Source organism: Hyperolius riggenbachi, chromosome 2 (assembly GCF_040937935.1).
Source record: "Hyperolius riggenbachi isolate aHypRig1 chromosome 2, aHypRig1.pri, whole genome shotgun sequence".
NCBI classification, from domain to species: Eukaryota; Metazoa; Chordata; class Amphibia; order Anura; family Hyperoliidae; genus Hyperolius; species Hyperolius riggenbachi.
The window spans coordinates 320,521,734-320,593,822 of record NC_090647.1 but is presented as its reverse complement, the minus strand read 5'-3'; the positions used below and the strand labels follow the sequence as shown (position 1 = coordinate 320,593,822).

Here is a 72,089-nt window from a genome sequence, read left to right as displayed (position 1 = left end):
GATTCTGGATTCTCGACTAGTGCAGAATTCTGTACAGTACCTGGTCCATTGGAAGAGATATGGACTGGAGGAGAGAACTTGGGTGCCGAGTTGTCGCATGCACGCTGAAGGGTTAAGGAAAGAATTTCATGAATTACACCAGGAGAAGCCGGGTGGGAAGTGTCCGGAGTCCACTCCTCGGGGAGGGGGGGGGGGGGTACTGTAACGAATAGCGGAGATGCCGCCGTGGAGACAAGCGGCATGGCGGCTATCTCCGCGTTTCAGCTGGCGGCCTCTGCCGCGCGGTTAGATGCTCAATTTATGCCTGGTCCTTCCATTGCTCACAGGTTAAGAGCTACGCGCGCGCGAGCAGAGCGACAGGACCTTTATGCAGCTAAGAGGGGAGTCAGCTGATCTTGCGGTCAGCTGACTCCAGCTGGCATCCGGATTGGCTGGGGAATTGGGGCGGCGCTATGGAGCTTGCTGGGTATATATATATAGAGCAGGGCTGTTAGTAGCGCCGGGTCTGCTGTTGCGTATGCTATATTGTGTTTGCTCTCAGACCACAGTCAGCGCCCAAAGTGTGTTAGAACCAGCCGGAGCTGGGAATTCACACTTAGCTAGATTCTGTTGATAGCTTTAAAGTACTAGTGTTTTGTTTATTTGTTATGACCTATTGCTTCCTCTGACTATTCCTCCGTTTGTCGATTCTGTACCTCAGTCTATCTGATTCACGTTGCCGACCCTGCCTGTCCCTGACGTTGAATCAGTCTTCCGATTCTGTACTTTGTCTGTCCGCTCGTTGTCAACTCTGCCTGTCTGACCACTCTACCCGCACTGGTGGGCCCTGCCACTAGTGAGGGAAATCAGTTTCCTGCACCAATCGCCTGGGTGTAGGATACTGTCTTGTAGTTGGAATACCTGCTCCACAGGTATCCTAGGCTGCAGTACTGTCTGTCTCACTCTATCCTCAGCTGCAGTACTATCTGTGTCACTTGCCAGTAGGCTGCAGTACTATCTGAGTCACTTGCCAGTAGGCTGCAGTACTATCTGTGTCACTCTAGTTCAGGCTGCAGTACGCCTGAATTATACGGGGCTACAGCACCAGTTGTATCAACTACTCCTAGGCTGCAAAACAGTCAACTCCATCTGTCCTCCAGAGGAGCCTGAGTTCAGCACTACTGTAGTTCTCTCCTTATACTGTGCACCAAAACATTACCGTGCTGCAGTACACTCTGAATCACTTGCTCCACAGGTAATCAGTTTTACAGCATTGTTGTATTATTCACATTAGCCCTCTTGCCTGCAGTACTGTCTGACTCACCCCACCATTAGGTGAGCATCAGCTGCAGGCTGAGTCACCCGCTCCGCGGGTGGGCTCTCTCCTCTGAATTACTGTTACACCCAAACACGATCCTCCACTGGTTGTCACGTGTCAGGCTATACTAGTATTATTGGTGATTCTGCAGATCACCATATAATCAGGTATAGCATCTGTATTATTGGTGATACTGCAGATCGCCAATAATCAGAGATCTCTGTGTGCTGACACCGATCATTACACCCTATACATGTTAGAACCACCAAAATTGCTAGGTATGTGTAGGAGAACTGGGGCAACTAGAGGGAAAACATTTCAAAAGACATTGCATTTTTTTTAATAAATTGCAGTTTAAGTGACAACTGGCAAATTGGAATTTTGCGCAATAGAAAGCGTACAGAAGACAGTAGAAACATTGGGCCATGGAATTAGGACTTAGCACTGAGAAATGGTGGCGCTACAGTAATATAACCGAACATCCAATTTTTATGCTACACATATCTGTTGCGATCAGTGCTGCCGCAATGCTGTACAACACGTCAGTGTCTTAAAGTAAGTCTAAAGGAAAAAAAAAACAGATACTCGCCTAAGGAGAGGGAAGGCTCTGGGTCCTATAGAGCCTTCCAATTCTCCTCATGGTGCCCGCATTACAGTGATGGACAGGGTCGGACTGGGCCACAGTAGTACAGTTTTTTCCCTCGGTGGGCCCTGCCTCCAGGTCTCAGGTGGGCCCCCACCAGGTGCAAGAAGGGGATGGGAAATAGTTTGTTAATGATTACCACTGTTCAAAGTATCTATAGAAGTGATTATTATGAGCACAGGACCAATAGAGAGGTAATACTGTAGTTGAGGGAGTGCCCTTCGGGGCCCCTTTGGCCCAAGGGCCCCGATGCAGTCGCAACCTCTGCGGTCGCAACCTCTGCAAAGTAGGACATTACTTTATATTGAAGGAGGGGACTCTATGCAAGATCATGTACATTTGGCCCTGTCCATAATACATTATGACTACGCCCACCTTCCAATGCATGGTCACGCCATTTTTTCACCGCAATCATGGGATGTGTGGGCCCCAGGTTGAAATTTCTTTGGTGGGCCCCCAGTGTCCCAGTCCGACCCTGGTGATGGATCCCCTGTTAGCAGTCTCCGACTGATGGAGACTGCTTACTTCCACCACTTTGGGTGTTTTCGGTAATCTTTGGGAGCCGAGTGTTCCCGAAGATGGGCTGCTCCATACTGTGCACGCGGGGAGCATGCTCTCTGGTGCACTCACACTTAATTTTAGCTTCAGACTTACTTCTTGCACACGGCCAGCGATTCAGATTCAGATTCCGCTTTTTAATCTGTTTTTACATCCGATTCAGATTCGGATTTGCAGTGTGCAGGGACCAAACTGCAAATCTGAATCGGAATCGGATGTAAAAACTGATTAAAAAGCGGAATCTGAATCGGAATCGCTTGCAGTGTGCAAGAAGCCTTAAACAGCTTTCATACAGACAACTCAAGAGAGAGTGTAATGCTGGGAATACACCATGAGATTTTTTTGGCAGATAGATGGTTCGATAGATAATTTCCAACTCGATTTCTCATAGAAGTGAATGGAAATCGATCAAAAAAACTATAGGAAAATCGATCGGGCAGTAAATCTGCTGAAAAATCTCATTCTGTATTCCCAGCATAAAACCCCTCTCTCCAACCCCATAATTTCTGCCTGTGGTGGAATCTCTTCATATTGGCTGCTGGAGTTTGCTGTGTATCCTGGGTGCAAATTATTCATTCAGCAGATGCCCATTCCATACTACCCGCTAAAATGTTGGCCCCGTACCAACCCCAAATTCCCCCTACAAGAAAGCGACCATATGGTGATTTAGTGGGACTTTGTCACAGAAAAGTTTGGTGAGCAAGAAAGGCCTAATTCCCTGCAAGATCAAACATACAAATCTTGCTTTCTCATTCCTAACTTGCACATCCACAGCTACATCCCAGAAACATACTGGCATGTTATTTGGTTAACTAACCTATGACTATTATGACTATTTGGGGACAAGGGTTTATTTACAAAGCTAACTTATTTTTCACATGAACTACAAGGAGAGCTAATGCATGGAGATAAAGAAATAAGGAGAGATACAATGGTGTGAAAAACTATTTGCCCCCTTCCTGATTTCTTATACTTTTGCATGTTTGTCACACTTAAAGAGACACTGAAGCGAAAAAAAAAATGATGATATTATGATTTGTATGTGTAGTACAGCTAAGAAAGAAAACATTAAGAGCAGATACATCAGTCTAATTGTTTCCAGTACAGGAAGAGTTGAGAAACTCCAGTTGTTATCTCTATGCAAAAAAGCTATTAAGCTCTCCGACTAACTTAGTCGTGGAGAGGGCTGTTATCTGACTTTTATTATCTCAACTGTAATTGAACTGTTTACTTTTCCTCTGCTAGAGGAGAGTTCATTACTTCACAGACTGCTCTGAAATACTCATTTTGAATGCTGAGTGTTGTGTAATCTGCACATATTATAGAGTGATGCAATGTTAGAAAAAACACTATATACCTGAAAATAAAAATATGAGAATATTTTCTTTGCTGCTAATCTTCTAGTAATTATTCATAGTACACAACCAATTCATTATATCATATATTTTTTTTCGCTTCAGTGTCTCTTTAAATGTTTCTGCTCATCAAAAACCGGTAACTATTAGTCAAAGATAACATAATTGAACACAAAATGCAGTTTTAAATGATGGTTTTTATTATTTAGTGAGGAAAAAAAACTCAAAACCTACATGGCCCAGTGTGAAAAAGTGATTGCCCCCCTTGTTAAAAAATAACTTAACTGTGGTTTATCACACCTGAGTTCAATTTCTGTAGTCACACCTAGACCTGATTACTGCCACACCTGTTTCAATCAAGAAATCACTTAAATAGGAGCTATCTGACACAGAGAAGTAGACCAAAAGCACCTCAAAAGCTAGACATCATGCCAAGATCCAAAGAAATTCAGGAACAAATGAGAACAAAAGTACTGTAATTAAAATCTATCAGTCTGGTAAAGGTTATAAAGCCATTTCTAAAGCTTTAGGACTCCAGCGAACCACAGTGAGAGCCATTATCCGCAAATGGCAAAAACATGGAACAGTGATGAACCTTCCCAGGAGTGGCTGGCCGACCAAAATTACCCCAAGAGCGCCGAGAAAACTCATCCGAGAGGCCACAAAAGGCCCCAGAACAACATCTAAAGAACTGCAGGCCTCACTTGCCTCAATTAAGGTCAGTGTTCACAACTCCACCATAAGAAAGAGACTGGGCGAAAATGGCCTGCATGGCAGATATCCAAGGTGCAAACCACTTTTAAGCAAAAAGAACACTAAGGCTCGTCTCAATTTTGCTAAAAAAACATCTCAATGATTGCCAAGACTTGTGGGAAAATACCTTGTGGACAGCCGAGACAAAAGTTGAACTTTTTGGAAGGTGCGTGTCCTGTTAAATCTGTCGTAAAAGTAAGACAGCATTTCAGCAAAAGAACATCATACCAACAGTAAAATATGGTGGTGGTAGTGTGATGGTCTGGGGTTGTTTTGCTGCTTCAGGACCTGGAAGGCTTACTGTGATAGATCGACCCATGAATTCTACTGTCTACCAAAAAATCCTGAAGGAGAATGTCCGGCCATCTGTTCGTCAACTCAAGCTGAAGCGATCTTGGGTGCTGCAGCAGGACAATGACCCAAAAGACACCAGCAAATCCACCTCTGAATGGCTGAAGAAAAACAAAATGAAGACTTTGGAGTGGCCTAGTCAAAGTCCTGACCTGAATCCTATTGAGATGTTGTGGCGTGACCTTAAAAGGGCGGTTCATGCTAGAAAACCCTCAAATAAAGCTGAATTACAACAATTCTGCAAAGTTGAGTGGGCCAAAATTCCCCCAGAGCGCTGTAAAATACTTGTTACAAGTTATCGCAAACGCTTGATTGCAGTTATTGCTGCTAAGGGTGGCCCAACCAGTTATTAGGTTCAGGGGGCAATTTCTTTTTCACACAGGGCCATGTAGGTTTTGAGTTTTTTTTCTCACTAAATAATAAAAACCATCATTTAAAACTGCATTTTGTGTTCAATTATGTTAATGGTTAACGGTTTTTGATGAGCAGAAACATTTAAGTGTGACAGACATGCAAAAGAATAAGAAATCAGGAAGGGGGCAAATAGTTTTTCACACCACTGTAATTCATGAGATAAACAGAGAAGGAAAGATAAATCATAAGCTAAGTCAAATAAGGAGCGATGACAATGAGTTAAGTCAGTTACGGAGAGATAAATCATGTGTTAAGCTAGAAAAGGAGAGATAAATCATGAGTTAAGTCATTTGAGGAGAGATAAATTGTAAGTTAATAAGTAAGGTGATATAACTCAACAGAAAAGCTTTGTGATATTGAGCTCCTCCGAGGAACAGTCAGTAACATCAATTGTTTCATGTACTCTGTAGAGCAATGTGAAACATTTCAGCATTATGTATTTTAATAATAAACTTTGGTTCTACAACCATGCTCACCTTATTTCTTTTAGAGGAAAATAGTGTTATGAAAAACCAAATGGCCTTTGTTGAGCAAGCATTGTGCAAAGCAGTGATGTCAAAATGGGTCCTTTCACATTGTGTCCATTATTTCCTTGAAATGGACAATATACATTGCACTGAGTAACGCAAGCATTGCTATGGTAACATGTTAGTAATGGGTTAGCACAGCAACACTTGTGTTACTAGAGTACTACAAGTCATGCCAACAGCATAACTCGCGGTGCACTGCCTGTGGTAGTAACGAGCTGTCTCCACATGACAGTATTACTGTTGGTTAGAGCATCAGGCCCCACATCCTACCATTGTTTTACCTGTTATTATAGCATTCACAGCTGTCAGTTTGATTAACCTAACTTTGTGGATTATGCTTACTTAATATTATTATTTAGTATTTATATAGCGCCGACATCTTCCACAGCGCTGTACAGAGTATATATACTCTTGTCACTAACTGTCCCTCATAGGAGCTCACAATCTAGTCCCTACCATAGTCATATGTCTATGTATTGTGCAGTGTATGTATTGTAGTCTAGGGCCAATTTAGGGGAAGCCAATTAACTTATCTGTATGTTTTTGGGATGTGGGAGGAAACCGGAGTGCCTGGAGGAAACCCATGCAGACACGGGGAAAACATACAAACTCCTTGCAGATATTGACCTGCCTGGGATTCAAACTGGGGACCCAGCGATGCAAGGTGAACGCGCTAACCACTACACCACCGTGTTGCCCATATGACTGTATCCTATAACTGTATTACAATTACAGGCTCAAATCATTTTACTAAATTTAAATCCATGCCTCTCACTCTAAAGTTAAAACCTAATTGCTGCTAACAACAGGAACTGCTGCTTTCACTTTCCAGGCATTGTTTGCTGCATTGATCTATAATGCGTACTGTACGTTTGCACCCTCTAGTGGTCAGATATTACACGTTCATGTATCTGGAGCAAAGACAAAAATTACTATGCACAGCAAATAAATTGCATAAAACACTGCCAGAAGCATGAAAGTTGATCCTTTTGGTTATGTGAATTTTAAGCACAAGTTACCTTCACAAAGCCAACATACCCAAAGAGTCACATAGATGCTTTCACAAGCTAACACAATACTTACACACCTACAGTCTTCTTGTATAGACCAACAGAGTAACCAAGCAGCTCGGGGTGACCCAAACCACTATGAATGTATAGGGGGATAAAAGAGACCGAAAAGCCCTCCTACTAATAAGCACTGCTTGGTGTGGTTTGCCTTCTTAAAACAGAAGGACATTTTCAATAATTCATCTTTAAGTGAACATCTGTGGTTTCCCACAATTCCCCGTTACTGAATATGCAAATTATCTTTATATGCCTCTGTAAGCCAGGCAAGCATCCAGAACTGCTGGTGAATAGCAAGCTTATAGCTATAAATTTTACACAGCCACATAAACCCCACATTTACACAGCCTGTTTCAGACTTTTGGTCCTCATCAGTACATGGCAGGGATTGATATGGCTGTATGGGATTGGGCTTGGACCAGTACAACAGAGTAACCAAGCAGCTCAGGTGCTCCAAACCACTAGGAATGTATAGGGGGCTAAAAGTTGGAGGAGGGCTTTTCGGTCTCTTGTTTTAGAAAGTAGGTCCTCTATTGTAGCCGCAAACATTTCCTTGATATAGTTGTAATGAAATAATGGGCTCCCTTTTAACCGCTAATAGCTGCTAATCGCGTCAAATAACATGGAAGTTCATGGCAGGGCGCCCTTTTTACACAGGCTTGGTGCCCTTTTCAACTTATACCCATATTCAGAACACCACTGAAGTAAATTGGTAACAAAGTCTGCTGGTGTGTTTGAACCTCTGAGAGGCTGCTACAGTATTAAATGGCAAGTGAATACCACCACTTGGAGGTGGTGGAACCATTTTATGGGGCTTCAAGGGCAACATGAGAAATGTTTAAATCTGTAAAATTACAGCTTTGGGTAAGGAGTCTTCAATTAGTGCTGCCCATGGTATTGTGGAACCACTAAAGAACTTGGTCACCGAACGACACTGCATTTTTTCAGTAAATAGCTTCCCTACATGTCAACAGTTTCAGCAACACCCCAGCAGAGACAGACAGGGACTCTCATCCAATGAAACTCATGAATGAAACTCCATGCCTGGTGTGTCAATGCCTAGAGAAATAGCTCCTCTGAGCAATCCAATTCATCTGGAGGGGCTGTGGTGGTGGAGGCGATGTTTTGCGACTGACCACAGCAGAGGAGGATGAGAAGGGTGCAGCAACGTTGGCAGCAGAAGAGGTAGAAGAGTTGGAATGCTGAGTGAGCCAGTCAACAATAGATACAGTGATTTTTCTGGGTCCAACCTGGGACGGTGGGGATCGGGGGGGGGGGGGGGGGGGGGGGTTAGCGAAAAATGGGGTGATTGGGGAAGTGGACGTGGCCATGACATTGTATGGGCGGAGCGTAAACGTAACCCCAAAGCAGCAAATATAGCCAACTATGACCATTAAATAATAAATGCAGCAACAGTTACCCCAGACACCAGAAAAAAAACACAATGTGGGCAACATTTCAGCAGAAAATAAACACAATTTGGGCAACATTTCAGCAGAAAACAAACACAATTTGGGCAACATTTCAGCAGAAAATAAATGCAATTTGGGTAACATTTCAGCAGAAAACAAACGCAATTTGGGCAACATTTCAGCAGAAAATAACACAAAATGTGGGCAACATTTCAGCAGAAATATTGCAAAATGTGGGCAACATTTCAGCAGAAAATAACGCAAAATGTGGGCAACATTTCAGCAGAAAATAACACAAAATGTGGGCAACATTTCAGCAGAAAATAACACAAAATGTGGGCAACATTTCAGCAGAAAATAACACAAAATGTGGGCAACATTTCAGCAGAAATATTGCAAAATGTGGGCAACATTTCAGCAGAAAATAACGCAAAATGTGGACACCATTTCAGCAGAAAATAACGCCATGTGGGCAACATTTCAGCAGAAAATAACACAATGTGGACAACATTTCAGCAGAAAATAACGCAATGTGGGCAACATTTCAGTAGAAAATAACGCAATTTGGGCAGTATTTCACCTGCAAAAAAAAAGAATTTAGTCACCTGACAGAAGTCTCCTTTCCCGCCGGCCTCTGGTGCGCAGCTCCCCGGACGATCCTCCTGCAGTTTCCTGCGCCCAATGGAATAACAGGGCGCCCGAAGCCCTGTACTGGAGACACAAATAGTCTCCAGTACAGGGCTTCGGACACCATCTTCCCATAGCCCTGCTCTGCCTGCTGAAAGACTATGCAGGCTGGAGCAGGGCTGCGGGCTATGAACTGGCACGGCGTCTATTAGACGCTGCGGCCAGTTCATGCAATCATACGGTGGCCAGAGTCCCGAGGCCGGGACGTCCCGCGGCTAAAAGCGGGATGTTTCCCGGGGCATAGCGCAGCCTGGGACAGGGGACCCCAGAATCCGGGACCTGTCCCGGGTAAAGCGGGACGTATGGTCACCGTACCAATAGATAACAAAAAAACCCAAGAAAAAAATCACTTGTGGGGTGAAGATGGCGATATAACACAGTACTAAACGCACTAGCGTGCAGCTGGGTTTCTCACAATGTCAGCGCAGCTGCAGGGATGCTCGGATACCCCCAATCACAATTTGAGTGATCACGAATTTGACTCCGCCCACTTTCGAATTGACTCGTGATCATAATAACGATTATAAACAGATATCCGACTCAAGTGCGGTTTTGAGTGGAATAACTGCATGTAATGACGAAGCATGAATCGTGATTCGTGATTAAAAACCCGACGACTTTAACGGTTAATAGCAAAGCCACCTTACATGCCAGAAACACCAAATTTGCAGGTTATGTTAAGAAGAAAAGTGGGAGCAAGGGGAAAACTATTTTTTTTTCAAAAAAATCGATTTTAAAATTTCAAAGGAAAAAAAGTATACTTTTAAATTAGGTAAATGACAGTTAGTTAATGAAGCAAAATCCGCCGGCTTTAGCAAAGCAAAGCCCCCTTACATAGTAGAAACACCAAATTTGCAGGAAATGTTAAAAAGAAAAAAATATTCTTTTCCTATTTTTTAAAAATGTCTTTATTTTTTTTATGTTCAGAGTGTGGGAATTTTTTTTTTTAAATGACGTGGGGTCCCCCCTTGTCAAAAACCTGAGCGGTTCTTGCCTTTTTCATGATTGCTAACTCAGTAAAGGACCAGCCCTTAAAGCGTTGCTATCATATAAATCCGGCATAGTGGGGTCTGAACCCTCTATAACAGTAATTATAGATTGACGGTATACCTTGAAATGAATCAGAGCACTCAGTGTATGATTTTATATAAAAAATTGTATTTGCTTATCATACAGCATATATACAAAATATGAACAGTTCCAAGTAGTGTTTCCTTATAACAGTATTCCATCTTATCAAGGTTTTAGAGCCAAGCAATTATCAATCTTCTAAGTACATTCAAAAAGTAATATAACGGTTGTGTTATGTAGAATAAGATCAAAAGTAGTCTCATCTGTATCAATAGCTGTGTATCTAGTAGCTGTGTAAAACTTGTAGTAATCTTCTTAAAGAAATAGCATAAAAAATAGCTTCTAAAAAACTTCTTGCTAACATCTTAAAGAGACTCTGTAACAACAAAAACCTCCCCTGGGGGGTACTCACCTTGGGTGGGGGAAGCCTCCGGATCCTAATGAGGCTTCCCACGCCGTCCTCTGTCCCACGGGGGTCTCGCCGCAGCCCTCCGAACAGCCGGCGACTGTGCCGACTGTCAGTTCAATATTTACCTTTGCTGGCTCCAGCGGGGGCGCTGTGGCGACTTTCGGCACGGAAATAGACGGAAATACCCGATCTCCGTCGGGTCCGCTCTACTGCGCAGGCGCCGGAAACTTGCGCCTGCGCAGTAGAGCAGACCCGACGGCGATCGGGTATTTCCGCCTACTTCGGCGCCGAGAGGCATCAGAGCGCCTGCGCAGGAGCCAGGAAGGTAAATATTGCGTCACGGCTGTACGGAGGGCTACAGCGAGACCCCCGAGGGACGCAGGACGGCGTGGGAAGCCTCATTAGGATCCTGAGGCTTCCCCCACCCGAGGTGAGTACCCCCCAGGGGCCGTTTTGTCGTTACAGTTCCTCTTTAATAAAACTTAATGCTGAAAAATTAATAAAGTAAATCACCAGAATATTAAGCATATTACCCCTTCTCTGACATCTCTTCGGCATCTAGAACCACTTGTGGGAAGGTAGCTTCTGCCTCATGTGTCTTCTCAGGAGATTGTTGGGCTTCTGCAAACTATGAACTTTCAGCTTCTACTTTTATAGGGGTTGGAGGCAATATGGCTGCCTAATCTGGACTTCCCTGGATCCTAGGTTCTGATTGGCTAAAGCTTTCGTGCGTCAGTGCTTTATCATGTTTTGATTACCTAAGTCACAATATTATTGTTTATAAATTCTTAATTACCTTATCTTGTGGGAATTAACGTCATTTGGAGTGCTTGACATTTTGTTTAGGTCATTTCTGACGCACGTAATTAAAAATGGACGTCAACAGCCATCTTGTCTGTTGGCTGACCCAGACATGGAGACTAAACAATGTCAATCATGACGCATTTCTGATAAAGTGTTCCCTGTTAATTATGTTGGAATGTCTTGGTACTTTCCCAGGTCAGATTGACACTAACACAGACCTGCAAGAGCCTTCAGCAATTTCAGGCTTATTAAAACATACAGGACTTCTAATATACTTATTTAAATATAAAGCTTATTATATAATTCTTCTTAAAACAATGAATCATATAAGGAATAATTACATATTAAATCTTAATAATATAAAATCAATGTCTATATTTTCGTCTTTCTTATAAAATAAATATAATGTCCACCGGCAGAGGTCAGCATTTCATAACAAATAACAATCTATTAATAATGTTGATTTTATAAAAGTATGAACCCGCCAGATGGCATCATTGTCCTAAATACGGGACAATAAAAAAACCTTGGAACTTATTGACATTCCAAAGGACAATCATAGTCAAAACATGGCATTATATTCTTGCTGGCTGTGATGGCCTTCAAGCTAAGAAAAATGTCAACATCTTCTAAAACAATCTCACAAGAAGGTTTCACAGACCCAAATCATCACTAGCTTTTAAATATATTTTAAAGTAATAGATTCTATTATATAGGGTTTAACAATAACCATTTCTTTCTTTAGAAGGACTGTATTGATCATTCATATTTAGATTAATAATATCCGTGTGTAATAATTATTGCAGTAATGTTAATTTTAAACCAGCATTCTGTCTTACACATACTGTGCAGTCTAACCTTGACATCAACAAAGAATGTTTTGGCTTCTTGTAACCAGTACATCAACAATCTTCCAGCTTGCAAGTTAAAATCTTTTAAGCTTTACAGCCTGGAATATGCTCAGTCACATAGCGATATTAAAGAAGTACTATAACTTTACAGTTCACATTGAAATTTTGCATAGAACATTAAAGCTTAAACCATACACTTATGACAGCTTTTTCCTGCATAAATAAAACCGCTAGAATTCTGACACCCTCCCGAGCCTCTTTAACCCCTTGTCCCCCAGGCAGGCTGGGATAGCCAGAATGCGGAGCCCCGGCCAACTGGGGCTTCGCACCCTGAGCTATACCAGCCTGCATGGTCCATGGTATGGGGGGGCTCCGGGGGAGAGGGACGGCCAAGCCTTCCCCTCCCCCCGGAGCCCTTGTTCAATCCATGGACAAGGGGCTCTTCCCCACCTCCGGTTCCCCAGGAGGAGGTGGGGGCGGCGACTCCCTAGAGGGGCTCATGGTGGCATCTGGGAGACCCCTTTAAGAGGGGACCCCAGATGCCCACCCCCTCCCAGGAGAAATGAGTTTAGGGGTACAAAGTACAAAGGGTTAAATGAAATAAAAACGCAACCACGAGAAAACTCCTTTAATATTCTTAATTAACCAGAAATACTTACCTGTACCTTTAAAAAAACAATTCCCAAGCCAATATCCTCATAAAAAAGGTCCCACTCCAATATCCTCTAATCTTGCGATCTTCTTACATTGATCGAAGATCTCTGCCGCCACACACGCCGCAGCTCTCAGCTATACTAAGTATAGCTGAGAGTGCGTCCGCCTATGCGGACGCTATACATCCGGCTCCTGCTGTCCTCCCTGCCTCCCACACCTGCCACCCACACCAGCACCCAGTGCACCCATGGATGCACTGGGTGCCAGCATGGGTGAAGGTGATAGGCGTGGGCAGGTGGGGAGGACAGCGGGAGCTGGCGGCAAAGCGTCCGCCGAGGACGAGCTCTCAGCTATACTTAGTATAGCTGAGAGCAAAGCATCTTTAAATTTCCCTCCAAGGCTCCTTAACAGACCAATGGGGATCAGGAGGATAAAGGAGGAATTTTTATCTGCCGATTTATATTACACACCTAGTTTCAAGCCTTGGTACCCATATTACTATATGGTCAATAAAATGCAGATAATTCCAGCTTGCATACTAATTGAATGCAAATTGTATGCAGCTTGGAACTGGGCCAATAAAGTGCATGTAGTTAAAGGGAACCTAAGGTGGGGAGTATAAAGAAAGTGTACATATCTCGAGCTTCCTCCAGCCCCCTCCAGCCTGATCGCTCTCACGCTGTCCTCTTCTGCCTCTCAGTTTGCCTGCAATTGGCCCTGGAAAGTCCTCCGGTCCGGGGCCAACTGCACATGCAGGGTTTGGGCCAGTCGGCGCATGCACAGTCCAGTCGTGTGCACTCCTCTGTCTCGCTCCCATTGCTGGGAACATTCTGCGCCTCCACATTACTACTGCACAGACGCAGAATGCTCCCAGTGATGGGAGTGAGACAGGGGAGTGCACTTGGCTGGACTGCGCATGCGCCGACTGGCCCTGATTGGAGGATTTTCCAGGGCCAGTTATGGGTGAACGGAGCGGCAGAAGAGGACAGCATGGGAGCGATCAGGCCGAAGGGTGCTTGAGAAAAATAATAGGGATGTATATTTCCTTTATAATCCCCCATCTCAGGTGCACTTTAACCCTTTCCCTGTCAAGCACGTACTAGGTACGTGTTGACAGGTAGGTGATCAAACTGCCAAGAATGTACTATGTATGCTAATTGGCAATTTGGTCCCCAGAAAGCAGCGGGAGGGGGACGACATCATTCCTCCCTCGACGTGGGCATCCCTCCTCTGCATGGCTGGATTAGTTGTCGGGTATGTAATTACTCACCCGATCGCTTCTATATGCAGCGTGTCCCACTCCGGCACCCGCTTCCTCTCTCTCCTCTCTACTTCTTGTATTGTCTACTCTAGTCTACTCTCTACTATCTTGTGTCTTCGTAGTAACTACGCGTCATACAGGGATCGGGAGAGCAGAGAGGAGGAGGCTGCCAGAGGAAACAACGCATGGAGCCAGCAATCGGGTGAGTTAATTACACACTGACCGCTGCACTCCTGCCAGACAGGGGGCCACCGGAGGGGGGGCCCATGTGGAGGGAGGGAGGATGATGTTGGCCCTCCTCCCCGCAGTGGCCTCCATACTTGCTACCTATACTGGGAACTCCTATACCTACTACCTTTGCTGGGGCCACTATACCTGCTACCTATACTGGGGGCACCTATACCTACTACCTATACTGTGGCACCTATTCCTGGCTACCTATATTGGCTGCACCTATATCTGGCTACTTGTACTAGCACACCTATACCTGGCTATCTATACTGGCTGCATCTATACCTGGCTACCTGTATTGGCGGCACCTATACCTGGCTACCTGGATTGGGGCATCTATTTCTGGCTGCACCTATATCTGGCCACCTGTACTGGTGCACTTATTTCAGGTTACCTATACTGGCTGCAGTTATATCTGGCTACCTGTACTGGCGCACCTGTTCAAGAACAGGAAAAGTGGGATACCAGTACATGGGCTTGATTTACAAAGCCGTGCTAACGGTTTAGCACGGGTGTGCTAAACAGTTAGCACGTGAAGTGCCGTTCGTGTACTTTTGCGCGCGCAAAGTGCTGCGATTGGCGCGATTGCGGACTTTTGCGTGCGCAAATTGCTGCAATTTGCGTGCGCAAAAGTCCGCGATCGCGTGAATCGCGGCACTTTGCGCGCGCAAAAGTCAGCGAACTGCACTTCACGTGCTAACTGTTTAGCACGCCCGTGCTAAACAGTTAGCACGGCTTTGTGAATCAAGCCCCATATCTGCTATTGTTGGATTCAGCAGAATCAGGGTTTTTACAAACATTAACATTTTTGTCCATAAATGTTATTCTTGTTTGAAAAAAAACACAACAGAAAAATATTAGTTTTTTATATTTCATTTTTTTTACATATTTCACTCAAATATGTTATATCTCTAAAAAAAAGTAAGAAATGTAGTTTCATTGTTCAAGCCCATATCATTACGGAAAAAAACAATATATAATGTGTTCTATTTCATGTAGGTTTTCTTGTCAAAAATCCTATGTAAACCAAATGAGTGCAAAATGTCTAAAAACTGCTCGGCAGTAGATGTTTGCATTTAGGACAAATTCCATGCTGAATACAATTACATTTGCATACAAACATGAATTATTAGCATCTCATCGACCATCTCCACTATTTATATTTATTATCCAAAATGAAAATTGTGTCTGGGCTGTAGCCTCAGTGTAGTGTGCACTATCTACAGTATTTGTGACAGCTATTTTCAGTAGCCACACCTTGACAGGTCCAGTTAAAGCACATTCTAAAATGGTGATTCATTAATAATCTGCAAAGGTGCAAATACCAAAATAGGGTGTACACACACTTTCAAAGCAAAAATCAGTGATACACGTGCACAGCGTGTGTCTTACCATGGCTGTATGGAAATTCACTAACTCTATCCCAGCAGTGGTGCAGCTCTCATCTGCTATCCCAGCTGCATCAATGCTTTTACAGTATTCTGGCATGTATTTTAAATCTTCTCCTGACATTTCTCTTAGGGAAAACATTTAGTAAACATGGATGCAATGCCTTGTATCCTTCCAAGCACCAGTATCCCTTTGTGCCACATGCAGGCTGGTATTACCCGGGGCATTTAAAGCACACTAGTGAGGGGCTCCATCCTCTGAGCAATACCAGCTTACATGTTCCATAACATTGGGTGCACTAACATACAGATAGTTACATAAAAAAACTACATACAAAACAAAAAAAAAGTCCAACCAGAATAATAATAATAATAAAATAAATAAATAGTTGTAAGAAACAATAGTAGAAGTAAGGCATGTAATATATATATATATATATATATATATATATATATATATATATATATATATATATTAAAATTGAAATATACACATGAAAAAAAGTTGAATTGTCTCCCTTCATTATGAATGGAAAGGGGGATGAACATTACCCTACTTGGGCCTGTCCACGCTTTTTAGTTTTTCTCTGCATTTTTTGCACAGAAAAAATGAGAACCATTGTTAGTCAATGGGCTAGTTCACGCTTGAATGCGTTTTCGCATGTATACAAACAATTGACAGCAATACAGCACTGTCAGAAAACTCATGCAGAAAAACTGACCATAAAACTGATAGACAAGTGTGGATGCAGTCTTACCCAGTGTCATAGGGCTTAGCATAGCAGCCATAGTGGCTGCTATAGGGAACACTGCCCCCCCCCCAAGGTGCAGAATAGCGGTGGCAAAGCATAAGAGAAGTGACTCACTTCTCCAGGCTCCACCATTGATCTACAGACTCCAGCAATCCCCGTCACATTACATGACAAGAGATGACAGTCTATGGTGTGACAGTCAAATCATAGAGAAGGGAATGCACTGGATCCTGGAGAGGTAAGTCACTGCTCTCATATACTCTGCTGCTACTACTCTTCATGGAACAGAGGAGCTTACTTCTGGCTACTCTTACTGGGGGGGGGGGGTCCTTCTGGATACCTGGGGGGTCCTTCTGGATTCCTATACTTAGGGGAGCTAATTTTGACTACCTACAGAAGGGGCCCTCTGACTACCAATTCAGAGGGGATATCCTCTGAGTACCCATACTACGGGCTACTTCTAGCTACCTATATGGAGGCACTCTGACTGCCTATACTAAGGGGGTGACCTATACTGGGAGGGGAGGAACTACCTATAATGGGGGGAGGGGTCTACTTCTGACTACCTATATTGGGGTGCCCCTCTGGCTATCTATACTGTGGGGGCTACCTCTGACCACCTATACTGGGGGAATACCTCTGGCTATCTATACTGCGATCTACTATTGGCTACCTATATTAGGGGATGCTACCTAATACTGGTATTGCCAGAGACTTCTATTAACTATATACTGCTGTAAATTGATATGTAACCCTGCCCTCTCAGTAAGGTTTAGCCTAGACAATGATGTCATGCAGCCTTCTGCCCCAGAGCACTCTTGGAAGGTCAACTGATGTCCCTGCTCACTACTAAAGGGGCCCATACACCTAACGATTTTCCCGCCGATATACAGCAGATTCGATCACTGTGATCGAATCTGCTGTGAAATCATTGCGCAAACGCAAACTATTAATTTCCGTCCGAAATCAAATGTTCCCGTTGATTCCCATCGAGCCGTCCGTGCGGAAGATTTTTCTCGATCGCCGGCGGGTCGGGGGTGCGTTGATAGCGGCGTTCGAATGCCCGACGACCGACGCAATACAGCGGCAATACATTACCTGCTGCGGCCGGCGCATATCCCCACTGTCACCGCTGCTCCGTCTCCGCGCTGGGCTCTGAGTCCAGCAGGCTTCACTTCTTCCTGTCCCGGCAGGAAGTTTAAACAGTAGAGCCCCCTCTACTGTTTAAACTTCCTCGGACAGAAAGAAGTGAAGCCTGCTGGAACCTGGAGCCCAGCGGAGAAGAAGACATCGGTGACAGTGGGGACACGTGCCGGCGGAGCAGGTAATGTATGCAGGGGGGGTGGGGGCGGGGCAGCAGCAGCACTACCACAGATTGTAATCGGTTTCATGCTGAAATCGATTCACAATCTGTTTGCAGTAAAGGCAGCCATACTATCCCTCTCTGATTAGATTCGATCAGAGAGGGATCTATCTGTTGGTCGAATCTGATGGCAAATCGACCAGTGTATTGCCACCTTTAGTGGAAAATATACCAGTAAAGATGCCACAATCTTTGAGAACTACTACAGGGCTGCCAATTTAGTTGCCATAAGATGGTAGTTTCAGAAGTCTACTAGTAATCCAGCTGAATGCATGAAAGCCTCTATAGTGGGTTCCGCACAAGGATTAGCTAGTCTCCCTTTTAGGGGCAGTAGGAACATCCTGCAGATTACTACCCCAACAACAGCTACCATCAGACTGAAGGAGAAGGTAAACAAAGCTCTGTTGAAGCCAAGCCAAATTTCTCCACACGCTGCCTCTCTACAGCACCCTCTTATGATCCCTTACCCTATTTTTGGGCAAGATGCAGTATTTTTAAAATATAAGATGTGGTGTCTAACAAAGCCCTCTGTACCTTTAGGGTCCTTTTACACTTAATCAGTTGGTGTGCGTTGGTACACGTTGGTACGCGTTGGTACACGTTAGTACGCGTTTTTTCCATAGCAGTGCATTGGGAAGAAGATTTGAGTTAAAACGCGTTAAGTGTAAAAGGTGCCATTGGAAAACATGGGCATTACTTTGAAAATCAGTTTTCTTTCCGTTTTAACTGAGAGCAACTGATTAAAGAGACACTGAAGCGAGACTAAATCTCGCTTCAGCTCTCATATATAGCAGGGGCACGTGTGCCCCTGCTAAAACGCCGCTATCCCGCGGCTAAACTGGGGTCCCTTCACCCCCAACCCACCGCCCGCAAAAGATGGTCGGAAAGTTGGTCGTAGAAAATCTCTTCCTGGAGGCAGGGCTAACGGCTGCAGCCCTGCCTCCAGTCGCGTCTATCAGACGCGCATCGCCGCCTCTCCCCCGCCCCTCTCAGTGAAGGAAGACTGAGAGGGGCGGGGGAGAGGCGGAGATACGCGCTGACAGACGCGCGTGGGGCAGGGCTGCGGCGGTCAGCCCTGCCCCAATGCGGAAGCGCTCCCCCGCATTACGGAGGGGGTTTGGGGGGACAGGGACCCCCGTTAAGCCGCGGGATAGCGGCGTTTTAGCAGGGGCACACGTGCCCCTGCTATATATGAGGTCTGAAGCGAGATCTATTCGCAACGTATGGTGGTGTTGAAGTTGGACGTCAGATTGAGCTGTGTTATGCAGCTCTCAAAGCAGCCTCTCCAGGTTAGTGATAGGAAGTCCGGATCTTTTTAAGGATTCGGATCATTTGAATTGGATCATTGAAAAGATCTGGATCTTTGAACCGTATCATTTGAATCATTTTACTAGGGAAGCAGACTGGGTGAAATGACTAGCAGGACAGGACTTTCCCTGCACTGTACATTCCGTATGTTCCTGTTTCTTCCAGACAGACATCCACTGTGAACCGAATCTTTCATTGTGATGATCCAGATGATTCGACTCACACAAAAAAATCCGGATCAAATGAACGATTCGTTCATGATCCGGACAACACTACAGTCCTACCACGAGTCACCACAGTGCAGTGAATATTAATTAGCCATGTGGCTGGCCGCGGAGGAGGAGGGGAGACCTCCTCCTCCAACATTACTGAGCATGTGCACACAGTGTAACGCAGCTAAAGCCCAGTATAACGTACTGCATGCTGCACTTTCCCAGAATGTGCAGCGTTACCCTGTAACGCAACGTGGGCACTATGAACAGCCCATTGATTTTATATTACTATGCGTAGGGCTGCGTTACAGGCTGCACTAACGTGCGCCTGTAACGTCTTACTGTGAAAGCAGCCTTAGACACTAGCTGAAAAACTTCCACCGCAGATGTAATTAGATGTAAGATTTGTCACAGAACTCTTTTCTCTTAATGTTACCTGTAAATACTACCAGGCACATCTGTGGTTGTCTGCCATAGAGGAGAAACATCACTGCACTATTAAAATACTTAAAAGTGGTATTAAACTCTGACATAATTATTAATAACAATGTGTTTTCCTACTTTTTATATCCCATACAGTTATCATATTTGCTTTTGCGCATAAGTATGATTATTCATACAGAAATTAGAAAGTTCCAAAAGTACAGTTTTATTTGCTCTGAAAGCTGCTATTGCATTTTATTCATAACGGGTGTATTTATATTGTAATGTACCCTGTAATAATTTCTGAGCAGCTGTCTGTGTTCTGGACACATTAGAAGAACATTCTGTAAAGTCAGGGAATGTTTACATTCCTCTCTGATACCCATAGGGCTCGATTCACAAAGCAGTGATAACCCAGTTAAAGACTTTAGGCGTGATAACCATTTTTATCATGCCTAAACTCAGTTTAGGCATGATAAGTTTAGGCATGATAAGTTTAGGCATGATAAGTTTAGATAAGTTTAGATCGCGCGCAAAGTCCCGCACGCAAAGCAGAGCCATTAAACTCTATGCAAAGTGCACCAGACTTTGCTAGCGCAAAACTTTTGATCAGCTGTGCACTGCGGTGCTAACCCAGTTGGTGCTTAAACTTATCACGCCTAAAAACTTATCACACCTAAACTTATCATGCCTAAACTTATCACACCTAAACTTATCATGCCTAAACTGAGTTTAGGCGTGATAAAGGGCTTTTCACTAGCGTGCTAACTGTTAGCACCGCTTTGTGAATCAGGCCCATAGAATTGTATAGTAGTTGACATAAGAGATGTCCCAAACAGCAAACAAAAATGATGATGTATAGGGGCGGGTCGAACAAGCCCTGCGTCCGCCACCCGACGCATGCACGAACAGCTGGTATTCGCTGGGAACTGTCCACCGGTCATCTCTAGTTGACATGCAAAATTATTCTGCACTGCAACTGACCACTGTGACACAGGGCCTGAGACATGTTATAAGCTACCAACAGAGTCAGATCTTCCTCATGAACAGGGCCTGAGACATGTTATAAGCTACCAACAGAGTCAGATCCTCCTCATGAACAGGGCTTGAGATATTTTATAAGCTACCAACAGAGTCAGATCATCCACAAGGCAAACCTAGGCAGCTGCCTAGGGCCAGGAGAGAGTCTATGGGCATGGTAAATGCTAGCACCCACCAAATCTAAATGAAAAAAGCCAGTCAGGTGACCATCAGCAATGGGCAAAAAGTGCTACCTTGCCTAGGGTCCCATTTCATCTTAATCCTGTTTTGACTACCAATCTCCTATTGTAACAATAAGAAATAATAGCTTTGCTAACTTCTTGTTGCGACAGGATCAGGACTTCTAACCATAGAATACTGGACAAATATAACAATTGGTATTCTACTGATAAAAAGTTTCCCAGTATATTTGGGAAGCTAAGGATTCTAAAGTAAAAAAAATGTTTTATCCAACTAGCAGTAACACAATTGAGAACAGAGACTTTAACCTCTTTTAGCTAAAATTCTATTTTAGTAACTAGTTCATTTTCCCCTAATGTTCATTTGAATGAATAGGATTAAATATAATTGATAACATAGCCTCCTCATATGATAATGTATTCCTTCTTATCCATGCGAGTTTGTAATTTGTAACCCCTTTTATTTACCGGATTGTGTACGTTAGTGTTTTATAGGCACAAGGTAATAAATAAATAATAATAATAATAATAATAAAGAAACTAATAATACTGATAGTGCTTTAGGCATTTTATTATTGTATTACATTTGATTACATAGTTATTATCAGCAAAGGGAAGACTGGACAGATCCAAACTTGATAACATAAAGTATAAAGCAGATGACAGATATTTTAACTTGTAGCCAAATATTAATCCTCGTCAATCCCCTGGGACGATTCCTTTATATTCTGGCTACAAACTTTGACTTCTTATAAGCTCGGTGCAAGCCACTGATTAATAAATACAATAAGAGCCTTGAACATTGGTAGAGCAAGCCAGGCATCTATTAGAAATGTCATTTATGCAATAAGTAGTTTTTTTTTATGTACATTGGCAGAATGGCTGAGGCTGTAAATCATATTTCTACTTCTCTTTCTCATTTTAAATAATTTTAGAATTCTTCTGACAACTAGCTGACCTTCAGATAGAAGGGCTTATTGTACAATTATCTGCTCTGTTGCAATGGTGGTTGTTGTTGTGGTGCTGGTAACATTATTATCATTGGTGGTATATGTCAGTGCAGTGGTATTGGTTTGGGGCAGTTTGATAGGGTATGAGCTCATCTGGAAAGGCAGCATATTAAAAGCAGTTGTTTGATAACTGGAAGTCTGAGGAACAGGGTTGGTAATTAAAGTAATAGGAGAACCAAATCCGACTGTTACTTTAGAGTAATATGGCGTGATAGAGCTGTTAACATTGGTTACAACGGTGGTAGGGCTGATGGTCTTCACTTCAGTGTAAAAAGAGATGGTCTCATTCAACTCTAACATTGTCACATCTGTGCCATTAACGTCTATAACTGTGGAAGTGACACTAATTACACTGCTGCTTCTCAGAGTGGTTACTGTGATATTATGAGGAGGCTGAGTGGTTAGTGCTGGTGTTGTTGAAGGAGTGGTGGTGGGGATGGTTGTGGTAGTAGTTGGCGTGGTAGTAGTCGGAGTGGTAGTAGTTGTGGTTGGTGTGGTTGTTGTTGGGGTAGTAGTAGTGGTGGCTGGAGTGGTAGTAGTTGGGGTTGTAGTTGTTGTGGTTGGGGTAGTTGTTGTTGGGGTAGTAGTAGTGGTGGTTGGAGTGGTAGTAGTTGGGGTTGTAGTTGTTGTGGTTGGGGTAGTTGTTGTTGGGGTAGTAGTAGTGGTGGTTGGGGTGGTAGTAGTGGTGGTTGGGGTAGTAGTAGTGGTGGCTGGGGTAGTGGTGGTTGGGGTAGTAGTAGTGGTTGGTGTGGTAGTTGTAGTAGTAGTAGTAGTGACGGTGGTAGGAGGCACAGTTGGAATCACAGGTGTTGCAGGATCTGAAAGAAAACATACAATTCATTGAATTACAAAAGTGTCTTCAAAGTCTGAAGTAATATGAATACTAAAACTAAAAAGGAGATTTGTAAAATTTGCTCATAAAATGCAATATAATAATGTACAATAATGTACAACTCTAAAACATGCATACATTTAAGAGACATATTTTATGTAAACAAACATAATTTAATACAATTCCTTTAGACGTGCATTAGACTGCACAGGCTAGTGGCTCTATGAGGTGAGCTCAAACCGAAAACAGTCCCAGCATTCATGTAGATGTGCGGAAAGTTGCCCATAGTATACGATCTAGGGGGTGGTGCGAGTGGTCACGCTCCTGTCCTATGCCTTACGCCACAGACATTGACAGCTGGTGTTAAACTCAAAGCCCGGGCCAGTCAGTAGCTTGCAGGAAGTGATTCTTGATTGGTTGCTGGGAGACTTGGACGGGGCTGATTGTTTGTGCTTTATAAGCTGCTCCTGACTTTCACTCATTCCCTGTGATAGTGTTACTAACCTGTGATGTGGTACTAACTGCTTGGGTGCACTTATAGTGTTATTCCTGTTAAGACCTCTCTCTTCTCTGCTGACTATCGTACTGGATTTTTGACTGGACCAATCTCTGCTGTGTGTGACTATGATTTTGCCTGATTCCTAATCTTCCTGCTTGGCTGTTTGATCTTCTGTGTATGACCCTTGGTTAGTTATCGACTTCAAGTTTGGATAACAGTCATCTGATTACTTGGTGTTGACCCCTGACTTGCTCTGGACTTTGCTCTGTTGGTCTCTCTGGTACTTGATTGATTTATGTGGCCTCAGCATTTACATCTTGCACTTGTCCTTGGGACAAACAAAGTCGAGCAGACATATAACGTCTCTCGTTCAAGTGGGTGTTTGTCTATAAGTGAAGAATGTGGCGGAGATTGGGACATAAGTGCTGAAAAGAAATTGGTGCTTGCTGGAGAGCCTGACATCACCTGCTTATACTGGCTATTTTTATGGCACGTATACAAAGATGTTGAGGCATTACCCAATGGGTTAGTATGTGTATCTAAGAAATTGCAGGGCTGATCTATCAACGGCGATGCAAAGAAAACTGGAAAAAAAAGGAGCTGTTTCTCAAAGCAACCAATCAGATTGTTTGTTTAATTAAAAAGATAAAATCGAATTGGTAGTTCTGAGCATGTGCTTCGCTTGCTCAAGCTTTATTTGCAAACCACTTAAGGACCGCCTAACGCCGATAGGCGGCGGCGGGTTTAAGTGGTTATTACATGGAAACGGCCGCTCGTTCGAGCAGCCTTTCCATGTCAGTTCACAGAGACTGTCTCCGTGAACAGTGTGCGAGCCGCCGATCGCGGCTCGCACACCTAATGTAAACACGCGGGGAAGAAATCCCCGCTGTTTACATCATATGGCGTAAGGCAGATCGGCGATCCCCGGCCTCTGATTGGCCGGGGATCGCCGTCATTTGATAGGCTGAAGCCTATCCTACATTGCGCAGGACGGATATCCATCCTGCGCAGCATAATAAGGAAGAGGGAGGTAAGGGGAAGGAGGGAGCGCAGAAAACGCTGTGGAGGGGGGCTTTGAAGAGCCCCCCCCCCCCTCCCCGCTCGGCCACACGGAGCGGCGGCGATCAGACCCCCCCAGCAGGTCATCCCCCTAGTGGGGAAAAAGGGGGGGGGGGGGAGTCTGATCGCCCTGCCTTGCTCACGATCTGCGCTGCGGGCTGGAGAGCCCACACAGCTCAGATCTCAAAGAACAGCCTCGGTCCTTAAGTGGTGTGTAACATGATCAGTTAATCAGACAAATCTTACTGAATGCCCCAAAAATCATAAAGTACATTTATCATGATGGATCTACAGGAGCAGTTGTTTCTGACCTTCTCCTGTAGATGCTGATTGCCTCATAATTCTAATTCTCTTCTGCCAATGCATTCTAAGCTACAGGCAGAGTTTGCGTAAATCTGATCTGTATACTAGTTGTTAGAAATTATGAAGGGCCCTTCTCCACAAGCTGCAATCAGCTTTAAAAAGCAGATCGCAGCCGTTTTGCCGATCGCAATGAGCACACAATAACATGTAAATTGAGGTGCTCCTTTTCTACTACCATTATACGTTTTCCCAAAATTACAAACGCTAGCCTGCATGATTCTCGCTGCAGTTGCGCTCCATTCCCAATGGTTATGGTGCAAACCCGGTGAGTGGATATTGCGGGTTGTGTGATCGCAGTGCAATTGCGGTTGCGATTTCCAGTGGAAAAGGGCCCGAACAGCTGATAATTCTCTAGAAGGCAATCAGCAATTGCACTTCCACTAGCCTCTCTCATAACAGTGGAACTATAAAGCCCTATTTTAGACTTGTTTGTTTATTATGCATATTGTGTAGAATCTATCATATCTTGCAATGCGCAAAATTTTGTGCATTGCACTGGAGCTGTTTTGCATTATTATATTCTTTATCATGCAGCTAGCTGAGTTTGCAGAGGGGGGTTTCCTATGTTAGTCTCGTTTCACACTACACAGTTCAGTGCCATGGACATTAACAGTGCAGTAACACTGTCATCAGAGCCGTGACAAGGTCCTCTAGCACCAAAGGCTGCGACACCAATGTGCGCCCTTCCACCCCTCCCACCCCAGCTGTCACATACTGATTGCTATTAGACTAAGGCCCCATTTACACTTAATCAGTTGCTCTCAGTTACAACTGAAAGGACAACTGATTTTTAAAGTAAGGCCCATGTTTTCCTATGGCACAGTTCACACTTAACGCATTTTAACTGAAATCTTTTTCACAATGCACTGCTATGGAGAAGAAATAAAAACATGTACCAACTGATTAAGTGTAAACAGGACCTTAGAGGTGCCCCAGGGTCCCCAATACCTTAATCTCTAGTTATCTGGCTTGCAGTCACTGCCATGTATCCCTTTTTCTATTTCTCTCTGCTTCAAACACAATAGGGGAATGATAGCTGAGTGAGTTGTGCACCGCCTCCTACACTGCGCCCTGAGGCTGGAGCCTCTCTTGCCTCTGCCTCGGCCCGGCCCTGACTATAATGTCTGATTTCTTTCTGGTGTCCGTGAATATGGTGCATATAGTGAATTTGTGTTTCATCATTTCAATGGACGGAACAGACACCAGACAGAACAGATATGTTGGCACACGTCTGAACAGATTCTACATTTAACATAGGATCTATTGACATGTCTGTTTTTCTGTTGAGGTCTGTTCCTTGAAATGGACTGTTTTGGCTCATAGTGTGAACCAAGATTGCCGATTGCCAATATAATCCTTGTATTGATCACATTCATATACCTTGGTTAGCAACAATGCAAAGATTCCTGAACTTACTTGTACAATAGACTTCAGATTTCAAGCTGCCAGAATACTTGTAGACGTAGAATCCTCCTGCACAAGCTTTCACTGGGATGGTTCCAGCAGCTGTACACCCTGCTACAGCATTAGCTATCACACTTATATTGACCACTCCTTCACCAATTGCTGGATGGCTGCTATTTACAGTGAATGGTTCAGCTGACCCACATTTAATTGGGCCAATACAGCCACTCTGCAACCAGACACCAAGTCCAGTGTAACGGAACCAGCCAAATTCGTACCGGTCAGTAGTAAATGCACCAGTGGAACTTATTGTAGACAATCTGGTGGTTCCATTCAGCTCCACATAGTTTAAACATGGGTCTGCACACTGAACAGTACCTCCAACTGCCAGACAGTCCTGGTCGAATGCACATGCACTAGTGGGGCAAGCAACACCTCTGGTATTGCCACATAAATGGATACCATTCTTGTTTGTACAAGTGGTTGTATTAACACACTCATTTAGTATTGGGTCTGTACATTCATTTATATCTGTGCAGACCTTTTTGCCTACACTGCTATCCCAGGTATAGCCTTCGGAACAGCAGGTAGCAGTGGTACAGGAGGCATAAGCTGTGCAATTGATTCCATTCCCAGAATATCCAGTCGCACAGCTGCAAGTCACATAGCCAGTTTTCTGAGTACATATGCCAGCAGCAGCATTGCAAGAAGAACACGTCAGGGCATCTGTGAAAGACAAGAAAACAGCATATAGTAATATAACTACCTGTCATAGCTGAGCAATCAAGCTTTCACATATTCGTCTAAATAACCAAACAATAGATATGTATGCTAGTACAAAAAAAAAGTCATATAAAGATACCACCAAGTTCTCTCATTGAATAATGCAGAATGGTTGCAAAAAGATCAGGGGCATAGCAATAGGGGTTGCAGAGGTTGCGACCGCATCGGGGCCCTTGGGCTAGAGGGGCCGCGAAGGGCCCTCCCTCAACTACAGTTTTAGCTCTCTATTGGTCCTGTGCTCATAATAATCACTTCTATAGATACTTTGAATAGTGGTAATCAATAACAAACTGTTCCTCGTCCCCTTCTTGCACCTCTGACACCGTAGTTGCCATTGGCAGGTTTTGGCGCCCCGTATCAATTGTTATGTATAGAGAGCTTAGGGGGCCCCGTTGTAAAACTTGCATCAGGGCCCACAGCTCCTTAGCTACGCCACTGAAAAAGATATAGGGGTTTGTAACGATTGGTGTCAGCACGCAGAGAGAATCTGATTATTGGTGATCTGCAGTATCACCAAGAATGCAGATATATACCTGATTATTGATGATCTGCAGAATCACTGATAATACAGATATATTGCTAACCTCTGGACACCTGAGGTATGTGAGTGTTTGGTGTAACAGTAATACTTTGAGTAATGCACCTGCTGAGCAGGTGATCCAAGGCAGTGTAGCAATACTGCACTTGAGGACACAGAAACCTTCCAGCAGCCTGAGACTCTCCAAGGGGTGGAGTCAGGCTCGAGGTAGGAAGGGCCAGAAGGTGAGTGACACCCGATGGTGGATGTCACTGTCTGATCTGGAGACTATCTCTTAATGGGAGAGATAGCTCTCGAGGTCGGCCAGGCCAGGTCGGTAACACACGGTCAGATAAAGTACATAGACAGAAGGCTGATTCCGTATCCAAGGCTAGCAGGGTTTGGCAACAGTGTATCAGATATGCGAGGTACCGAATCAGAGATCAGAGGGATAGTCAGGAAAGCAGAAAGTCATAACAGATATCAAACAATGCCTAGTCTGGGTGTGAGGTCCTTGGTCTCTACACCCTGGAACTAGTCTGGAGTATAACACAGATGATAATGCAAGTTCCCTAGTCTGGGTGTGAGGTCTGTGGTCTCTACACCCTGGAACTAGTCTAGAGTATAACACAGACGATAATGCAAGTTCCCTAGTCTGGGTGTGAGGTCCGTGGTCTCTACACCCTGGAACTAGTCTAGAGTATAACACAGATGATAATGCAAGTTCCCTAGTCTGGGTGTGAGGTCCGTAGTCTCTACACCCTGGAACTAGTCTGAGCTCAGTGTGAATTCCCAGGTCCTCCTGGTTCAAACACACTGCAGGATCTGACTAAGGTCTGATTGCTTCCACGTAGTGATCGCAACGGCAGACAACTTGAGACTGGCCAGCAGCAACTATATATGGAGTAGTGCTCACCGGCACCACCCCTATTTGATCAACCAATAGTAACCTGCTCTGGAGTCAGCTGATCGGCGTGATCAGCTGATCTCTCCTTGCCCAGTATAAGAGTTCTGCCTCTCAGCGCGCGCGTATTCCTAAGCCTGTGTGCACTAACAGACCCAGCCACACCAGATACACGCTGCCGCGTGCAAACCGCCGTGCTGGACGCGGAAGCAGCCGCCCTACATGCAGCGGCTTTTCCGCGTTCTGCCCTGTTACTAGCCGCACGCCTCCGCGTGCAAACCGCCGCATTGGACGCGGAAACAGCCGCCTCCTCAAAAGCACAGGCGGCGGCTTTTCCGCGTTCTCTCACAGTACCCCCCGAGGAGTGGACTCCGGACATCTCCTGCCTGGCTTTTCAGGATGCAACTTATGGAACTCCCTTTTCAAGTCCTCTGCGTGCATGCGACATTCTGGTACTCAAGTTCTCTCCTCAATGCCATACCCCTTCCAGTGCACCAAATACTGCACGGAGTTCTGCACAAGCCGAGAGTCTAGAATCTTCTCAATTTCATACTCAGGTTGGTCATCAATCAACACAGGGGGGGGAGCGGAATCCACATGCACTGCCGGCTTGAGCAAGGACACATGGAACGATCTCACACCTCGCATGCTGGTAGGGAGATCGATGGCATGAGTGACGTTATTGATTTTCCTGGTCACTGGAAACGGACCCACAAATCTGGGACCTAACTTGGGAGAGAGTTGCTTCAGGGCCAAATGTCGTGTGGACACCCAGACCAAGTCTCCTGGAAGGAATTCCCACTCTATGGAACGTCTCTTATCAGCCTGCTTCTTCTGACTCTGAAAAGCCTTCCTCATTTTTTTCTACCATTCCCCAAACTTGTTTTAAAGACTTCTGCCAATCCTCCAGGGCTGGAAACGGGGTGGCAGCCACTGGTAATGGGGTGAACTTAGGTGACCTTCCTGTCACCACCTGGAATGGGGAGAAACCTGAGGAGGCGCTTTTCAAATTGTTGTGTGCAAATTCTGCAAAAGGCAGGAATTTGACCCAGTTGGTTTGAGCGTCTGCCACATAGCACCTTGGAAACTGTTCCAGAGACTGATTGGTTCTCTCGGTCTGGCCATTGGTCTGTGGGTGGTAGCCCGATGAAAACGATAGCTCCATGTCCAACTGATGGCAGAATGCCCTCCAAAACTTAGAAACAAACTGGACTCCCCGATCTGACACTATATTTTCCGGAATCCCATGCATTCGGAAAATATGTTGGATGAAAAGATCGGCCAACTCCTGGGCTGAGGGTAGTCCTTTCAGGGGAACAAAATGGGCCATCTTGCTGAAACGATCGACTACCACCCAAATGACCGTCATGCCCTCAGACCTGGGGAGTTCGCCCACAAAATCATCATGGACAGATGGGTCCATGGCTCACTCGGGACCGGCAATGATTGCAATGTCCCAACAGGTGCCTGACGGGAGGGTTTGTTCCTAGCACACACTGCACATTCTCTTACATACTCTTTGCAGTCAGTTGCCAATGATGGCCACCAGGCACATCTCGCTACGAGATCCTGAGTTCTGGTGGCCCCAGGATGCCCAGCATTCTTGTGGGAATGGAACAACTGCAGTATCTGTAGACGAAAAGGCAGTGGTACAAACATGACCCCTTCAGGCTTTCCCTCTGGTACGTCCTGTTGGAACGGACTCAAAGTTTCTGTCCAGTCCCTCCAGGTCTCAGTGGCGGCCAGAACCACTTTCTGAGGGAGAATGGTTTCTGGGACTGAGGGCTGTGCTGTCTCGGGCTCAAAGCATCTGGACAAAGCATCAGCTTTGATGTCCTTACTACCAGGGGTATACGTGATCACAAATCTGAATCTCGAGAAAAATAACGACCACCGAGCCTGTCGGGGGCTAAGTCTCTTAGCGCCCTCAATGTACTCCAAATTCTTGTGGTCAGTATAGACAGTAATGGTATGTTCTGCGCCTTCTAGCCAATGTCGCCATTCCTCAAAGGCCAACTTAATGGCTAGAAGTTCCCTTTTGCCTATATTGTAGTTTTTCTCTGCGGGTGAAAACCTACGTGAAAAATAGGCACAGGGATGTAATCTTCCTTGCAGCCCAGAACGCTGAGACAGCACAGCCCCCACCCCTACCTCTGAGGCATCTACCTCCACAATAAAGGGGAAGGTGGTGTCGACATGTCTCAAAATGGGTGCAGTACAGAACAATTTCTTTAAAGTGGAGAAAGCAGCATGGGCCTCAGGGGACCAGTGATGAGTATCTGCCCCTTTCTTTGTAAGAGTGGTGAGAGGTGAGATCACCGTGGAGTATCCCTTTATAAACCTCCTATAGTAATTGACGAACCCCAGGAACCTCTGGAGAGCCTTCAGTCCTATGGGTTGGGGCTAGTGTTGGGCGAACACCTGGATGTTCGGGTTCGGGCCGAACAGGCCGAACATGGGCCAGATGTTCGGCATGTTCGGCCCGAACGCCGAACTCAATGGAAGTCAATGGGACCCCCGAACATGCCCATTTTGGGGGCCCTATGGGGTCGCAGGCATAAGGGGGGAGCATGCCCCGATCGCGGGGGGGGTCGGAAATTCCCCCCACCCCCTCCGCTAGCGCTCCCCCCTCTGCCCGCTTCCCCATAAAAAAGTTTAAGGCAAGTTAAATAGTACTTGGTGGCTGGCCTGGCACTGGCAGTGGAGTGAGGAGGAGAAGGAGTCCGAGTAGCAGAGTGACGCGTTGAGGCCGGGCAGCGGGCGGTTCAGCGGTAGTACCCTTGTGGTACTTCCGCCCTTTCTCTGACCTCACGTCCTCTGCATACGAGGGTACGCGTCACGCGTACCCTCGTATGCGTCATCACGTAGAGGACGTGAGGTCAGAGAAAGGGCGGAAGTACCACAAGGGTACTACCGCTGAACCGCCCGCTGCCCGGCCTCAACGCGTCACTCTGCTACTCGGACTCCTCCTCCTCCTCACTCCACTGCCAGTGCCAGGCCAGCCACCAAGTACTATTTAACTTGCCTTAAACTTTTTTTATGGGGAAGCGGGCAGAGGGGGGAGCGCTAGCGGAGGGGGTGGGGGGAATTTCCGACCCCCCCCCCCGCGATCGGGGCATGCTCCCCCCTTATGCCTGCGACCCCATAGGGGGGCCGTATTGCGGCATGTTCGGGCGAACAGGGCCCTGTTCGGCCGAACAGGGGCCCTGTTCGGCCCTGTTCGGCGGCCATTCAGTAGTTCGGGGCGAACCCGAACTTAAAAGGCCGAACACCATCAGGTGTTCGGCCGAACTCGAACATCACCTGAACAGGGTGATGTTCTGCAGAACCCGAACAGTGGCGAACACTGTTCGCCCAACACTAGTTGGGGCCACTCCAAAACAGCTGAGACTTTCCCTGGGTCCATAGAGAGGCCAGAGGTTGAAATTATGTACCTCAGAAAGGAAACAGAGGTTACTTCAAAAATGCATTTCTCCAATTTAGCGTACAGCATATTTTGTCTCAACTTTTGTAACACAAACTTAACATGCTTTCTGTGCTCTGAGAGGTTGGACGAGAAGATTAGTATGTCGTCTAAGTAGACTAAGACGAATCTGCCCAATACTTCTCTAAAAACCTCGTTAATTAGCTCTTGAAAGACGGCCGGGGCATTACACAACCCGAAGGGCATCACCAGGTACTCGTAGTGCCCGTCGGGTGTGTTAAAGGCCGTCTTCCACTCATCACCGTCCCTGATCCGCACAAGGTTGTATGCACCTCTTAAATCTAGTTTCGAGAAAATCTTAGCATTGGTGACCTGAGTAAACAAATCGTCTATTAAAAGCAAGGGATAGCTATTTTTTACTGTAATTTTATTTAAGCCCCGATAATCTATGCATGGACGGAGGCCTCCATCCTTCTTTTTCACAAAAAAGAACCCGGCTCCTGCCGGGGACCGAGAAGGGCGAATAAAACCTTTAGCCAAGTTTTCTCGGATGTATTCCTGCATAGCCAATTTCTCTGGCCCAGACAAATTATAAAGATGACCTCTAGGGGGCATACAACCAGACCTAAGATCAATGGGGCAATCAAAAGGACGGTGTGGAGGAAGTTTATCTGCTGCCTTGGGACAAAACACGTCCGCAAATTCTGAATACTGATCTGGCAATCCCTCCATGTGAATCTTGGTTTTACCAAAGGTTACTTTCGCTAGACAATGATGATAGCAATGGGCAGACCAGCTAGTTAGCTGACCCGTGGCCCAGTTGATCTAAAGGCGAGTGAATTTGTAACCATGGCATGCCAAGAATGATCGTGGAGGTTGCCATTCGCAACACAAAAAATGGTAAACTTTCTTTATGCAACACCCCTATAGTGACCCCTAAGTCTGGGGTCTGAGAGAGAGGGTGGTTACTCTGCAGAGGGGAATCATCCACTGCAGTGACCCGGATCTGTTGTTTTAGTGGGGAGATCAGAATCCCCAATTTCTTAGCAAAGTCATAATCCATAAAATTAGCTGCTGAGCCAGAATCTATGAAGGCCTCAGTGGTTTCTGTCTTATCCTGCCAGGATATCGTACAAGGGAGAAGAAAACGTTTATCCTCTAGAGGTAAAGACTGCGCGCCTAGGGTATTACCTCCGACTACACCTAGGCGGCAGCGTTTCCCGACTTCTTGGGACAATTCCGCACTTTATGACCCCCCTCTGCACAGTATAGACAGAGCTGCTCTGTTTCTCTGCGTCTCCGTTCCACCTGAGACAATCTCGACCGACCAATCTGCATTGGTTCCGGTGGAGGTGAAGCTGGTGGAGATGGAACAGAAGGAGACGCTGCGTAGGACAAACGTCTCAGATTGTTCCTACCCCGGGTCTGTCTTTGGTATCGTAAGCGACGGTCAATTCTGATGGCCAACGAAATGGCCTCATCGACAGATTTGGGCTCAGGATGACCCAACATCAATTCCGAGACCGCGTCTGACAGCCCTGACAAAAAACAGTCTAATAAAGCAAATGAGCCCCATCTGACAGAAACCGCCCACTTCCTGAACTCAGCTGCGTAACTCTCAACCGGATCTTTGCCCTGCCGCAAGGTCTTGAGCTTCCGCTCTGCGGTAGAGGCAATGTCCAGGTCATCATAAATTATAGCCATAGCTTCAAAAAAATGCCTCAGCTGAGACTAGCGCGCTATCACCTGGCTGGAGATTATATGCCCAAGTCTGGGAATCTCCTGACAATAGTGTCTTGATAAAAGTAATTCTCTAGGCTACGGTTCCCGAAGAATTAGGTCTCAACTCAAAGTATGATAACACTCGGTTTTTAAAGTTCCGAAAGTCAGATCTGTGGCCTGAAAACCTTTCAGGTACAGACATGCGTATGTCTGTGCTAGGAGGAGATCGCACTGTATCCACAGCCGTCTGTAGGGCTTGCGCAGACCCAGACAAGGCTTTGATATGGGTCTGATGATCGTCCAGCACTAAGCTGAAATTTTCCACCGAGGTGGTGAGTGCATCAAGACGGCTGCGGAGTGCGTCCATTTGGGTTTGGTCTGCCATTCTGTAACAATTGGTGTCAGCACGCAGAGAGAACCTGATTATTGGTGATCTGCAGTATCCCCAAGAATGCAGATATATACCTGATTATTGATGATCTGCAGAATCACCGATAATACAGATATATTGCTAACCTCTGGACACCTGAGGTATGTGAGTGTTTGGTGTAACAGTAATACTTTGAGTAATGCACCTGCTGAGCAGGTGATCCAAGGCAGTGTAGCAATACTGCACTTGAGGACACAGAAACCTTCCAGCAGCCTGAGACTCTCCAAGGGGTGGAGTCAGGCTCGAGGTAGGAAGGGCCAGAAGGTGAGTGACACCCGATGGTGGATGTCACTGTCTGATCTGGAGACTATCTCTTAATGGGAGAGATAGCTCTCGAGGTCGGCCAGGCCAGGTCGGTAACACACGGTCAGATAAAGTACATAGACAGAAGGCTGATTCGGTATCCAAGGCTAGCAGGGTTTGGCAACAGAGTATCAGATATGCGAGGTACCGAATCAGAGATCAGAGGGATAGTCAGGAAAGCAGAAAGTCATAACAGATATCAAACAATGCCTAGTCTGGGTGTGAGGTCCTTGGTCTCTACACCCTGGAACTAGTCTGGAGTATAACACAGATGATAATGCAAGTTCCCTAGTCTGGGTGTGAGGTCCGTGGTCTCTACACCCTGGAACTAGTCTAGAGTATAACACAGATGATAATGCAAGTTCCCTAGTCTGGGTGTGAGGTCCGTGGTCTCTACACCCTGGAACTAGTCTAGAGTATAACACAGATGATAATGCAAGTTCCCTAGTCTGGGTGTGAGGTCCGTGGTCTCTACACCCTGGAACTAGTCTGAGCATAACCAGAATAATAACACAAGTGAACTGGCTCAGTGTGAACTCCCAGGTCCTCCTGGTTCAAACACACTGCAGGATCTGACTAAGGTCTGATTGCTTCCATGTAGTGATCGCAACGGCAGACAACTTGAGACTGGCCAGCAGCAACTATATATGGAGTAGTGCTCACCGGCAACACCCCTATTTGATCAACCAATAGTAACCTGCTCTGGAGTCAACTGATCGGCGTGATCAGCTGATCTCTCCTTACCCAGTATAAGAGTTCTGCCTCTCTGCGCGTGTGCGTGTATTCCTAAGCCTGTGTGCACTAACAGACCCAGCCACACCAGACACACGCTGCCGCGTGCAAACCGCAGCGCTGGACGCGGAAGCAGCCGCCTTACTGTTGTTACATGCGGCGGCTTTTCCGCGTTCTGCCCTGTTACCAGCCGCACGCCTCCGCGTGCAAACCGCCGCATTGGAGGCGGAAACAGCCGCCTCCTCAACAGCACAGGCGGCGGCTTTTCCGCGTTCTCTCACAGGGTTTAAGTTTTTATACTCTGTCTAACTCTGCCAATTAGGGCAAGAAGATAGAAATTCTGCTCTACCTCCCCCCCCCCCAGCCCCACTAACCATTGTGACCAATAAAAGTTATATGGTAACCGTTTGTTTTTCTGGGGCCAGGTATAGAGTTCTGCCTGTTCTGTATATACATTAGAAAATGTGCCTGTATTCTCAGATTGATGCAAGGTAATATCACCCATATGCATAATAATATTAATATTACTGCTTGCAAATGAAAAAAAATCCACCATGGACTTTGTAAAACACCCCCACTCCCCTTTTCTCCTGACAATTCCAGATTTACTTGGAAATATATAAAATATACTATTTGTCAACACATGTAACAAGCATAAGCATAATGAACCATCTGCTCTTGAGCATGATAAACTCCAGCAATCCAATATGTTGGATTCTAGTTTGCCAGGCAAGCCCACCAATGTTTATCTAGTGTATTTCTTCTTTTCAAACAAGTGATATTTTCACCAAAGTTTCCAGTAGTTTAGTTGTTTCCAGTTGTTCCAGGTTTAAGACGCCTGCCCAGCTTGCTAAACGGGGCCTTCTATCATCGGACCTGTGCTTCTGAGGGTGCAACACCGCAGCAGCCCAAGTATATTGCTGGCAGACATTTCTTTGGATTCTGATGTGTTGGAGTGCAAGTCCATCTGAACCTGTGGTTGGCCTTATTTCATAAACCTCACCCTCAATTGTCAAAGCAGCAAAATAAACTTCCAACACGTTGCTGGCTAAGATCTCTTACCCTCTCAAGGACGGAATTGATCAATAAGGTCCACTCCATCTTTCTCCTCCTCGACTATCAGGGAAACCACCCCCTTGTTTAATAAAATTCGGGACCCCTGGGCCGATTGAGCTGCACTCCATATTGCGTAATGTTCCTTCCCCCTAAGGTGTTTGTGTTGTCCTGGCATTTCAATGATTGCTATCTAATGTATTGCTTGAACTTTTTTATAACTCTACCTTTGTCATATGATGGTATTAATGCATGACCCTCTTTATTCTATCTGTTTCTACTTTGTGATATTTTGTCTGTATCGTGTTCTTTTATTCGACTTATAAAAATTTGCCAATAAGATGAACACAAAAAAAAGATAAAAAAGCAGAGAGACCCCAGGAGCACCTTATGGTGTAGTATGTAGGGATGAAACCTTGCGTCACAATAAATATATGAATCATACTCACAAACAAGGGTTGCTAAACCAGTAACTACAACATAATTGCAAGTGAGGAAAGTCCATCCACACTCGAATGGACCAGAGCAGTTCTCACATTTTCACTATGTCCTTATTTAATCAGCAATAACGTTATCCCTACTTATGACACCTAAATGAAAAATATATCGTTTTTTTCAAGACAAACTAGACTTTCATTGAATGGCATTTTTTCCTTAAAACAATTTTATTTTCTAAGCATTTTAATGGGGAAAAATAGAAAAAAACTCATTAGTTCTCAGTTTTACCAATTGCAGTTTAAAAATAAAAAGCGTTACTGTCGCTAAAAAAACCCACAAATTTTGTTTGGCTATTTCTAACGTTTACCGCAAAACTTAGTTTATGTTTCTGTCACAATTTATAGTGAGGATATTTGATTCTGAAATAATGCTACAGTGTGTATTCTTCAATATGAACTGAGAAAATAAAAGCATTTTTAATGGTAAAAATCATATTCAGTCTTATTGGCTTAGGGAACATATATTCCCTTTCAATTAATGCTGCAGCAGATAGTGCCAAAGGTGTGCACACAAGCAAGCCAAATCGTGCACATCTGTACTTCTGCCAAAAGACGTGTACATCTACATCCTCATGGCTTAGATGAAGTCACAGAGGACGTAGATATACTGTAGCTGAGGCTAAAGTGGTTAAAGTTCTGAGACCTAAAAACAAACTACCCCCCAATGTGGATGGGAGGCTGTGTGGCTAAGACTGAGAAGGAAGAGGCACAACAAAATGTAAGGATAATGGTTGAGTCAATATATCCAATAAAATAATAATTAAAAAAGCTTATCTCTAAAAAAGGACGAAATGGAATGTATTGTAATTTCACACACTTGTAGGATAATGCAGCCTGGGGGGGTCCATCGATTGGCAGTGAAACGATCACTGCCATTGTTGTGTGCACCCAACCTGCCCCCTTTTGAGATCTTTCCATCTGGAGCAATCGATTTTGGCCATAAATTGATTGAAATTGCAGTTGTGTCCCTGCATTCTGATCGCCACTATTCTCCTCCACCCCCCCCCCTGCTTTTCTTTCTGTCTGTCCAGAATACTTGGGACTTCTGCTCACGAAAACTGTTAAGTAAGGTTCAAGCTGCATATAATCGCATATCAAATTTGAATAATTCTGAATCAATTTGGAATTATTTGAATCTCATTGACCATCACTAATAGTTATGTTCTATGTATGCATAAGCTTTGGGTTTATTGAGAATATATATATATATCACCGATATTTGTATTTTGATCCGGAGGATTTTCTTAAAGAAGAACTTTAACCAAAGATTCATTTCATTCCAATTAGTAGCCGATACCCTCTTTCCCACCAGAAATCTTTTCCTTTTCTCAAATAGATCGGGGGGGGGGGGGGGGTCTGTATGGCTGATATATTGTGGCAAAATCCCTCCCATAGTGTGATGTCATGACTATGGACCTGACAGTTTTCCTGTCTGTGAACTTGTTGCATTGTGGGAAATAACTGCTGTTTCCACCTGCCAAGCAAGCAATATATCCCTCTGTAAATCGAATTCTCAGTAATGAACATTCCATACAGATCAACTGACAGAACTAAAGATGTCATCACCAGTGATAAACTTCAGATTGCAAATCAAGGAGGGGAAAGATTTTTCAACGGGCAAACACTGACTAAATAATCTGTAAATTAATATTGTAAAAAAAAAATGCAGTTTTATTCATTATGTTATTTTCACTACAGTTTCTCTTTAACCTATTACAACCACTTTACTTGAAATAAAATGTACAACATATAAAGCGTAGCAACCCAAAGTCATCAGTCAGAAATAATACTGTTTTATTAGGGCATTAAAGACACACTGCAGATCACTTTGCTGACCGTCAGCGCTGTGTCTGTGTTTTTAAAAACATGCTCCCATTGACTTGCATTAAATTCCCTGGCGGTATGAATCGTGCGGCTGCGCGGCCGCGGGAGGGTTTTTCTCACACTTTTTTTTTTAGCATGTAGCTAGCCTAGCGCTAGCTACATGCTTCCCCCCTCCCTGCGGCGTCCCCATGTACCTTCAGATCGCCGCCGGCGCCGCTTGCCCATAAGGAAATCCCGTTCTGAACGGGATTTCCTTGAGGGCTTCCTCCGTCGCCATGGCGACAAACGGAGTGACGTCATCGACGTCACAGGGAATCCCGATTGGCCAGGCTGCGCAAGTGGTATGCGGGGGGGGGGGCCATGTATCGCGGCGGGTAGCGGCGCATCGGCAGCAGCGATCGCAACAAACACGCAGCTAACAAAGTGCTAGCTGCGTGTTTGAAAAAAAAATGATGCAAATTAGCCCAGCAGGGCCTGAGCGGCACCCTCCGGCGGCTTACCCCGTGTCCAGCACGCGGTTACCGCTAAGGAGGTTAAAATTGTGGTAAAATTGTGGCATAAATCGCTGCAACTGCAAATGTGGCAATTTCGCCATGATTTTAATGTGTTTTATGGGGAGCGTTTTTGAAAAATGCAGACGCAACGCTGACGGTCAGCAAAGCGCTCTGCAATGTGTCTCAGCCCTTACCCCAGATACTCTGCACTAAACGATTGATTATTAGTGGTTAGTGCAAATTACTCTAATTTACACATGATTAAATATTCCCAGTAATCTGTCATTAAAGATAAATGAGTCTGTTCCACAAACTTATTTTTGCAGCAGCACAAAAAGTGTTGGAAAAGCTACCTTGAAACACCGCAGTGTACACTTGGGGCTGGTTCACACTACAAGAGCTTTTTTAAGCAGTCATGCTAATGCAATACTATGGGTGATTTCTATAAAATCGTGTCGCTCAAGTGAGAACACACACGGAGCATTACATTAACAAGAGCTTTTAAAAACCACAAGCGCTCACAAAAAAAAGTTCTTGCAGTGTGAACCAGGCCTTAGTGCTAAAATAAATGTATAGAGTTGCACAGAATATACTCAATAAAAGGGTAAGTTCATTATACAGCATTACTTACTCTGAGAGTGAGCTGTTCCCAAGCAGAGGGCCAAAAAGGCAAGTAATGCCAAAGAGTTCATACTGTCCCCTGGAGTAAAAGAGGCTCAGAATCAGATTGTTATACAGTTTGAATCAGGTCACAAGAATGTATTTATTGAAGAAACCATTTTTATTTTTTTTTGCAGCATGTTAGGCAATTTAACCACTTGAGGACCACAGTCTTTTCGCCCCTTAAGGACCAGAGCCTTTTTCTCCATTCAGACCACTGCAGCTTTCACGGTTTATTGCTCGCTCATACAACCTACCACCTAAATGAATTTTGGCTCCTTTTCTTGTCACTAATAAAGCTTTCTTTTGGTGCTATTTGATTGCTCCTGCGATTTTTACTTTTTATTATATTCAGCAAAAAAGACATGAATTTTGGCAAAAAAATGATTTTTTTAACTTTCTATGCTGACATTTTTCAAATAAAGTAAAATTTCTGTATACATGCAGCGCGAAAAATGTGGACAAACATGTTTTTGATTTAAAAAAAAACCATTCAGCGTATATTTATTGGTTTGGGTAAAAGTTATAGCGTTTACAAACTATGGTGCCAAAAGTGAATTTTCCCATTTTCAAGCATCTCTGCCTTTTCTGAGCACCTGTTATGTTTCATGAGGTGCTAAAATTCCAGGATAGTATAAATACCCCCCAAATGACCCCATTTTGGAAAGAAGACATCCCAAAGTATTCACTGAGAGGCATGGTGAGTTCATAGAAGATATTATTTTTTGTCACAAGTTAGCGGAAAATGACACTTTGTGGAAAAAAAAAAAAAATATCCATTTCTGCTAACTTGTGACAAAAAAAAAAAGAAATCAGCCACGGACTCACCATAGCCCTCTCTGAATCCCTTGAAGTGTCTACTTTCCAAAATGGGGTCATTTGTGGGGTGTATTTACTGTCCTGGCATTTTGGGGGGTTCAAAATTGTAAGCACCCCTGTAAAGCCTAAAGGTGCTCATTGGACGTTGGGCCCCTTAGCGCACCTAGGCTGCAAAAAGGGGTCACACATGTGGTATTGCCGTACTCAGGAGAAGTAGTATAATGTGTTTTGGGGTGTATTTTTACACATACCCATGCTGGGTGGGAGAAATATCTCTGTAAATGACAATCTTTTGATTTTTTTTACACACAATTGTTCATTTACAGAGAGATTTTTCCAACCCAGCATGGGTATGTGTACAAATACACCCCAAAACACATTATACTACTTCTCCTGAGTACGGCGATACCACATGTGTGGCACTTTTTTGCACCCTAACTGCGCTAAGGGGCCCAAAGTCCAATGAGTACCTTTAGGATTTCAAGGGTCATTTTGAGACATTTGTTTTCAAGACTACTCCTCACGGTTTAGGGCCCCTAAAATGCCCGGACAGTATAGGAACCCCACAAATGACCCCATTTTAGAAAGAAGACACCCCAAGGTATTCCGTTAGGAGTACGGTGAGTTCATAGAAAATTTTATTTTTTGTCACAAGTTGGCGGAAATTGATTTTTATTGGTTTTTTTCACAAAGTGTCATTTTCCGCTAACTTGTGACAAAAAATAAAATCTTCTATGAACTCACCGTACTCCTTGGTCCACCTGGAAGGTTATTGGATGGAAAAAGAGAAAACAAATACAAAAAAAAAACGAAAAACAAGCAAGCAGCAAAGCAATTGCTTCAATAACATTAATAAACTTTGAACTTTTTTAATAAAAACCTTAACATTGCAAACCAAACATTAACTACTTTGCTTACCTGTTTTTTTGTTTTTTTTTTGTTTTTTTTTTAACTTACTTCCCGAGGACAAACCTCTCCTCCCCCATGGAACAATGTGCAAAGTGCAAATCGCACAGAGTTGTGGCGAAGTACATTACGCAATTTGTCCCAAGTGAAAGGAGAGGTTTCTGGCAGCCCTGTGTATTAGGGTCTCTGGAAACCCGATGTTTGGTTTCACACTGCATATTGACATATCCGGTGGGTCGAGCCCGCCGCACCGTATCGTCCAAAACAGACCTTCAGGCAATACCACAAGAGTAGCATTCGGCCTAGTAATGAACTGCGTCGCCATAGACTAACATGACTTCCGCGCCGATCGATATTGCCACAGAAGCCACGCAGTAACGTAGGCATGCACTAGCGTTGAGTCAAGCACTTCCGGCGTAGGGGGGGACCGCAAAGTGTGCCCTAACGCATCGCAGCAGTGTGAAATAGCACTGAGAGACCCTTGTGTGCCTACCGCTGTGTGTGGAGTTCCCTACACTCTAATAGTGTACCTGCTCGTGGTACCTCTCAAAACACTCCCCTAGGCATAGGCCAGGCTGGTCAGGACAGGTGGGACAATAAACAGTGGTGTCACGCCTTATTCCAGCCCTGCTGCAGACACGACAACATTTTCTTCGGATTCGGTGACCTGGGGTACTCGGAATTGGATAGGCGTAATGCCTTCCATGCAGCCGGCTAGTTGCATCTTGGGGTTGGGCCACGGCACCTCCTGGATACAGGAGTTCCATCACGATCTGTTTATGAAATTGAATAAACGATCCAGTTCTCCCAGCCTTACTGTAGAGAACAAAGCTGTTGTAAATTGCCAATTGAATGAGGTAAAAAGACACTTTTTTATACCAGTGTCTTGTTTTTCGGGCAACTAAATAGGGCGCTAACCTCTGGTCATTGAAGTCCACCCCTCCCATGTTAGTATTATACTCATGGACGACAAGGGGTTTTTCAATGACCTCAGTTCGTCGTTGAATTTCAACTGTCGTGTCTGCGTGAATGGTGGACAGGAAGTAAACCTCCCTCTTGTCCTTCCATTTCACCGGCTCCAATTTTGAGTCTTTTCCCTCATAGACCCTAAAATAAGATGTATAGCCTGTGGCCCTTTCACAGAGCTTATACAGTTTCACCCCATACCGGGCGCGCTTGCTTGGGATGTACTGTTTGATGCGAAGGCGCCCGGTAAAGCGTATGAGGGACTCGTCTACGCAGATGTCCTGGTCAGGGGTATAAGCATCTGCAAATCTGGATGACAGGTGGTCTATGAGGGGTCGAATTTTGTGGAGCCGGTCAAAAGCAGAGTGGTCACTTCGATGACAGGTTTCGTTGTTATTGAAGTGCAGGAAGCGCAGGATGTTCTCAAATCGTGTCCTGGACATGGCAGCAGAGTACAGGGGAACATGATATGCTGGGTCCGTAGACCAATAAGACCGCAACACATTCTGCTTTACTAGTCACGTGTGAAGGAGAAGGCCCAAAAAAATGTTCATTTCGGAAACTTGGACTGGTTTCCACCGAAAAGGCTGGGCAAGGAACTTTTCCGGATTGGCGGTTATATATTGTGTGGCCTTACGGTTGGTCTATGCCACAATTCAGTCTAAGAGATCCTGGGTGAAGAACAGATAGAAAAAGTCTAGGGCCGATCCTAGATTATCTGTCTCCACCTGAACTCCAGACTGGGCGGTGAAAGGGGGAAGTACGGGTGCGGCGGAATCAGGGGATTGCCAATTTGGGTTTGCCAGCACCTCTGGTAAACTAGGGGTAGTACGGGCCCGTCTTCTTGGTGGCTGCGACTGGGATCTTACTGCACGTGCCACCGAACCAGTTTCAACTTCCATGCTGGTGCTCGCCACTTCACCAGGGTCTACGGAAGTACTGGTGCTAGGTCCAGGAGATGTTGTGCTGCTGGTGCCTGCCCCACCATGAAATCTCAGACCAGCACGAACACCACTCTGCTGCCCTTGAGGCCGATCCTGCGCCACCTGCGGTCCAACATGGGGTGTGGTACGCCTGGCTTTAGCCGGGACCTCACCCTCGTCATCACTATCGGTCAGTGAGCCACTGCTCAATTCAGGTTCAAACTCTGACCCAGAAGATTCGTCGAATGAGGCGTCCCAATCGTCCTCATCCGACTGGGCCATGTACCTGAGAACCTCATCATCGGAATACCCCTTTCTTGCCATGGTGGGCTGCTAAATTTAGTGGGTATTCCTCTGAGACTACCTAGAAAAAAAGAGCACCTACCTAGCAAAAGGGAGTATTTGAGAGGTAGAAAGCTGTGGTCACTGAGTTTTGATAAAAAAATCAAAACTGATGTTTACAGTGCCACAGCTATTGTACAGTGTTTTTTGCAGTGATCAGAAAAAAAAAATTCTGTCACTGCGGTGGGGCGGGCTGAACGCAAGTGCAGGCGAACGATCAGGCCTGATCGGGCAAACACTGCGTTTTTTTGTGGATCCTAGTGACCCTAATAGATCTGACTGCGATCAGTAATGATCACTTACAGATACTATATAGTACTAATGTTGATTAGCGACAGTGATGACGCTAATTAGTGACTGTGGTGCAGTGGGCTGAGCACTAACTGACACTTACAAAGGGGCCTAGCTAACTGGCCTAACTGCTAACACTAGTGATACTAAAAAAGTGACAGTTTTCACTGTTTTTAGATCACTTGGATAGTGACAGGGGGGTGGTGGCGAGGGGGGAATCGGAGGCAATCAGAAACAATCACAGGACAATCAAAGGCAATCACAGGGCAATCGCAGGCCAATCACAGGGCACTCAATTCCCGGGACAATCAAAGTCAATCACAGGGCAATCAAACCAATCACGACACAATCAAAGCCGATCACAGGCCAATCAAAGCAAATCACAGGCCAATCACAGGGCAATCACAGGGCAATCAAACCAATCACGACACAATCAAAGCCGATCACAGGCCAATCACAGGCCAATCACAGGGCAATCACAGGGCAATCACAGGGCAATCAAAGCCGATCACGGGACAATCAAAGCCGATCACGGGACAATCAAAGCCGATCACGGGACAATCAAAGCCGATCACAGGCCAATCAAAGGGCAATCACAGGGCAATCACGGGACAATCAAAGCCAATCACGGGACAATCAAATACAATTACAGCACAATAAAATTGAATGTCAGCACAATGAAATTGAATGTCAGCACAATCAAATACAATTGCAGCACAATCAAATACAATGCACTGGGAAGGTGATTGGGGGGGGGGGCTGAGGGCGATCTAAGGGTGTGGGGGGTGGATTAGGTGCCCGCACGGGGCAGACTGGGTCCTGATCTGGTGGGTGGCAGACACAGGGGGTGACGATAGGAGATCAGTGAGGGATTACAGGGGAGAATAGATGTAAACAATGCACTGGGGAGGTTATCAGGAGGGGGGGGTCTGAGGGCAATCTGAGGGTCTGGGTGGGTGATCAGGTGCCCCCAAGGGACAGTTTAGGGTCTGCGCTGATGGGTGGTGGTGACAAGGGGTGATAGACAGGTGATAGATGGGTGATAGACAGGTGATCAGTGGGTAAGGCAGCTATATAGCTGTATACAGCATACAGGGGGGTGGTCTGGGAGGGGGGTCTGGGGGGGATCTGAGGGTAGGGGGGGGGTGATCAGGGGACCCTAGGGGGCAGTTAGGGACCTAACCTAGGGGATAGCGTCCCTAGATAGTGACAGGGAGTGATTGATGGGTTTTTAGGTGGGTGGTGGGGTGCAGATGCTGGTGTGCTGGGGTGGTCAGGGGGGGTTCTGAGGGCTGGGGTGGGCGATCGGGTGGTCTGTGTGGGTCAAAATGTGTTTTTTTTTAACTTATCCTAATGGCTGCCGTCCTCTCTGATGGTCGCACGACGAGTGACCATCAGCGGAGGAGGCAGCCAGTATAATACACTTTGTTACAATAACAAAGTGTATTATACTCCTCTGATTGGCCGCATCGCCGCATTTGAAACCCGCCGGCGTTGCTAATTGGCCGGCGGGTTTCCGTGCAGAGTGGGCGGAGCCTATTGCCGGCGGCGATCGCGTCATTGATGACGCGATCGCCGCACAGCCACCGCTGATGCCGCCCCCGCCGATGGGCGTATTGCGGTCGTTTGGGCCCGGTCTTTGCCGCCGCCCATCGGCTGGGGGCGGTCCTCAAGTGGTTAACAATTAAATACTTAAAGCGGAATATAACCCTGCATTTCAACTTTGCTCTAAAACATTATTTACAGTATATTATATGCAACCAGCATTTTTTTTTTACTAGACCAGCATTGGAAGGGTTACACAGGGCTTTAAAGTTCCTGGAGATTTCTGCAGACGCATCGAAGCTGAAATAGATACATTTTGTTTACATAAATGTATCTAAGTGTTGAATGTGACTCATCTCTCTGACTGAGAAGGAGCTTGGAGGACAGCCAAAGAGTGTGTAACATTTATCAATAGGTACATATAACTAAATAGAATGTAACAATCTGAACTTCTGCATATCTCTCCACGGAACTTTAAACCTCTGTGTTTAACCCTTCCAATGCTGGTCTAGTAAAAAAAAAATGCTTTTTTGCATATAATATGCTGTAAATAATATTTTAGAGCAAAGTTGAAATGCAGGGTTATATTCCGCTTTAAATCTATATAGAAACATAAAATGGTGGCTGGATGGTGTAATGGTTAAGGGCTCTGCCTCTGACACAGGAGACCTGGGTTCGAATCTCGGCTCTGCCTGTTCAGTAAGCCAGCACCTATTCAGTAGGAGACCTTAGGCAAGTCTCCCTAACACTGCTACTGCCTATAGAGCGCGTCCTAGTGGCTGCAGCTCTGGCGCTTTGAGTCCGCCAGGAGAAAAGCGCGATATAAATGTTCTGTGTTTGTCTGTGTTTGTTGTTGAAAATAGAACTTATGACCTAGCAATCATCTTCAAAGATCAGTATATTGACTTACCTATACATGTATATGTGCATGTACATTTCTGTAGTAGGGTCCACCGTGCAAGGGCCAATAATATTAATCAGTAATGGAAATCCAACCCAGTGGGCTAAGCCCTAAGCAGGGAGTGGTGTCTGATGAATACAGAATAGCCAAAAGCTTACTTTTTTTTTCTAGCTTACTTTTTTTTTTTTTGCTTACTTTTTTTTTTTTTTTAGTTAGCCAATTAATGGTATCAATCTTGATTCAAAACTTCTTGCTTTTACTGATGGCTAAAAGCAGTCCAATACTCTACAGCTACTGACATAACATGACTCACAGAGTATTGCTACTATACACCCAAATCATTCAATGTTTGTATATAGCTAGATGTATACATGTGCTAGAAGCTGTAAATGCTATTTAAGGTAGTTGCTTGTCACAGCAGAAATATGTAACTCCAGAGAGGTGTCAATAGGATTCACACAATTCTATAGCTGCATAATATCAGCACCTACTACAAATCTGCAAGATTCACCTGGTCTTTTTAGCTTATATGGTAAAATGACAAAACTGCTACCTGACTGTGACTGACAGGGAGCTCATGATATCTGGGAATATATATCTCAACCTTTGCAGGCATCTCTGACCATCAGATACAGTCTCCTGTGCTGACACTGGTAGGGAATACATTTTGGAAAGGTTGTTGCTTTTATTATTTCTCACATGATATTTGAAAAAGTGCTATTACAATAACTAACATTTCATTTTTTTAAGTAAAAAAAAATTAAATGCTTTTAATTACCCTAAAGTATATCCAAATAATAATCTCAAAGGTAACCCATCAAACACACCATGATTCCCGGCTCCTAGTGCAATAATATCCAAGAACAGAACAATTTATCCCATTTATTAGTGCAGCGTACTTTACAGGTCAACAGAAGACATTATCAATGAGGTGCTAGTTTTTAAGACTTGATGCAAATTTTGTTGCGCTTTGTATGTAGTTTGTGATTGGGTTAATCCAAATTGGCAGCAACCTCCATTGATTGGCCCAATTTCAAACTGCATAAACCGTGCCTGTTATATCAATATATATATATATGTATATGTATATATATATATATATATATATATATATATATATATATATATATATATATATATATATATATATATATATACACATACGTACACATATACTGTGTATATATGTATATATATATATATATATATATATATATATATATATATATATACAAATACATACACATATACTGTGTGTGAGTGTGTATATATATATATATATATATATATATATATATATATATATGTACACACACACATACATACAAATACATACACATATACTGTATGTATATATATATATATATATATACACACTTCACTTGTGGTGCTAAAGTAATTTTTCCGGAGTTTACTTTTTTAATCAATTTAATTGAATAATACAATTTTTCTTATATCACTGACAAACATGAAACATAATATAGTGAGATCAGTATACTGTATAGTAAATGTCATGCTATGTGCTGCTTCTTACCTTCTTCTACTTTGCTATATCCAGTTTCCTTCCTTTGTATTTGAGACTGTCCCTGTCTCTACCTGCAAATGGAGCTTGGAATTAAATGGACCGGTTTATAGCAAGCACGGACATATAACCAATCGCAGAAAGGGGGCTGGTTTGCCATACAAAAGTGTAAATACTTAAATTGCTGGCGACTGAGTAAAAAAAATGTATTTTCATTATGGAACAATAGATTGATCCCATTTTGTTTGCTTTTTCACATAGTTTTGTCTTTTGTCTCCAATGACCCTGACATGTACGCGCACACCCGTATTTCAACATGGCATTAGGTGTCAAACCATCATTCTCTTCCTGCTTCTACAGACTGAGATCATAAGTGACATTTACTTATTGACACCTGTCACTATACACTTATTCAGACCATAGAAATATTTGTGTGTGGATGTGTTTATTCTCCGTAAACTGAATTGCCATTTATGAAACTGACATTTATAAGTAGCACCATTCAACCAATAAAAGTGCTTTCCTTGTGCTGCCTAAGCCAGTAGGATTTTAATTGTGTGATGGTATTTGTAATGGAGGTAAGAGGTCAAATGCTGGGTCAATGTAACATGGTACATTTTTGGTGACTCCACACTTACATATATGTATGCAGAGTGTTTAGTTTTTGTGATTGAGGGCCCTTTCATATATAAGGTGTTACTTTGTGGTACGCTACCCCATCGCAAGGACCAGGGGCGTAGCAATAGGGGGTGCAGAGGTTGCGACCGCATCGGGGTCCTTGGGCCAGAGGGGCCCTCCGTCAACTGCAGTATCAGCTCTCTATTGGTCCTGTGCTCATAATAATCATTTCAATAGATGCTTTGAATGATAATAATCATTAACAAACTACTCCTCATTCCCTTCTTGCACCTCTGACACTGTAGTTGCCATTGGCAGGTTTTGGTGCAACGTATTGTTATTTATATAGAGTGCTTGGGGGGGCCCCAATGTAAAACTTGCATCGGGGCCCACCGCTTCTTAGCTACGCCACTGGCAAGGACAATGAGAGTCTATGGAGACGCTGCACCGAAGTAGTCAATCCGCGGCAATCCCATCGCAAAGCCATCCCAGCCTAGTGCACAGATTCTGCAGTAGTGCAAGTTTATGGTGGTGCAGTAATTGTAAACGGTGGAGCGCAGTGTGGCGCACATGCGCAAACCAACAGGAATCTTGGTAACTTACTTACTGTCCAGCAGGGAGTACGTCACTGAAGGGGGCAGGTCTATGCATAAGACCCTTTCGGCGCACTCTGCTGCGATCAAGTATTGGCCAATCAAGTATCTTTTTAGAATCTTAGATTTTATGAAATCTGCCCAAAGTATCCTAAGAAAACAGTCATATTCCCTATGATATAGCTAAAGTTTCAGATAACCAGAAACATTCTCAAAAGTAATATATACAAGTGAGCAGAGGCGCCAAAAGAATAAAATATCATAACATTTTTAAAACATGGAAGTGGTAGACTCTTACCCACTCCAGAGGACACGACGTACAAGCGTGTTAACGTTTAATAGAAAATGTATTCATACACTCCACAATTTTTGTACTGCTTTTCGCAGGCATGCCCCCACTTCATCAGGTAGTCAGATAAGAGTATACAGCAAATGCCATCCAGGTCTGTGCCCAGCGCCTCTGTGCTCAAAAGTAACCTTCCTTTAACTCATTCAATGATATTAATTTATATCTCTCATAGAATATACAAATATATCTGAAAAGAAATCTCTGGAAACTTACCGTACTGGTTTTTATTATTATAACAAATTTAGTAAAGGACTGATTTTTTGCAGCCCTTTACATGGGACATTAACATTTACATTACCAACTGTCTCTCAGAGAAAACCACTATCTAATTTCCCTACAATTTTCTAGGGACAATTTTGGGAGGGGAGCCAAAAAGTTTGGTGGAGAAAAACCAAGCAAAACAAACAAAAGACAAAAGAAAGAAAAAACTTTATGCTTATAGTGCTTTGAACAGCATTTGAAACTGTGACTGTACTGCTGCAAGGCAAAAGCCAACCACTTATAGTTACTATGCCATTCAAGTCTTTAAAAATTCTAAAACAAAAGCATTACAGTCTTTAGGTGGCCATTTTCATTTTCAAAATTATATGTATTATTATTTTTATTTAGTATTTATATAGCGCTGTCATCCTCCGCAGAGTATTTCGTCTAGTCAAATAACTGTATTAGATTGCAGGATTCAGAAAAGCACAGCAATGTTGCATAGTATCATTTGCTATAAAAGCATTCAATTTGACATTTCCTTTACAATGTTATGCAATGTGTGCAAAAAAAGGGGGTGGAGCAAAAATAGTAAAAAAAAAAAAAAAAGAACTATAAAATATGTCTTAAACATACATATGTTGTTGCTGGGACAGTCCCAAAATGAAGTGTCTCTACCATGTTGGCCCCAAAGCCATATAAAATGCCTTTTATTTGTAGCACAGTATTCTGCACACATGTGGGGCTCTTTTCATGCCTTTTTATTTTATTTGGCTGTTGTATAAGCTCTCCAAAAGCCAGAACACAAACTAGAATTACCACCACTGACTTTGATTTGAGATCGACTTCCAAATGAACTGAAACCCTGGGAACAATTCAAGCAAACTGCCGTCAAACTTAAACGAGGGAAATTCAACCTGAAATATCTGACAGTACAAAGAGTTGAAATCTCAAGAATACAGAGGGCATGGGATAATGGTGGCTGGTAGGGAGGGTGTAGAAACAGCACAAAAGGGTAACAAAACAATTTTTGTCCAAAACCAGTAATACACTTTTATTGATATCCTGCAATTTTCCTAAACTTATCAGGATGCTCTAACAGGTCAGCAATGCCTCATAATGTTCTTTCTTCTCCCCTTCCTGACACAAGGGATGGACCAAGAACCTCCCATGAATGGGCTACTGTCTGCCCAACATCCTTAAAGTGGATCCGAGATGAAGTTTTACGCATTGCATAATTGTGTTCCTTTCCTATAGTTTATAGGGCATTCCTGAAGCCAAATACTTTTTTGTTTTTGTTTTAATGCTCTAATTCCCTATAAACTAAAAAAGCCACGCCCACAGGTTTTCAGAGAGCCAAGACACTTTCAGACAGTAGCAAGGGCTCATGGGAGTTCAGTCTGGGCAGGAGGAGGGGGAGGTATTACTAGCCAGAGATTTCAGAGGCAGAGGGGAGGAGGGAGGAGGAGGAGGGGGGATTAGGTTTTTTTGCTCAAGATGCAGATAAGCCTGCCTCTGTGTAATGTTTAGAAACAACATGGCTGCTGTCACTGTATCACAGGAAGAAATATTCTTATTCTGTTGAAGTTGTTTGCAGCTAGATTTGCTCTGTAAACTATCTAAACTTTAGATAAGATATATAGACAAGTTACTTGTTATAGTTTGTTTTTCATCTCGGATCCGCTTTAAGATGAAGATGGCTGCTAATCAAAGCCACAGAAATACGGTACATAATTATCAAGGTTAAAAAAAAAACACGTGTCCATTAAGTTCTAGTTTGGTCTCACTGCACCACAATCCAGAGTGGGAAAAACAGTCACAAGAGCAAAAAACTTTCTTTGACTGAACCACGGTATGAACTTCCCTCACTCAACAGTCAAAGCTGTGAATGTCCACATGGCAAACTCAGTCTGGATACATGGTGAAAATCTTTCCTTCATAAAAACACACTCTCTCTCCCACAATTTCCACACCCACAGAAAGGTACTGCATTCACTGTATTTAGAGGATGTAGCCATAGTTCAAGTTTTTTTCTCCATCGGAATTGAAAGGTTAAATGCATATAAGTGCACACAAAAATGCACAGAAAAGCACATGCATCAACCTCTATTAGAGAAATAGGAAAGCTATAAGCTATAGAAATCTTGTTACATGATTTAAGTGGATTGACAAATAAATGCATTTGCCTGGATCCAGTTAAATAAAGACAGCATAGCCACCTGCTTTTCCATATAAACTTGTTGAACTGAAAAAAAAAAAACATTTTCTGTTGGATTGACTTTTTAACGTAATTTAAGCTGTGTTTTGCAGGGTTGCTAGCACATACTCCAGTAAACAAAATGATAAATATCCTAACTTTTGCTACAGGATGCCTCCCAACCCCGCCCACCAGAGTTCTCCCCATAGCTCCAATGATGACCATCAGGAATGGTGCAGGGAAAGCAGGTATTGTTGTAGCAACCTTACTCTGCAGTCCCTCTGCTCCTGCCAGCCTCACTCTCTCTCTCGAAATCTACCTTCTTCTCACATCAGTCTTTTGTCGACACTGACATTACACAAAGGGCAACTGTGGGAGATGGAAGTAGCCAGAGAATGGAGCCACCAGGATAATGAGATGTGGAGAATAGGGACTACCAATGTGTACTGAGATAGGTAGCTATGACAATACCAGCTTTCCAGAGGGGCTCTGGGTGGGAAAAAAGGCATGGTTTTAAGAGGGGACATTCCTGTACAGGGCAAATGGCATTAAAGGATGTCTATATTGGAAGACATTGGTATGCCATGGTCATATTTGGAAGACATGGCTAAAAGACAGTGACATGGTCAGGGGAGAAACTAGACGTGAGCAGCCCCTGGGATCTCAGCGGGGCCCAGAGTTTTTGAGGGCCCAAACTACTAAAATTCCCTTTCTCCTATACAGGGTACTATACTTCAGGCCAGATGTTTTTGTGGCTACGCCCGCTACGGGTCTGAAGATTATGATGGCCAAACTTGTTTTATGACCCTTGTGAGATGGGCCCCAAAGCCATGACAAGCACCAAGGGAAGGGGTGTGAACAATTGGGAGCCCCATCAAAGTTTCTCTTGGGAGCCCCATGTAGTTACGCCACTGATTGTGGCTACACTTGCGTGGGGGGAGGGGGGCATTATGGTGGCCATACTGTAATAGGATAGGGCCATGGTGCCCATACTTGTTATAGTTCTCTTAAGGGTCTCCATGCATAGGAGGACCAGCATAGCAGGGGGTAAATAAAGGATCTGAATACTTCTGACAATAGGATAGTTCACTCTTTTATTTTTAAAGCACATACTATGCTAAAATCCTGTTTTCAGTGTCCTCATGGGCTACAGAGTCTGGGTTGACAATAGAAAATATTAATTTAAAGGATCTATCTATATATGAATTGGTCTTGGCATGATAACCCTTCATCCTTTCATTTGCACTCATGGCGCCAGTCATTTCTTTAGTAAACAGGTGGACACAAATTGACATGAACAGTTGACATTTGGAAGCCACAGGTATGCTATACATATAGCTGTAAAATACATCTCTTTGTGTTCCTGTCATAACTATATATATCACACTTCTAAAGGGTCTTAAGTGAAACATGCATACAGAGCAAAATGTATAACACAATAAAATCTTAGATTTTATTTTAAGCACTGTGTGTATAAGGGAACATTGCATTTTTAACTGCACCCATCCTATGAACTCAAAACATCTGAGAAATGTTTAGACGCAAACACAAAATGTCTCTTTTGTTCTCTTCCTGGAAGGTATTGGCTCTAGCAGTTACTAAATTATTCAAGCACAGAATAGGTTCAGTGGTGTATACAAACATGCTTTGAAGAAAAGCACTCTTAAGAACATGACGTCTTTCTGACTTTTGCCTGCAGCTACTCTTCACTAAGGTATGACAGCCTATGGGCATACAAAAGCATATTTTTTTTTTTGCCTATAACCTTGAACAGATGACCACTCTACCTGCCCCACCCAGAGTATACTTAGCAGAGCATTCATTAATTTACAACCATTGGAAAGTGATGGATTCAAACAGAGGGTTTTATTTGGCCTTATAATGTGAATTATTGGTAGGAAGTTTACAGTATAGAGATCCCAGAATGTATATCGTAATAAGGTCAACCACATGTCTTAAAATAAAACAGAATGAATATTAGTTATATTGTTCACCTGCTGCCACATATTATTAAAAATTAAGTTTTGTTTAACCCTAATAGAATGTTAAGGACAAACTCTAAATAGTCAGCTTTGAAGGTGAGAGGAGTCTGAAACCACAGCAGATAATATTTGACCAAGGAGCCACAATACGTTCACCCTAATGAAGCTCACAAGAAATGTGCACAACGCGTAGGCGGGTGGGGTTCCATCCCTGCACCAATGTGGTAGTGCTTCCATTGGGTACGAGCTTACAGTGCAGTAATCAGTACACCTCTGGGCCTAGAGAGGAAACAAGAAGTCTGAGCCAATGGAGCAGAACCCTCATTTGTTTGTAGCAGATGCGGACCATTACCATGGCGAATTGAAGATGTGGCATACTGGACACTGGGATGCGTGGAAAAACCCCAGAGTGGTGACAAGCATTCCCAATATGTCTCTAAGCCAGAGTTGTGAATAAGTGTCTTCTTACCTGTATTGTGCCGAATTGTGTGTACCATCTCTTATCCCCCCCCCCCCCCCCCCCCTATTTAATCCGACACAGGTAAACTCAGTTATACTCTGTACTGATTGAGTGGAGTGATTGGTATGTGTGTGGTGTGGGTGATAGGCGCACTCTGCATCTCATGCTTTTACTTATGTTTTAAATTGTATGTGGTGTACTTCTGGCCAGATATTTTTCAATAAATTTGTACTTTTATAGTTACACCTGAGCATGGTCAGCACTTTTTGTTCGCAGTTCCCATATTTAATCATGGGTCCTCTTTCAGTTGTGATCCTCACAGCGCATTTAGCATTTAGATTAGAGTGCCTGGCACATTACTATCATATACTGTATATATATATATATATATATATAATATGTATGTATATATATATATATACACACACACACACACACACATTGTAACGATTGCGGAATCGTCTCCGTGGTCAGCGCACCAGACGTGCGCTGACGCTGCGGATTTCCTCCACAAGCGTATTATTGCGGACACCCAGGCTAGGTGCTATGCACCCGCAGAGGGCAATTCCCACCGGCAGATGGCGCTGTGGAGTGCAGGCGAACACAGCCACTGCACAGCCACAGATGCCAAATGGGAATTGTACAGATCCGGGACAAGGTACAATCAGGCAGGGCTGGATAGCCCACAGGGAACAGAGCAAAAGGACAGAACCAATGTGTGCCCACCAAATTAGTCGCCACCCAGCGACGGCGAACACACAACGGCGGAAACGAAGTAGTAAACGCAATCGCAAGAATGGCGATTGCCAATAGCGACACAAGACTGAGCAGGACAGAGCACAAGGGTAGCAAAGGCACAGCAAATCATACAAAGAGAAAGATAAAGAAAATAACAAATGCTAGCTGAACGCGAACACCGCACTCATTCGCAACAGTGCACGCGTTCGTGCGCGGTCTCCGCGTGTTACGCACAACAGAGACAAGCACGCCTAACTAACCAAAGACAGACAAACACGAAACAGAGAACGCGAGCGCTTGCTTAACGGTTACCTCACCGAGCCTACAGCAAGCGTTTCGAATCAGACAAGACAGACACACGAAAACAGGGACAAGCGAGAGATAGGATCCACAGCACTAGCGAAAAGTGGCTAGCGCGATCCAGGTACAGAGTAGCAGAACAGAAGGATCCCCAGCGCTAGCGAAAAGTGGCTAGCGCGATCCCAGAAGACAGAACAGAAGGATCCCCAGCGCTAGCGAAAAGTAGCTAGCGCGATCCCAGAAGACAGAACAGAAGGATCACCAGCGCTAGCAAAAAGTAGCTAGCGCGATCCCAGGAGACAGAACAGAAGGATCACCAGCGCTAGCGAAAAGTAGCTAGCGCGATCCCAGGAGACAGAACAGAAGGATCACCAGCGCTAGCGAAAAGTAGCTAGCGCGATCCCAGGAGACAGAACAGAAGGATCCAAACACACGGCAGACAGAACAGATGAGGTAGGCAGAAACAACCGCTGTTCCAACCTACACTCCAGACTCAATCAGAAGGATCCACAGCCGCTAACGCTAGGGCTTGTGCGATCCAAACACAAGACAGACGGAACAGGCAAAACAGATAATGCAATCCTAACTGCACTAGGGAACTGCCTAGTGCATCCCCACGAATTACACTAAGATAACTTCAACAAACGAGAATGGCTGACACTCCAGCAGTGTCCATCAGGAACAGACCATGGAAGGGAAATGTCCAGCAAAGCATTCTGGGAGCAGAATGCTTTTATAGTGCTAGTCATCAAAAGAAGGCAGGTAACAGATTTGCATGACTAATGTATGCAAATTTCTCAGCAACACAAGCTGCAGAACTGACAGAAAGTCTCTCTTAAAGAGACCTGCAGAATGCAGACGTGAACAGTGGTCAAAACGCTGCCTGTCTGCACAGGCAGCTGAGCAGATTCTCACAGTACCCCCCCTTCTAGGGTCGAATTCCAGACGACCCTCAAAACCGATATCTCCAAACCATTCTAACAGAAGACTCATGAAGGTCGGGGCAGCCCGACAAGGTCCAATTCCAGAGTCAGTCCACCCGAAACCGACCTCATCGGAAACAGAAGCCACCGAAACATGCCCATCAGTACTACCAGTCTCAGTATAACACCCATCAGGACTGTGAACGCCAGAGAAGAAGCCATCGACACCCTCCAGACAATACCCACCACCTTCCAAGGAGCGTCCGAAAATACCAAACCTGCCACAATACCTGTTCGAAGTGTCCCTTACAACACAAAAGCCACCGTTGATCTTATCCAGGGTACCAAGCAAAATCTCTCCCGGAATCTCCCAGAACCTTTTGAAGCTCCACAGAGATCCCAAGAGGGTAGAACAATCACCAGGCTCACATGGAGAATTACCAAGAACCCCCATGGAACCAATGACAATTCCGGATTCAGAATTACGAGGACACCCATCAAGATCAAGACTTTCAGGGACCACTTCTGGGCATGCAAGCAGGCAGGCCATATCAGAGCATGTCTCCACCGAGGAAGCATCTGAGTACGCTGGTAACCGAGGCACACTTGGGCTTTCTGGGTCACAGAGCACACTGGGGTACACCAGCACAGGAGAAACCTCAGGACATGTCGGGGAACTGCCAACCTCAGAGTCCGGCACGTCAAGACCAAAACCAGTACCGGGCAGAGAATCATCATGAGTGGAGGTCACAGGTACTGGACTTTCAAAAGAAGACTCGGATACAAATTCAGAAATTTCTGTGACAATAATATCATCATTGACTACACAGGCGTGAAGCTCCATCAGAGCTGAAAAGGTAGCCAGCAAGGCAGCAATGCCTACTGAAGTGGGCAACACCTCAGAAGGACTTGGGGGGCAGGAGACGTCTCCTACAAGTTCTGCACCCTTTGGGAGGAACTCGGAGATCTCCAGGAGGTCAGACAGGACCTCAGGAACATCCTTTTTCAAGTTTCCTAAGAAGGATTCTGAACTATCCATGTTACAGGGCAAGGCTTGAACTTTATTTTGTGAACCGGGCAGATGTCCCAGGGAAGGTTCCACCATAAACTGAGACTGAATTTCATCATCAGGACAGGGATACACAGAAATATCTAGTGAAACTAACTCTGGCTTTCTGAGTTTCGTTTCACTGCAGGGAAATTCCTCCATAGCAGTCAAACCAGACTGCAATTCCAAAATAGCAGAGAAACAGGTAACAATGGTTGCAATACCTAGACGCAGTGCAGTTTCTAGGCTAAAATGCACCCAGGGCGAGTGTGTAAAAATTGCGCCCCCCCCCCCCCCCCCAAGCAAGGTATGGGTGCCCGCAGTATGGGTTAGCCAGGTCTAGTTGCACTTAGTATAGGTCCCCCCAGTATAGGTAGCCAAGAATAGGTATCCCAGTATAGGTAGCCAGGCATAGGTGAGCCAGTATAGTTGCCCGTGCTATAGGTTAGCCAGGTAGGTGCCTCCAGTATAGGTAGCCAGTATAGTTGCCCCCAGTATAGGTTAGATAGGCAGGCGCCCCCGGTATAAGTTAGTTAGGTAGGTGCCCCAGTACAGGTTAGCTAGGTGGGTGCCTCTAATGTAGGTAGCCAGAATAGTTGCCCCCAGCATAGGTTAGATAGGTAGGTTCCCCCCAGTATAGGTTAGATGGGTAGCTGCCCCCCAGTATAGGTTAGATTAGGTAGGTGCCCCCCAGAGTAGGTTAGATTAAGTAGGTGCCCCCCAGTGTAGGTTAGATTAGGTAGGTGCCCCCCAGTGTAGGTTAGATTAGGTAGGTTCCCCCCAGTATAGGTTAGATAGGTAGGTGCCCCCCACCGTAGGTGAGATTAGGTAGCTGCCCCCCAGCATACGTTAGATTAGGTAGCTGCCCCCCAGTATAGGTTAGATTAGGTAGCTGCCCCCCAGCGTAGTTTAGATTAAGTAGGTGGATCCCAGCGTAGGTTAGATTAAGTAGGTGCCCCCCAGTGTAGGTTAGATTAGGTAGGTGCCCCCCAGTGTAGGTTAGATAGGTAGGTGCCCCCCAGCGTAGGTTAGATTAGGTAGCTGCCCCCCAGTATAGGTTAGATTAGGTTGGTGCCCCCCAGGGTAGGTTACATTAGGTTGGTGCCCCCCAGGGTAGGTTACATTAGGTAGGTGCCCCCCAGCGTAGGTTAGATTAGGTAGGTGCCCCCCAGGGTAGGTTAGATAGGTAGGTGCCCCACATAATGGAGGGGGGAGCCGGAGCCGCTGGGAGGGCAGCCCGACCTCTCCCTCCCTCTCCCCGGGCCGCCCTCCGTGCTCCCCCCTCAGATGCAGAGCGCAGCAGCAGCAGCCAGGGAGGAAGCGCTGTAAACAACATACCTCCCTGCGTTCCAAGCGCTGCTCTCTCGCCGCCGGTCTCTTCCTCTCTGCCGCCTATACGATGATGCACACGCTGGTTCCTGTTAGCCGGAACTAGTGTGTGCATCATCGTATAGGCGGCAGAGAGGAAGAGACCGGCGGCGAGAGAGCAGCGCTTGGAACGCAGGGAGGTATGTTGTTTACAGCGCTTCCTCCCTGGCTGCTGCTGCTGCGCTCTGCATCTGAGGGGGGAGCACGGAGGGCGGCCCGGGGAGAGGGAGGGAGAGGTCGGGCTGCCCTCCCAGCAGCTCCGGCTCCCCCCTCCATTTCAGCGCCCACCTCCCAACAGCGCCCCGGGCGGCGGCACGGGCCGCACGGCGCTAAAAACGGGCCTGCCTAGACGAGCCTCTAGGGACACTGCAGGACATTTTAAACAAGGTAATATTGACTCATCCAGATTACTGGGTGGAGAGTCAGTACTTACTTCAGAATCAGACTCGCAAATGTCAATGCGAGTGGACAGAATGTCTTTATTCATGATACAGGGCAGGCTCAGAGACACCTTCTCTGGACAGAGCAAAGGTGCTTCAGTATCAGGTTTACAAAACCAAAGTGCTGTCTCACTCTTAGACTCGGCTAACGATGTCGAATCCGAGGAGACAGAACGCAAAATTTGCGAATCCACAATCGCTTTAGGTTGCGAAACCGAACACTCCAAAGACAGGGATTCTGAGGTCTCCAGGCTGGATTGCTGGATCTCAGAAACGCCAGCTGACAATGTATCTTTACAAACGTCACCTGAATGACGTACACGTAATTCATTCAGAATCATTTTCCACATACAAATCAGCGGACTCACGAAGTCAAATTCACACCCCTTTTTTTCTCTTAAGGCGGAAGCATAACTTATACATGCTCTCAAGACAGATTCACTTCTGGCAATGTAGTACTCACAAAACGACTCTGAATCGTTCTCCAATTCATACACCAACGCTTCGAGCTGTTTTTTCTGGAACGGGGGCTCCCATTCACACCTGACTAGGTCTGAGCATTCATACTGAACAATGTTAGGGGAAGTTGTGACAACAACATGAGGAATCATATTAATTTTACTCTTGAAACTGCATCGTTTGGGAATTTTCCCCATAGCGAGATCATAGATGGAGGATCTTAAAGTAGTACTGAGAGAAGATCTGTTTTTACATGACAAGGGATCCCACAAATCATTGACAAAGCTGACACACTCACGCCGATCACAATCGACAGGAACATCTGAGAAACCGGCATCAGATCGCACAGATTTAACCTCTAAACAAACGGGAGAAACTCCATCAGAATTCACGCAGGTGTCCACAGTCAAGGCACACCCATTCATTTCAGGTCGCACAGTGTCCAAACTCACTTGCTTTACCCCAGAAAGACAGGAATAATCATGTGACAATGGTGTCTCTTTATTGGAAATAATTGGTTGGTGTGTGTGCAATTCGTCCAAAATAGCCTGCCACACATAAATCACCAGATCCACATCACACTCATCACATTCATCAGAATCGATCAAAAGGTACATAGAGTCGAGACAATCATTCAGGTCATCCGCGCTCTTTGCGATATAAAAATCGCAAAAGGCTTTCCAATCGAAATCAAACTCTTCCAACAAGGCCCCAATCTCCCATGAGGCAAATGGCGGTTCAAACAACCCAGTATCTAGGTAATCTCCATATGGGTTGGGGTCAGGAACGAGGACAGACTTTTTAACTGCTTTAATGTAGTGTGCGATCCTACCTATAATAGGATCCACATATGCCTTTGCCTCAGGCAATGACATCTGAACAAAATCGAAGGTTCCCTCTGCCCTGGGAATTTTGGTTTGGCTGGACATTCTGTAACGATTGCGGAATCGTCTCCGTGGTCAGCGCACCAGACGTGCGCTGACGCTGCGGATTTCCTCCACAAGCGTATTATTGCGGACACCCAGGCTAGGTGCTATGCACCCGCAGAGGGCAATTCCCACCGGCAGATGGCGCTGTGGAGTGCAGGCGAACACAGCCGCTGCACAGCCACAGATGCCAAATGGGAATTGTACAGATCCGGGACAAGGTACAATCAGGCAGGGCTGGATAGCCCACAGGGAACAGAGCAAAAGGACAGAGCCAATGTGTGCCCACCAAATTAGTCGCCACCCAGCGACGGCGAACACACAACGGCGGAAACGAAGTAGGAAACGCAATCGCAAGAATGGCGATTGCCAATAGCGACACAAGACTGAGCAGGACAGAGCACAAGGGTAGCAAAGGCACAGCAAATCATACAAAGAGAAAGATAAAGAAAATAACAAATGCTAGCTGAACGCGAACACCGCACTCATTCGCAACAGTGCACGCGTTCGTGCGCGGTCTCCGCGTGTTACGCACAACAGAGACAAGCACGCCTAACTAACCAAAGACAGACAAACACGAAACAGAGAACGCGAGCGCTTGCTTAACGGTTACCTCACCGAGCCTACAGCAAGCGTTTCGAATCAGACAAGACAGACACACGAAAACAGGGACAAGCGAGAGATAGGATCCACAGCACTAGCGAAAAGTGGCTAGCGCGATCCAGGTACAGAGTAGCAGAACAGAAGGATCCCCAGCGCTAGCGAAAAGTGGCTAGCGCGATCCCAGAAGACAGAACAGAAGGATCCCCAGCGCTAGCGAAAAGTAGCTAGCGCGATCCCAGAAGACAGAACAGAAGGATCACCAGCGCTAGCAAAAAGTAGCTAGCGCGATCCCAGGAGACAGAACAGAAGGATCACCAGCGCTAGCGAAAAGTAGCTAGCGCGATCCCAGGAGACAGAACAGAAGGATCACCAGCGCTAGCGAAAAGTAGCTAGCGCGATCCCAGGAGACAGAACAGAAGGATCCAAACACACGGCAGACAGAACAGATGAGGTAGGCAGAAACAACCGCTGTTCCAACCTACACTCCAGACTCAATCAGAAGGATCCACAGCCGCTAACGCTAGGGCTTGTGCGATCCAAACACAAGACAGACGGAACAGGCAAAACAGATAATGCAATCCTAACTGCACTAGGGAACTGCCTAGTGCATCCCCACGAATTACACTAAGATAACTTCAACAAACGAGAATGGCTGACACTCCAGCAGTGTCCATCAGGAACAGACCATGGAAGGGAAATGTCCAGCAAAGCATTCTGGGAGCAGAATGCTTTTATAGTGCTAGTCATCAAAAGAAGGCAGGTAACAGATTTGCATGACTAATGTATGCAAATTTCTCAGCAACACAAGCTGCAGAACTGACAGAAAGTCTCTCTTAAAGAGACCTGCAGAATGCAGACGTGAACAGTGGTCAAAACGCTGCCTGTCTGCACAGGCAGCTGAGCAGATTCTCACACACATACAGTGGGATGCGAAAGTTTGGACAACCTTGTTAATCGTCATGATTTTCCTGTATAAATCGTTGGTTGTTATGATAAAAAATGTCATTTAAACATATCATATAGGAGACACACACAGTGATATTTGAGAAGTGAAATGAAGATTATTGGATTTACAGAAGGAGTGCAATAATTGTTTAAACAAAATTAGGCAGGTGCATAAATTTGGGCAACACAAAAAAGAAATGAAATCAATATTTATTCGATCCTCCTTTTGCAGAAATTACAGCCTCTAAACGCTTCTTGTAGGTGCCAATGAGAGCCTGGATTCTGGTTGAAGGTATTTTGGACCATTTCTCTTTACAAAACATATCTCGTTCATTCAGGTTTGATGGCTTCCGAGCATGGACAACTCTCTTTATCTCACACCACAGATTTTCTATTATATTCAGGTCTGGGGACTGAGATGGCTATTCCAGAACGTTGTACTTGTTCCTCTGCATGAATGGCTTAGTGGATTTTGAGCAGTATTTAGGGTTGTTGTCTTGTTGAAAGATCCAGCCCCAACACAGCTTCAACTTTGTCACTGATTCCTGGACATTGGTCTCTAGAATCTGCTGATACTGAGTGTAATCCATGCGTCCCTCAACTTTGACAAGATTCCCAGACCCTACACTGGCCACACAGCCCAACAGCATGATGCAACCACCACCATATTTTACTATAGGTAGCAGGTGTTTATCTTGGAATGTTGTGTTATTTTTCCTCAATGCATAACGCCCCTTGTTATGCCCAAATATTTCAATTTTAATTTCATCAGTCCACAGCACCTGATTCCAAATAGAAGCTGTCTTGTCCAAATGTGATTTAGCATACCTCAAGCGGCTCTGTTTGTGTTGTGGGCGGAGAAAAGGCTTCCTCTGTATCACTCTCGCATGCATACAGCATCACCTTGTGTAAAGGATAGGGGTTGTGGGGAGGCGCCATAGATGTAGATACTGGGTGAGCTTTAAAACATAATAAAAAGAAAAAAAGAGGTTTCTAACCTCTATTGATGACTCACCAGGTTGGATAACAGGGAGTCTTTATTATAAAACGGTTATACTGTTGTGACAATGCGTTTCCCGGGACCAAGCCCGCTTCCTCAGGTCAATAGAAAACAGAAAACCTTTAGATTAGCCGTGTGGTGCGTGGGCGCCGTTGTACAATGGTTTACAATGGCGCCCACGCACCCCACGGCTAATCTAAAGGTTTTCTGTTTTCTATTGACCTGAGGAAGCGGGTTTGGTCCCATGAAATGCGTTGTCAACAGTATAACCGTTTTATAATAAAGACTCCCTGTTATCCAACCTGATGAGTCATCAATAGAGGTAAGAAATCTCTTTTTTTATTTTTATTATGTTTTAAAACTCACCCAGTATCTACATCTTGGGCACCTCCCCACAACCCCTATCCAGTACTCCAACACCTCCTACAGAGGTGTCAACCTCCACTACATTGGGACCTGTTCCAGTGATAAGTGAACTATAGGAGGAGAGCGACTGCTTGGCTACAGAGCGGACTGGTAGACCGAGCGGGAACGGTCCAAATTTCCTGCATGCACATACGGTGGTTGCAGGACTGCAACCCATCCTTGTGAGTATTCAATCGTCTTTCATTTGAGCCTCCAAGGCACTAACGATACTGCACTATTGGGCTCCCGGTCTTCCCTCTCTCAACAGAAAAAGGGAACTCAGTCCCGAGGAACGGAGAACCCCGGATCTGTTACACAACCTCCTTGTGTAAAGTTTGCAGAATGGTTGAATGATGCACAGCGACTCCATTTGCAGAAAGATGATGTTGTAGGTCTTTAGTGCTGGTCTGTGGGTTGACTGTGACTGTTCTCACCATTTGTTGCTTCTGTTTATCCAAGATTTTTCTTGGTCTGCCACTTCCAGCATTAACTTGAACTGAGCCTGTGGTCTTCCATTTCCTCAGTATGTTCCCTAACTGTGGAAACAGACATCTGAAATCTCTGAATCAGCTTTTTGTATCCTTCCCCTGAACCATGATGATGAACAATCTTTGTCTTCAGGTCTTTTGCTACTCTTCAGAGAAAATTAAAAAAAGAGGAGGAAAACTTGCAATTGACCCCCTTAAATACTCTTTCTCATAATTGGGTTCACCTGTGTATGTTGGTCAGGGGTCACTGAGCTTACCAAGCCAACTTGAGTTCCAATAATTAGTTCTAAAGGTTTTGGAATCAATAAAATGACAACAGTGCCCAAATTTACATTTTCTGTAAATCCAATAAACTTCATTTCACTTATAAGATATATTTAACTGACATTTTTTTATTGTAACAACCAACGATTTATACAGGAAAATCATGACTTCAAACTTTTGCATCCCACTATATATATATATATATATATATATATATATATATATATATATATATGTGTGTGTGTGTTTTCAAAAATCCCATGAGAATGACTTCATAGGAAGAATAACCAGAATCAAATGAATAGATGTACCCCCAACCACTGTCATTTCAATATTTTATTGGTTATAAAAAATTCTGGTCATAGCATTCACACAACTCTTGTAAAAGAATCTAAGAGATGAATATATATATTGTGATAACGTTCATTATTTTCTGTAATGTACTGATAAACATTAGACTTTCATATATTTTAGATTCAAATACACACAACTGAAGTAGTTCTAGTAGAATCTAAGAGATGTGTATATATATATATATATATATATATACATATATATATATATATATATATATATATATATATATATATATATATATATAGGATCTTCTCAAACAATTAGCATATTGTGATAAAGTTCATTATTTTCTGTAATGTACTGATAAACATTAGACTTTCATATATTTTAGATTCAAATACACACAACACATCTGCCACTGTTTCTGGTTCAAAAGTGGCTTGACCTGGGGAATGTGGCACCTGGAGCCCATTTCCTGTACACGCCTGTACACGGTGGCTCTGGATGTTTCTACTCCAGACTCAGTCCACTGCTTCCGCAGGTCCCTCAAGGTCTGGAATCGGTCCTTCTCCACAATCTTCCTCAGGGTCCGGTCACCTCTTCTCGTTGTGCAGCGTTTTCTGCCACACTTTTTCCTTCCCACAGACTTACCACTGAGGTGCCTTGATACAGCACTCTGGGAACAGCCTATTCATTCAGAAATTTCTTTCTGTTTCTTACCCTCTTGCTTGAGGGTGTCAATGATGGCCTTCTGGACAGCAGTCAGGTCGGCAGTCTTACCCATGATTGCGGTTTTGAGTAATGAACCAGGCTGGGAGTTTGTAAAAGCCTCAGGAATCGTTTGCAGATGTTTAGAGTTAATTAGTTGATTCAGATGATTAGGTTTATAGCTAGTTTAGAGAACCTTTTCATGATATGCTAATTTTTTGAGATAGGAATTTGGGGTTTTTATGAGCTGTATGCCAAAATCATCAATATTAAAACAATAAAAGGCTTTGGACTACTTTATTTGTGTGTAATGAATCTAAAATATATGAAAGTCTAAAGTTTATCAGTACATTACAGAAAATAATGAACGTTATCACAATATGCTAATTGTTTGAGAAGATCCTATATATATATATATATATATATATATATATATATATATATATATATATATATATATATATATATTCATCTCTTAGATTCTTTTACATATATATATAAACACACACACACACACACACACACACACACACATATATTCATCTCTTAGATTCTTTTACAAGAGTTGTGTGAATGCTATGACCAGAATTTTTTAGAACCAATAAAATATTAAAATGATAGTGGTTAGAGGTACATCTATTCATTTGATTTTGGTTATTCTTCCTATGGAGTCATTCTCATGGGATTTTTGAAAACATATATATAAATATACATAATAAATCACATGATGAACATTGACAAGTATGACAAATATGCCAATAAAGCCCCAGAGTGACTATAAATAGGACTAGATTAGTCTCTCACACCCTGAATTTGAATTGAAGTCTAAGGCGTTGTAAATTGGTTTCCATTTGTTTTACTGTAGACTAGGCGTATTCCAATCAACAGGTTTTAACCAGTGCAGCTTTTAAACAACAAGGTGCGTTTTAGCAAGCCAACCATATTTGGAATGTCTGCATTTCAGATGTATGGATTAGTGGGTTTCTACTATACTTTCAAATGTTATTTGGTCATACTGAGGCAGCACCACACAGAAATCCTCATTCTTGGGGGTTTTATCAGTTTTTCTCCAACAAAACAACTATTCTTGCATTTTTCCAATACATTAAAGCTTTCTGACTTCAAATGGAGTTTACAAACACCAGGGTAAATCTGGGCCTTTAAAGATTTTAAACTAATGCTGGGCATACATGGTTAGATCCTGCGGCTCGATTAGCCGCCGGATCGACTCCCGCCACGTCCCCGCACGTCTTCCCGGATAGATTCCCGCTCGTCCCTCGGTATCGAGCGGGGAATTGATCCGCACGGTGATCGGACATGTCGGAAATGATCAATCGAGCCATCAGCGGCTCGATTGATAAGAGAAAATCTAACCATGTATGCCCAGCATAAGGGATAACAAGCGCAGTTAGGACTGATCTCTATCAGGGCAACCAGAAGTTGCAAGAAGCACACTTTAAGTTTATACTGTGTCTGACTCAGTGCCCACTAATGGTCAGACTACATATAAACACTAGACTTTTGTTGCCCAAGATCATCATTCATAATCAACTTAAAAAGTAAATCTAGTACTACATTGCACATACCTGAAAAAGCAAATACACAGATATAACCTTGTTAGAGGAGAATAAATACTAACACTTAAAGCCAACATGAACTGAAAATTCAAATTCAAAATAAACATACACAAGTCATACTTACCTCCCGTGTAGTCTACTCATCAATTTCTTTCTCCTCTCCTGCATCCTGTTTGTCCACTGTGATCAATGGAATTCTCAGTCCTCCATTTTGAAAATGGTTATTACCCCATAACAGCTTCCTGGTCAGCACACTGTTAAACTGTAATATCGCCCACTTGGTCGATAGGGAAACATGGACATTACATTGCTCATCAGCTACTGATCTATAACTGACAGCAACTAATACATTTCAGTTCTGACAACATTTTGTCAGAAATGGAAGGAATCGCTGTAGGAAGAAAATGGCGAACTTCTGAGAGGAACTGACAGCGAGGTAAGTATGTAAAATTCATTTGCAGGTACATCATGTGTTTATTTTTAAATAATTTTACTTGGTTCAGGTTCACTTTCACTTTTTAATTCAACTATTATAATCAGTAGTTGCTTACTATAAACATATGATGATCAAACGTGCAGTGGGTAGGTAGTGGGGTCACCCAAGTTACTCCTAGTTTAGTACTTCTTAGGATAAACTCCCTAATGACACACTGCTCTGTAAACATGTACAAGTGTCCCACAACATCATTGATGACTTTGTTATTGGGACTCGGCGCTGAATCACAAACAACTGACAAGTGTTAACCTACTGATGTTCCTTCAGTGGGCAACATCCTGCTTGTCCTCCCTACTGTTCTCCAAATCATGTAATGCACACTATGCAAATAGCATAACTCATGCTAAACATGCAATGTCTCTGTTGCTTGTATAGCATGCATTGCTAGCTGACTTACCTAATACAAGCGACATATACTCCTTTGCACAATAGTTAAAAATCCTGGAGAAATGTTGATCCTGTATCGATACCTGTAATCTCCTCTTATCTATGGGATGAGAGAGGTAATATACTCACAATGGTGGATTGCAACAACTTGCAATCACCTTCAGAGCCTGCAGGAAAATAACCATCTCCACTCGGTGTCCCAGGTCTGTTGGTGCAGATGCCGGTTGGTTACTCTACTGGATAAGTACTGAGGACAAACAAGGTCCTCATTACTAAGAAACCCCTTAGGGCAGGGGTCTCAAAGTCAATTTACCTGGGGGCCGCAGGAGGCAAAGTCAGGATGAGGCTGGGCCGCATAAGGGATTTCACAAAAAAAGTCCTCAAATGTCATTATTAACAGTTTTAATTATTTCTTCTGAACATGAAGTGTCCTAACATATAGTTTGCTTCAGTGTTCCCATTACAAGTAATCCGCCGTGTTCCCGCCGCAAAATGAGGCCTGCAGAGCCCCCAAATCGCCCGGGGGGCAATCCGCCGGCATTTCCTGGAAGGGGCAGAGCTTTCAGCTTCAGCTCTGCCCCTCATGACGTCAATCGCTGCAGATCGCCGCCTCTGCCCGCCCCTCTCAATCTTCCTTCACAGAGAGGGGTGGGGAGAGGCGGCGATCCATGCGGCGATTGACGTCAGTATGGGCAGAGCTACAGCTGGAATCTCTGCCCCCCTCAGCGCAGTCATGGATGTTTGCCCGGGGGATTTGGGGGCTCTGCAGCCCTCGTTTAGCGACGGGGATGCGGCGGATTACTTGGGAGCACTGAAGCGAACTATAAGGTAAAATAGTTTGCTTCCGTGTCTCTTTTGCTTTTGCCGGCGCGGGCCACAAAATATTGTACCGAGGGCCGTGAGTTTGAGACCCCTGCCTTAGGGTGTTTACTAGACTGAAAACACTGGTGGAGGAGCCTTTAAGATAAATAACTAGTAATAGTTGTGTAAATGAGATGTGTAATGTCTTACCTTCTCAGAAGAACAAACCATTAATAATGGAAAAGATATATTTACTCATGCATGTTATGGGCACCTATGATACTATAGTATAGTATATAGAGGCGCCCATGTTTGTGACTGAATGTTTACAGACACTTGTAATTGACCTGAGGAAGCGGGCCAAGATCCGTTAAAGAAACGCGTTGCCTAACGTGCACAAATAAATGTATCTTTTCCATTACCAATGGTTTGTTCTTCTGAGAAGGTAAGATGTTACACTTCTCATTAACCACTTGAGGACCTAGGGCTTTCTACCCCTTAAAGTGGAATCTAACCCACTCAATTAAGTCTTTGTAAAGTAAATACACTTTGCATAAGTAATAAAAATTTTTAGTCATTTTTTTTTTCTGAATGCTGCATATTGTATATAGCATATCTGTCTCCACCTGTCAATCATGGCATCCGCTTCCGAACTCCTGGAAGTTAATCCGAAGATTCTGCCCAGTGGCATTCTGGGTGCAGAGCGCTGTGCATCCTGGGAGGTGTTTTTTTTTCTTTTCCCTCGGAGGAGTCTGCTCAGCAAGTCTCGCGAGATTGTTGATGTCATCAGAAGATGACGCGAGACTTGCTGGAGGTTTGTGCCATCTTCACGCCGCTGGAGAATCGCCGCTCACCCAGAAGATTCCTCACCGTCTACCGCCGTTGCCCTCATCGCCGCCGCCTGGAGGTTCCCAGCTGCAGCCCTCATCGCCGCCCGGAGGTTCTCTGCTGCTGCCCTCATCGCCGCCGCCCGGAGGTTCCCTGCTGCTGCCCTCATCGCCGCCGCCCGGAGGTTCCCTGCTGCTCCACTCATCGCCGCTGCCCGGGGTTTCCAGCTGCTGCCCTCATCTCCGCCGCCCGGAAGTTTACCGCTGCCCGGATCCCCGCCGAATATCGGATTGCTGCCCGCCGCCTGGACTCGCTCCACGCTCCCAAGGGGTTACAGTTCTGCAGCTGCCATCGCCAGGATCTCCGCCTCCCGAGGTCCACACCACCGGGTTCAAGGAAGACCCCCGCCGCCAGTAAGCATAGGGTTGTCAGATGCGTTTGGGGGGGGGGGGGGCGGGTGGAGAGAGGCATATGCCTATCCGAAGCTCTGATGTCTCTCTTTGCGCCCCCCTCTCTCTGTGCGTCTCCCCCACTGTGCGTCCCTCTCTCTGTGGCCCCCACTGTGCGTCCCTCTGTGGCCCCCACTGTTCGTCCCTCTCTTTGTGCCCCCCACTGTGCGTTGCTCTCTCTGTGGCCCCCCACTGTGCGTTGCTCTCTCTGTGGCCCCCCACCGTGCGTCGCTCTCTCTGTGGCCCCCCACTGTGCGTCGCTCTCTCTGTGGCCCCCCACTGTGACAAAAACAGGAGTAGTCTTGAAACAAAATTTCTCAAAATGACCTGTGAAATCCTAAAGGTACTCATTGGACTTTGGGCCCCTTAGCGCAGTTAGGGTGCAAAAAAGTGCCACACATGTGGTATCGCCGTACTCGGAAGAAGTGGTACAATGTGTTTTGGGGTGTATTTTTACCCATACCCATGCTGGGTGGGAGAAATAACTCTGTAAATGGACAATTGTGTGTAAAAAAATCAAAAGATTGTCATTTACAGAGGTATTTCTCCCACCTAGCATGGGTATGTGTAAAAATACACCTCAAAACACATTGTACTACTTCTCCCGAGTACGGCGATACCACATGTGTGGCACTTTTTTGCACCCTAACTGCGCTAAGGGGCCCAAAGTCCAATGAGTACCTTTAGGATTTAACAGGTCATTTTTGTTTCAAGACTACTCCTCACGGTTTAGGGCCCCTAAAATGCCAGGACAGTATAGGAGCCCCACTAATGACCCCATTTTAGAAAGAAGACACCCCAAGGTATTCCGTTAGGAGTATGGTGAGTTCATAGAAGTTTTTATTTTTTTGTCACAAGTTAGCGGAAATTGATTTTAATTGTTTTTTTTCACAAAGTGTCATTTTGCGCTAACTTGTGACAAAAAATAAAATCTTCTATGAACTCACCATACTCCTAACGGAATACCTTTGGGTGTCTTCTTTCTAGAATGGGGTCATTTGTGGGGTTCCTATACTGCCCTGGCATTTTAGGGGCCCTAAACCGTGAGGAGTAGTCTTGAAACCAAATGTCGCAAAATGACCTGTGAAATCCTAAAGGTACTCATTGGACTTTGGGCCCCTTAGCGTACTTAGGGTGTAAAAAAGTGCCACACATGTGGTACCGCTGTACTCAGGAGAAGTAGTATAATGTGTTTTGGGGTGTATTTTTACACATACCCATGCGAAGTGGGAGAAATATCTCTGTAAATGACAATTGTTTGATTTTTTTTACACACAATTGTCCATTTACATAGAAATTTCCCAGCATGGGTATGTATAAAAATACACCCCAAAACACATTATACTACTTTTTCTGAGTACGGCGGTACCACATGTGTGACACTTTTTTGCAGCCTAGGTGAGCTAAGGGGCCCAACGTCCTATTCACAGGTCATTTTGAGGCATTTGTTTTCTAGACTACTCCTCGCGGTTTAGGGCCCCTAAAATGCCAGGGCAGTATAGGAACCCCACAAGTGACCCCATTTTAGAAACAAGACACCCCAAGGTATTCCGTTAGGTGTATGGCGAGTTCATAGAAGATTTTATTTTTTGTCACAAGTTAGTGAAAAATGACACTTTGTGAAAAAAAACCAATAAAAATCAATTTCCGCTAACTTTTGACAAAAATAAAATCTTCTATGAACTCGTCATACACCTAACAGAATACCTTGGGGTGTCTTTTTTTCTAAAATGGGGTCACTTGTGGGGTTCCTATACCGCCCTGGCATTTTACGGGCCCAAAACTGTGAGTAGTCTGGAAACCAAATGTCTCAAAATGACTGTTAAGGGGTATAAGCATCTGCAAATTTTGATGACAGGTGGTCTATGAGGGGGCGAATTTTGTGGAACCGGTCATAAGCAGGGTGGCCTTTTAGATGACAGGTTCTATTGGGCCTGATCTGATGGATAGGAGTGCTAGGGGTGTGACAGGAGGTGATTGATGGGTGTCTCAGGGGGTGGTTAGAGGGGAAAATAGATGCAATCAATGCACTGGGGAGGTGATCGGAAGGGGGTCTGAGGGGGATCTGAGGGTTTGGCCGAGTGATCAGGAGCCCACACGGGGCAAATTAGGGCCTGATCTGATGGGTAGGTGTGCTAGGGGGTGACAGGAGGTGATTGATGGGTGTCTCAAGGTGTGATTAGAGGGGGGAATAGATGCAAGCAATGCACTGGCGAGGTGATCAGGGCTGGGGTCTGAGGGCATTCTGAGGGTGTGGGCAGATAGAGGTCTAATCTGATAGGTAGCAGTGACAGGGGGTGATTGATGGGTAATTAGTGGGTGTTTAGGGTAGAGAACAGATGTAAACACTGCACTTGGGAGGTGATCGGACGTCGGATCTGCGGGCGATCTATTGGTGTGGGTGGGTGATCAGATTGCCCGCAAGGGGCAGGTTAGGGGCTGATTGATGGGTGGCAGTGACAGGGGGTGATTGATGGGTGGCAGTGACAGGGGGTGATTG

At 44.6% G+C, this 72,089-nt stretch overlaps 1 protein-coding gene across 1 annotated transcript; it reads right to left on the bottom strand.

Moving 5' to 3' along the window:
• Positions 1-21,569: 21,569 nt before the first annotated feature.
• LOC137546578 (mucin-2-like) lies at positions 21,570-67,692 on the bottom strand. The gene is made up of 5 exons (XM_068269214.1): positions 67,641-67,692; positions 47,752-47,813; positions 39,496-39,564; positions 26,194-26,907; positions 21,570-22,842 (listed from the first exon to the last, which is right to left on the bottom strand). The coding sequence occupies exons 3-5, from the start codon at positions 39,554-39,556 to the stop codon at positions 21,989-21,991; spliced, it is 1,629 nt and encodes a 542-aa protein (XP_068125315.1). The 5' UTR covers positions 39,557-39,564; positions 47,752-47,813; positions 67,641-67,692; the 3' UTR covers positions 21,570-21,988.
• Positions 67,693-72,089: the final 4,397 nt, after the last annotated feature.

Excerpts from the sequence above, each read along its gene's own strand:
- LOC137546578 (XM_068269214.1), bottom strand. The coding sequence starts at position 39,556 with ATGAACTCTTTGGCATTACTTGCCTTTTTGGCCCTCTGCTTGGGAACA. Across the intron at positions 26,908-39,495 it reads GGGAACAGCTCACTCTCAGA|ATGCCCTGACGTGTTCTTCT; the intron begins GTAAGTAATGCT and ends TGTCTTTCACAG. Across the intron at positions 22,843-26,193 it reads ATCTGAAGTCTATTGTACAA|ATCCTGCAACACCTGTGATT; the intron begins GTAAGTTCAGGA and ends GTTTTCTTTCAG.